This window comes from Rosa rugosa, chromosome 3, assembly GCF_958449725.1.
Source record: "Rosa rugosa chromosome 3, drRosRugo1.1, whole genome shotgun sequence".
Taxonomy (NCBI): Eukaryota; Viridiplantae; Streptophyta; class Magnoliopsida; order Rosales; family Rosaceae; genus Rosa; species Rosa rugosa.
In genome coordinates, this window is record NC_084822.1 from 31,979,266 (window position 1) to 32,043,504 (window position 64,239).

The following is a 64,239-nucleotide window of genomic DNA, read 5'->3' on the forward strand; positions in this document are numbered from 1 at the left end:
GTGGGTTCTTGTCCCACATCTAAGAAAATGTAAAGGAAGAGCATTCCTTCACCTATAAAAGGAATGCCTCCTCTCACTTAAACACCATCCCATTACATACTTTGTAATCCCTTTGGGCCGTAAGGCCCAAACACACTAGTTAAACATTCAAGCGGACGTAGTTTCCCGCTAAGGAGGGAGATGAACCACTATACATCTCGTGTCACTCTCTCTCTCACTCTCTCTCTCTCTCTAAAGCTAACTAGAGATCCCACGGATCACTAACGTTAACATTGGCGCCGTCTGTGGGAAGCCAACACAAAGGCTTCGTCACCTACCACGAACTTTGACCCGAAAGTGTCGAGTCAACGCTCGTTCAACATCAAATTGGGGCCAGTCAATGCTTGGTCAACGCTCGGCGGGGTCGGTCAACGCCAGGCAAGGTCGGTCAACGCCCATCACGGTCCGGTCAACGCTGAACCTTCAAAAAAAAAAAAAAATGGGCGGCAAATATTTCTCTGGGCACCCAGACATCTTTTCTGGACACCATTCTTCTTCTTTTTTGCTGCGTTTTCTCCTGCCTCCGCTGCAACTTCTCCAGTCAAACTCCATCACCGCCGAACTCTCTCTCCGCCAGTCACCCCTAAGCTTTGGTCCGTTGCGGCCCACACCTCCGCTAAGCAAACGCTCCACCGACCACCGCTGAGCTTCACCGCCGGAAGGGTCTCCGCTGAACTCTTCCGCTAGCCAGGCCTCCGTCGAGCAAAACCTCCGCTAGGAAAGAGCTCCGCTCCGCTGAGTTCCTAATCTCCGCCGACCTCTGAGTGTCCGCCGAACATCGATCTTCCGCTGAGCTCAAGTGCCCAATCACCGCTGTCTCCGCCGAGCTTCAAGTGAGCACAAGGCTCCGCTCCACTGGCCAACGTCCGCCGGCCATCACTGCTGACCTGAGCTTCCTCCGCTAAGCACTACCAGCCTGACAGCACCGGCATCAGCGTCGGCATCTTCCACCCAACATTATCAGCGGCAAAACCTCCGCCGAACTTAGCCAGCGGCTCCGCTCCGCCCAACTCCGTCGAGTGCTCCGCTAGCACCATCTCCGCTGGACTCCACCGCCAGGCTTGGGCTCCACAAATGTCCGACGGCCTTGCACCGCCAACCTTCATCATCAGCGGTAAGGCCGAATGCCAGCGGCAAGCAAAAAACTGGCGGACACCCAGTCCAAATCTGTTTTGGACACCCACCACCGTCTTCTTTGATCAGCACCGGCCTCACCCAAGGAAGGTTCAACGATCGTCCGAAAGATGTGTATAGTGAGGCGGACTCTGCCTTCAATTCTGCTGTTGAACTGTGGGTTTCTATGGTGGCCAGAGCAACTAACAAAGCTAAGTCTATCGAATTATAGCTTATACTTATCTGATACTCTTATCCATACTCACAAGCAGACCACGTGCTTATTGGTGATAAAGCATGACTATCTTACTGCCACATATCAGCAGCATGATGCACTAGGTTTTCCTTACCATGTGTTTATAGCGATGTAGGTGTAGCTTGGAACACCACATATATGCTTCTGTTCCACAAAAACAAATTATTATTTATGAGTGCAGCATGATACATAGCACTACACTTGCCATGCAATTAAACATTCATTTAATTATGAGGGCTAAATACTAGTTAGTACCCTGTGGTTTATGTCCAAAATCAATTCAGTCCCTGAACTTCTAATTTCATCAAAAACACCCCTGCACTTTCAATTTTGATCTAATAGGTCCAATTTATTAATTTTCTGACAATTAAGTTATTTAACTTGTTAATGTGGATCATATATGGCCTATGTTTTATGATGTGGTGTCGAGGTGGTCTGCATTGTCAATTTAGGAGTGAGTCCTACTATTAAAAATAAATAGTTTTTCAACAAATAATCCAACTATTTGAAAGAATATTAACGAATTTGACCTATTAGATCAAAATTGAAAGTGCAGGGGTGTTTTTGATGAAATTAGAAGTCCAGGGACTGAATTGATTTTGGACCTAAACCACAGGGTACTAACTAGTATTTAGCCCTAATTATGACTTGCTCTAATTTGTCTCAAGTGCATGACCAATGGTATATATGCTTCCACGGCCAAAGTCCCACTAGGGCTCATATAAATCATCAAGTACAAAACCTTCTGTGTATATGCATGTTCTCCGACCAATGCACTTACCAAGAATTTAATAATTTTACAAATTTATATGCTAATCGTTTCTCTTGTTAAGGATGCATATCGGACATCGTTTCAAATCATTCAATGCTTCTCCAAGTTTCATTGCTAATTCAAAATTTAATTTTGAGGCACAAGAAACATGAACAATCATTCAACCGGACAACCTTTCACGAGAGCAAGGCCAAAGCAGGCTATTTGTGGTCATCGATCGATTACATGGACCGTCATACTCGACATAAGAAAAGTAACTATATCTTACCTCTTGCGCTCTTGCAATTAGAGCCTTTGCCATGACTATACATGTCTCCATGACACTTAAGCATGCCTACAACATGTTATTAGCAACTTTACTACAAGTACATGCTATACACATATGCCATGCTACTACTTAATTGCAACTCAATTAAATAAATATGTGATACTCATCTAGAAGCTTGTGACACTTACGACTTACTAAAACATGCTCGGATAAACGACTTGCTCGGGTTACGACTCGCTTGGGTATCGAGTATGGCCACGACTTGCGCTTGGGCCACCCCTCGCATGCTCGCACAGCGCCTACACACTCAACTACACCCAACTTGCTCGAACAACCCAACTTGCTTGATCATGTCCAACATGTTTTACTTAAGCCCCAAGTTCACAAACGCTTCATTCTATGTCACCGGGACTACTCCCAAAAAATTACTATGGACACCCATTACACTTGCCACTATCTATTGTGCGTGTTATATGGCCATAAGATCCACATATACAACTACCAACATTTTACATGTTCATACACATTAATGGAATATTGAATTCTTCTACCATTTGTTGCTCACTACAAATCGAATTCTTTTCGCATTCCATTAATACGAACAATAACCAATACAACAAGCATTCTACATATGCGCGTTTTTTGTGTCATTGTGCAGGATTAAACGAGTCCCTTATTGCTTACGGAGTTTGGGGACTTGTAGGGGCTCCGTACCGCCCGGTTACTTATGCTTGGTGACATCATGTGTATAACTCCCCAACCAAGAAACTCCTCTTACTTGGGGACTTTGGGGACTTGTAGATACCTCTACTAGCAAGGCTAGTTTGCTATCTCACCAAGCATACACCCTCTTTGGGACACCCACAAGCCATGGTGAGGCCCAACCACTACTTGCATCTTGTAGCCTTATGTTCAAGCTACGCTACGGTATCCTGAAGTCGCAAATCCGCCGCCAGGAAGCCACATTTCCGGCCTTGCCAAGTTGCCTCCATAATAGGCATTTCTAGACTAGAATAGTGGGTTCTTGTCCCACATCTAAGAAAATGTAAAGGAAGAGCATTCCTTCACCTATAAAAGGAATGCCTCCTCTCACTTAAACACCATCCCATTACATACTTTGTAATCCCTTTGGGCCGCAAGGCCCAAACACACTAGTTAAACATTCAAGTGGACGTAGTTTCCCGCTAAGGCGGGAGATGAACCACTATACATCTCGTGTCACTCTCTCTCTTACTCTCTCTCTCTCTCTAAAGCTAACTAGAGATCCCATGGATCACTAACGTTAACACCCTTAGAACTCAACATTCAATCCTTGCGCGTCCAGGATCAGCATCACTTGATCGGCGAAGATTATGTCCAAGCGATGTGGCAAGAGCACGAAGACTTGAGCGAGCAGCGCTTAGCGGCTTTGGATCATTTAGTGATGGAAAAACAGCGTATCGCCCGCGCCTATGATAAGAGGACGCGTGGCCGTAGTTATAAGGAAGGTGACCTTGTTTGGAAAACGGTTCTGCCCTTTGGCGAGAAATTGACCGGTCGCGGTAAATGGACTCCACGATGGGAAGGACTCTTTGTTGTTCACCGCATTCTGGAGCGCGGGGCTTTTCACCTCAAAGATTTGGACGGCGACCTCCATCGCAATCCCATCAACGGGCGTTTCCTGAAGAAATATTACCCTAGTGTTTGGGAATATGAAGACCCTCCAGATCCGCCTTCTTCCCAGACTGGGGGGCAACCATAGTCTTCCTCGGCTCCCATCATCCCTTCATAGTCAGGCCTTTCCTGTGGCCTTTGTTTCATGGATTTGATTCGCCTACGAATACTAGGGGGGCAACACTCTATACGTTTATTTCAAATTCCTTGACAACATGTGTTAAGAATTATATGTAATGGCCTATGCATGAGGCCTTATTTTATAACAGTTTTTTTTTTTTTTTGAATTGAAACAATACTCAGAAACTCTTTCATTCATAAAGTGGTTTTGCGGCCAGAAGCAGTACAAATCGAAATAATTACATTTGCGGCTTACAAGGCCAAAAGTGGCTTAATAATCATAACAGTTGCAGATCTGCTGAGAATTTCTGGATCTTGTGGTGACAAAGGGGGAGGCTGAGCTATGGTCATGGGTACTCTCCCTCTCTTCACCCACATCCCTCCTCTGATGTGAGTCGCAGCTGCTCTCATTTGTACCGGAGGCAGAAGGAAGGAAATAATCCATCCCAAACCTTCTAGTGGCTTACCGTCCAGGATGGAGAGGGTCTTCCGAGAGAATGCGACTCACAACCACATCTACCTCCAGGGGAATGACAGAAGTGTGACAGTTTGTCCCCGGAGGTAGGCTGCGGAAGGAGAACAGCCGGCCTCGAGTGGCTTTCCGCCCTTCTTCTGCCTGCTCCACGCGAGAAATCTGAGGAGAGGGATCCCTCAGAATCAGGTTCTGTCGCGTTAGGAGCGCCGCGTGTTCTTCAGCCTAATGGAAACCGGGGAATCCCATCCGGATTTCCAGAAACCAAAGACATGCGGATGGACCTGAGATTAGGCCATAAGACCTACCCAGGCATTGAGATTAAGCCATAAAACCTAAGGATTTGGGGTTGAGGCTGAGATCGTGAGGAGAAGATTTCAGAAACAAAAGGAAGAGAAGTAGGGTTTGTGAGACTATTACTGGGGAAGCCATATTTGCTTGAGTGTTTATTCTCCAAAGTACAGATATTTATAGGACCAGCTTCAGTGGCCTTAACTGCGCGATGGGCAGTTGGAGTATGTTCAACGCCATCAATAAGAGTATCGTTGGAATTGAATGCAAAGATCTCGGAAATGAAGATAATTGAAAACGCGTGGGAAGCGGGGCAATTTTCAAGGAGGTAACCGCTTTGTTTCAAGATTATCTTTTCAAACAGTTTCAAAAGCAATAAAGGCAAGTTAAATGCTAAATTGACTGAAAAATAAATTGAGCATATATTTGGGCCAAGCAATATGGGCTAAATATTTAAATTATTAATAATTATATTGTTCGTACAAATATGGGCCTGATACTGGAATACTAGAGGCCCAAAAGTCTTTGGCCTGCATGGGTCAAGCGAAGAAAAAGCTCGTCCAGGCGAAAACTAGCATCCGCGGTGGCTTGTGCGGCTTGTTGGGCAGCTACACGAGCTTGGGCCAGTTCTTGGGACAACATCTCGAAGGCAGCAAGGGGTTGTTCTAATTGAGGCTCCGCATGGGCAAGCCTAGCAGTGACATCAGTCAAGCGGGCCTGAATCTGGGACCTCAAATGGTTCCTCTCGAGCGTGAGATCCCTGATGAGGTCAGCTTGGTCACCCAAGAAATCACGCGCAGTGTCCGTTTGATGAGTAACGGTCTGGTAGTGTGTTTCGGCCTGCCTGGCTTGAGCGTTCGCGACCGCCCTCTCATTGAGCCTTTGCGGGAGCTGCTGCAGCAGCTGGTCAACCTCTTGGAATTGGTCTTCAGAGACAGCGCCCTCGCGGAGAAGCACTCTCAGATATTCCAAAACTCTCATGGGCGCACCAGGGATTAAAATATCAGGGCCCAAGAGGCGACGAAGGCCTTCTCTGGCATCGTCTACGACCCCAGGTGGGGTCACTTCGAGCACACGAGCTAACCGTTCTAAGGTGGACGGAGTAGGTTGCTCAGCGATAGGGGCCTCAAGAGGCTCCGCGACAGGTATTGCTTCTGGCACTGGTTCAGGAAGTTCTCCTATGTCTTCGACTTCAATGACTTGGGGGGCATGAGGAGCAGGTTCTTCACCAACCACATTGGGAACAGGTTCAGCAGGAACCTCATCCGCTATTTCTCCGACTACCGCTTCTACATTTGGACCCTAGAAAGGAACATCTTCAGAGTGACCAAGTCAAGGGTAAAGATAAAACTTTTTGTTAAGAGAGGTACCTCTTCAACTGGTAGCTCGTGGGAATCTTCTGTTGGTGTTGGGGCAGTCTCACTAGAGGTTGGACCCGAGTCGGGCACTGCTGATTCCAGAAGGAGAATTGGTTGCCTGCGGGGAATATGGAGGGGCGGCATCCCTTCTTCAAACTCAGGCGAGCTGTCATCTATGACTTGTGCCGGGACCACAACCAACTGCATGTTGTTTACAGCATTGGTTTCTGCATTGATCGCAGAGGGAGAGTCACCATTGGTTTCTTGGGCTTGTGTGCCAGACACACCCTCGCCGGCAGCGGAGGAGCCTTCCCCAACTTGCCTCGAAAACCTACGACGAACCTGAAGCAGAGAAACGTTATAAAATCGTACATGACAAAACAAAGTATCAATGCTCACTTCAAGAGGAATATTACCAGTCGATCAGCAACTGGTTCATCTGCTGCCCATGGATCGGTCCGGAATTCAGCACGGCTGCGTTTGCGTGCTAGAGCAGCAGCAATCTGTCGGGATTTAAACAAAGTCAAATTAGAATCTGAGAAGGCTGTTAAAAGATACGTGCTAAGAAGAGAATCCTTACAGTTTGAGGGTCATCATCATCAGAGGAAGAGTCCTCTACTTCAGGCTTGCTCAGTTTTGCTTTCTGTTTAGCGGCCGGGCCAGTGGCCGGAGGAACACCCACGGCGCGATTGCTTGAAGGCGTTGTGCGGCCCTACTATAAACTTTGAGTTAAGGGGAAGAGTTTGGAGGTAAAAATGATCAAGGAAACAACGAACATGCTAAGGCAATTACCTCTGGAGGATGCTCGCGAATTACAATTCCAGCCAGAACCAAGCGTGGGGCTCGCGCAGGTCGCGAAGCCGGTTCAGGTGGTGGAGGTCTTTCTTCATCTTCATGAAAGCGATCAAGTTCTTCAGTATCAGCATCATAAGGATATCTAAGTTCTTCGAAGATGGCCGCGAAGAGCTCTACATCTCTTTGCCTCCAGCAGTTAACAGAGACTTTATTCCACCATTGATCATAATCTTCAGCGGTCCCATCCACGGGGACGATATTATCCGCCCAGTCAGGGAGATCGACCAGTGCAAGCATGCTTTGTGCGGGCGGAGGTCCATTTAAGGGGCCATTTCAGCGCCAAGAAGTGTTGTAATTCCAGGCATCATATAGGGGAAATGGCACCAATTGGATAAGACCAAACTGGCGAGCAAAATGGTTAGGAGCATAAAGCTCATAACTGAGTTCGTCAACAGCGAGCCTAATGTCTGAACAAGAGATCGCGCGGCGAAAGGCCAAGCGCGCGCGATCGCTATAATCAGGTGCCCCAGGAAGGAGCCAATTTTCAAGAGGAGCGGGGAATCTCCTATTAAGTATTAGATCGCAGTAGGGCATTTCGTGCAGGAGGTACAAGTATGAGAAACACTCAGAATATGGTGGAGATATGTACCTTTCCTCGCGACAAAACCATTGACCAAGAAGGACATCGGTTGGTGGTAACAGAGGAATGTCGTCACGGCGGAAGAATGGAAAGTAAGTTTGAATCCAGAAGTCAAGAATCCAAAAGGGGCCAGAAATGCTAGTCTCAAAAGGATGTATTGTGGCCTGGTATAGAGTGTGGTAGAGGGCACCCAACACTGGTTGTCCTAACCCCACGCGGCGACCGTTGTAGAGGGCCGTTGCCAGAAGAGTCCAGGCACCAGTGGGCTTACAGGTAGAGGTACAAAATATGAACTTGCAAAGCCAATACTCCAGAAAAGCAATACCACCAGTCGCATTGCGCTCTTTGCGATAATAAGCCAGCCACCGCGGATAGGAGCCGCTATGAGCACTGCGACCAGTTTGGTTCATGGTTGATGTGAAGGTATCAGAATCGAATTGGCCATGCAGGTAGGGCTCGCCATCGATGGGCAATCCAGTAATGATGAGGATATCCAACAATGTTATACTCATTTGGCCAAATCGAAAATCATAAGTGTTGGTAGCAGTATGCCAAAAGCAAAGGAAGGCAGCGAGTGGTGAGCGATTCCCACCGCGAGGAAGGCGAAAGCATAAATCGATAGTGTGGGTAATACCTGCCATGTTCCAGTGAGCCAAATCTCGTGCTCTTACTTCACGACCAGGAAAGCTCATCTGCGCTAATTGTGGACGGCCAATGCCCTATTTTTGCCCGATGATTCTGCACACCCCAACTATTGAAATCTGCAGGGGTCCTTCGGAGGACTTGAATGGGTCGACGAATGGGCAGGCTATAGAGGACAAGAGCGTCATCGGGAATGGAATCTCGCGGTGTCAGACCCAGTCCGGCGTGATGATTTGGAAGCCTGAGAAGCAGAGGTCTCTGGATGGAGGTATGGGCGCGACAGCGGGCACCGATGTTGGTTCCCCAGGTACGAGCGATGTTATCAGTAAGTTCTTCTTCCTGATCGATGATCACCTTCTTTGGGGGAGCCATTTCTGGGTTTCTGCAAAGTGGGTAGGGAGCGAGAGATTTTTTGGGTTTAAGAGACTGGAAGGGTTTCTGATGTGACAGGCCTAGAGTGGCTGCGGTATTTAAATAAAAGATTTTGTGAGGGAAACGATGCGACGAAAAGACGTTTTGCCAAGCGAATAGACGCAACCTTCATTAATTACATCGTTTCGATCATCAGACGTGTCGTTTTAGTCCCCTTCAATCAGTTACATTTTTTGGGGCCTGGGGGGGCAATGTTTGAGCCCAAAAGTAATTTTGGCAAGATCCTTTAGTGGATTTAGCACAGCGGGCCGATACCTGCGGCCCAAAGATAAGCCTACTCGGGTTTGGGTTAGAGCTTCACCCATTCCGTGATCCATGAGGAAAACGAAACCTTATTGGAGTCGGGGAGCGGGGATTGAATAGGAAACTTCAATCAATATCCCTTCTATGACAAGGAACAGTCGAAATCCTAGGTTTCAAGGACGAATAAGAGACCTCTCTCAAATCAATTAATCCTAGCGATTACAAAGCCTCCCCGGAGCAAACCTTCAACCTCGTTGAAACCCAGTGACCACCCGCCAGTCCTAGTGTCTCCAAAAGCCGACTGTCAGCATCACCAGATCAACTCGGCGACCGTACTTCCAGTCCCAGTCTCCCCAGGAGCCGACTGCGACGCAACCGCAACCGCCACCGCCACCGTTACTACCAGCGAAGCAAGGGTAACGTCCTCGCAACCTAGCGAAGCTAAAGTCACGCTTTAGCGCAACCCGTGCTTTCTCTGCTTAGTCTACAATACTAAGTATCGATTCGGTGACGCGAAGAGATCACACCCAAAGTCCTTATCTGTAAGGCAGAAAGTCCTTTCCCGGAAGGCTAGAGAAGAACCTTGTGGCGAGGTTGGTGCTCTCCTCGTCCACAGACGCTTGAAGAAGAAGTCAGGTCAAGGGACTACCCCGACGACTGCACCCCACGGTGCTGGCACGCCTGCGCACACGCTCAAAAGAGACAGTTTGCAAGCCAACTGGTTTTTGTGTCAAACAGTACATTTTTAGACTCCTTTGGGATTTGTTGTTCAACAACAAATTCAGATTCATGACACAAATGCAAAGTGTTGAATAAGGAACTGGTGTCAACCCGTCACCGAGTGTTGGGGAATTGTTTCTTCCTTGTACAAAAGTATAATTACAAAACAAGAAGAAGAAAACCAAATTGGATTTTTTTTATGTTTATTATTATTATGTTTTTTATAATTCGGCAACCTTAGTTCCCTAGCCTTGAAATGAATTGAAGTTTTCTTTGATGTCTTACGTTGTGGGCACTAATTGGGTCCTGGTATAGTTCCTTATCGAGTTATTTATCTACTGGATCTTGTAGTTTTGAATCATTTGATGTCTTTGTTGGTCCTTTGCTACTGAAAGAAGGTTTGAGTACTTCAATAGGTTGGCAAAGATGGCTTCTTGTTGTTCTTTTAGGTCTCGTGGCAGAAAAAGATGGCATCAGCGGGGTGAAGCAAAAGTAAAGGTTCAGAAATGGAGGTATCTTCCGATATGCTGCTAACAGTTAAATTCGTTTCTTTTTTTTTAATAGAGGGTAAAATAGGAAATAAACTTTTACAAAAAATTAAAGGAGGTCTAGATAGTAGATTTAGATGTCTGACTAGAATCACTGAAAAAAAAAAATCACAAAAACATAAAAGATGAATGTGGAGGACCAATGCTTCGAGCATTTCTCAGACCAAGACGAAGAAGACGACGATTTTACCTTTCGCAAATTTCTTCTCTTCGTCGACCACAATTTCACTCTTCATTCACTACAACAATGATAGTCATTTCCAATAGTGCAATTTGGTCGGAAAAGCCACTTTCCCCGTCAGAAAAAGCTATTTCCGACAGCTAGGTGCCGTCGGTGGTCCTCGGAAACAACTTCATCGGAAATAGTCTTTTTCCGACCAACCCTCGAAAAAAAGATATATTTCCGACAGCCAGATGTGGTTGTAAATAATTTTTCGGTGGTCAGAAATTCTCACTCCTCAACGACTACAAATAGTATATCCGACAAAAGATGTTTGTTGGAAATAATTCGTTGCTCGTCGGAAAAAATCGGTTGGTAGCCAATCCATTTTTTCCAATGATTTATTTCCAACAAATAGTAATGGTCAGAAAAAACTATTTCCGATAACAATATCTAATTCCGACGACTATTTGGCATCGAAAATGAATAAATTTCGAGGGTCATGTTTTACTCGAAAATTGATATTTTCTGTCAGAAAAATATAATCTAATATTTCCGAGAATGATATTGTCGTGAGAAATGTTTTTCCACAAGGTTTATTCCTTGAAATTTGTCAGCAAATTTCTTTTCCTCCCATTCAATTTAATTGTCAACCTGATTGTAAGAGTTAGATGAATGAAGATGATTTTTTTATTAAACATACAAGGAGACAATTAAATGTTCATAAAAAAAATTGCATTAGAAGAAACATAGTTAAGCATTCATACATGTTCAGATAAAGATAAATATTCAAAATCTGCTCTTCATAACGTAATCACTCTTAAGCAAGGAAGCTAACAATATGTACTAATAAAAGTCCTCATTAAAGTTTGCATCATCTTCTTCAGCAACATCTTCATCAGTACCACCTTCTTCATAGTGCATGTGCACTTTAAATTGTTGCAATATTGTCCTCTTGTCAATCTGTTGCAATATTGTCCTATTGTAAATCAAAAACAAAGAAGTTAGAATGTAAAATAAGTAAGAGCTAAAACATGCAGTAAATAGCATGAACAATAGCAACATATAAAAATATTTGAAAAATAAAAATAGTACCACAAAATGTGAGTTTCTTGCTTTAGAATTGTCTGAACTATTAGGTAGCAAACTTTGAACAATTTGAGTCAACTTGTTCTATTTGATTCATTAAGTTGTCTACTTAAATTGCTTAGAAGGAACTATTTCAAGTTTATTAATGGATTTGTACAGTTTTAAGAAAACGGGTACCTAGGTTAAAAAATAAGAAAATTGACTAACAAATTAAGTTCAGAAATTCATAACTGAATGTAGAAATATTATTTTTGTGTGACTCCAGTTCAGTATGATTTATTAAGTTGTCAACAACCATAGAAGACACACCCATATCAATGTACCAGGAAAAAATAGTAAACTAGAGACAAAACAAAACGAGAAACAAAACGGAGAGAGTTGTACATGTACCTAATTTTGAACATCAGAACTAATAGAAATCTATCAAACTGTAATGAAAAATCTATCACGTCGAAATTGTCTCCTTACCTGGGTTTGTTACTCTTACAGTCTAGAACTTTACTTCATTTTGATTTTTGATATACACTCTGCAAGAATCAATGCTTACAACCACAGCTTGTACACATAGTACAAAAAATTAGGAAGAATTCAATCTAGTTTCCTGCAAAAACAGAGATTTTTTGGCAGATTGAACACTTACAGCCATCCAAGCATAAAAAATCACAAGCAACATGACCTCAATTAATAATTGCTCATGTAAAAAAAATGAAAACACAAAAGTTGGAAATTTTAAAGCCACAGCTAAGCAAATAAAGATGTATTTTATTCTATTTTCCAAGTCATGTTACTCGAGCTAAAATGAATTCTTGAAATACTACAGCAACCATAAGCCAAGGTAATGATCAACAAGGAAAACAATGAATATAAAATGCACAAAATTGAACTATTATAATTAATTGGAACCACAATGTTATCAAAGAACTTTTATACCATATCGTGAAACTGTGCAGATCATCTCAACAGAAAATGAATGAATTGACATCTAAAACTAGACAAAGATATTACCTGATTTCCGTAAACTCTAGATATCTGCTCTAAGCTACTTTTTCCACTTTTCACCTGAAAGAACAGTTGAGAACTATCAGAGAGCCATCCCACAGATTTGCTACTAATTCACTAATATCCACTCTCACAATATACCCATCATTCAATCTTTGATATGCATGTTCAATTGATTGATGATATGGTATTGTATCTGTGATCGTGTAACAATGTATAAATAATAAAAATCTCCAAGAAATTGTTTACACTAACATGGTGCATAAAGCATCCTTCATTGATGTGGTTTTGTGGTTTTCTGTTGGCATAAGTGAACATGGTGCATAAAGCATCCTTCATTGATGTTGGCAGAAAGCATATGGTATAACAAAACTGATGTCACGCCCCTGATTTTTAACACAAATAAAAATCGATATACAATCCCATAATTATACATGCGTGATCGTTCAGTCATCAATATGTGGGTAGTTTAAAGGGAAAAAGTTTCTAGGTATTTGATATTGATGACTGAACGATCACGCATGTATAATTATGGGATTGTATATCGGTTTTTATTTGTGTTAAAAATCAGGGGCGTGACAGATTGGTATCAGAGCGTAAGGTGCAAATTTGGTGACAATCGATACTCCTTGAGTGATGGCCCGTCTGCAGCGGATCCCCATCCGATGCTCTTCGGTATTGATATAGTCATTGGGTATGCTGTAAGACCCCGGAAATTCGTTATCAATTTCTAATAGTTTCCGGGAATTAATAAAGTGTTTGTTTGTACGAGTTCGTGGCTCAAGAATGGAGCGGAAGTGTTTCAGATGAATATTTATTCGACGAATTTGGTTTTAGGGGGGGGGGGGGGGCAAAGGTTGACTTTTTATATGTTGGGTTTCTCCAAAAACTTCCTTCACAAAAGTTGTAGACCGCGTCGATACGAGTTTGTGGACATGTGGAACGTGAAAATCGGAGTTCGTATGAAGAAGTTATGAGTGATTGAAATTTGGGGAAATTTCTATAAATATAAGAAAATTCCGGATTTTTTCATAAATCCCAAAAGTTCCGAAAATCTCATTTTCCTCTCCAAATTTGCTCTGTTCTCTCTCCTCCCTACCCGCGCGACCTGACCCAAACCGAGTGTACCGACCCGGTTCGATCTCTTCCTTCCAACGTCCGCCGACGACGAGACCACCACAGACGGCTTCGCCTCCTCCTCCTCCTCGTCCCCTTGGTGCTCGATCACGGCATCAGCCACCCGAACCTGGAGATCGGAGCAGCCACAGACCCTAAAACAGATCCGACCGGATTTCACCGATTCCGGTATCCCCTTGGCCGATCCATTCCATTTTTGGGATCGTCTCTTCCTCCTGATCATCCCCATATAAGCCTTGCATCACGATTTGGAGTGTAGAGCAATAGATCAAGGTTTGAAGCTTTTGACGTCCTATGTTGAATCTGGAAACCTGATCAGAGGGCCGATATTAATTCAACTTCCAAGCTTGATCTAGGACGATCTAGACCGAATCTCTTCATTATGAACAAGTTTTTAGTTGGTCACTTTGCCATCGGAGATGGTTTGCCAGCGTTGACCGCCGTTGACCGCCCACTGCCGACAGCGCGTCTAGATTCCTTTTTGTGTTCTGTTTTCAGTTTATTCATCTACACATCGATACGGTCGTTTTGATTTATTATAAGGTTATTTTGGAGAAAGTTGATGCATGCTAGGGTTTCGGTTTTACGCATTATGTTCGGTTTGCAATCCGCGAAGATCCGACCGTTGGATCTTCGTATAATTTTGATAGGATGATCCCAAGGGCGATCCATGAGAATCTGACCGTTGGATCATCGTTTAAGTTTGTTATAAAGCAATTGCTAAGTTAGGAACATATTTTGATTAGGTGATTGACGGTTTTGGTTGGGCGGACGGTTGTGATTGTGATTTTGGGCTGTATTGAAGACGCAGCTGGATTTGAGGTGAGTAAATCTCACGGTGTTTCGGTCGATAAATTAGTTTTGTTTAATTTAGTAGATTTAATTGTTAGTATGCAAAATCATATTCATCAAAATAAATTATTTGTTTTAAAATATATGAACTTGATCGACAACGATTCATGGGTAAGTTAAAACAAGGTTTTGATATAAAGTGATTTTCGAGTAGTTAATTTATAAAACTATAGTTTGTATTAGTTACATCCCTGAGTGGTGTGAGCCCCCGAAAATTTTGTTTAATTTTTAGAAGGTAATTTTTCGCCAATATGATTTTTCCGCAAGGTGATTTAAGTGGAGGAAATGACTTTGTAGATTATTTTGGTCTCGAGATCACGATTTGGACCTTATAATCTGAGTTTGGGCCAAAGTCTTCCTTTTGGGCCTAAAAGATCGCCAAGTGTTAACGAGATAAAAGATTGTCGGAGTTATTTTACAAAGAGATGAATTCATCTTTAAGCAAATTGAGTTTTGGACTTAAGGTGAAGTCGAGGATTTAAAAATGGTGTTGTCGACGAAAAATGAATAAAAGAAAAGTTACAAGTCCAAAACTCGGAAGTAATCAGCCAGGAGAATCGCATAGCTCGTCAGAAGGGCAAATTCGACATTTTACAACACACAAGTATAAATAGGAACTTAAGAACCCAAAACCCTAAATTCTCTCCTTCCTCTCCCTCTCGGCCGCGTCCTCTCTCTCTTTCCCCGAACACTCTCTTCCTCTCACACTCCCTCTGCCATCACCGGAAAGCACCATTTCCGGCCACCATCTCACCACACCGCCTCCACCAATCGATGCAGCGCCCAAAACTGACCCTAACCCGAGGCTCGCCGTCGACATGCACCGCCTCCGGCCTCCACCCGCGACCACCCAATCCGCGACATTGCTGCCTCACCTAATCCTCTGATTTCCAGCCATCAATCCTGACTATCGCTACCAAAAAATGAAGCACCAAGCCCTAAGGAGACCATGCCTTAAGTCTTGAAGCAAGAAAACCACCGTACGAGCTCGCCGGAACTCGTAGCTAGCTCTGCATGCCTTCGTTCTCCAACCTCCAGTCCAAATCGAGCTAAACTACCTCCATAGGTGTAATCAGCGCCTCACTACCCACCTGTTCCCGAGACGCCGACCTCCGATTCCGACTAGGGCCACCGTACGCGCTACACGCGCCGCCGCTGGCGCGTAGACCGCCATAGCTCCGCCGTGTATACCGCTGACTTAATCCCTTGTTCTGGTAAGACGTCCTCTAGCCCGTTCGTTGGCTATTTGAATTTCAATTCAGAAAGAAGTCGGTTTTCTAACCTTGGGTTTTCTGGGCTTGAGGTAATAATGGAATTCAGATCGGAAAGTGAAGCTTCTGGTCTTGGTTTTGATTTGAGTTCTTGTTGGGATGATGAAGAATCCAGAAGGACTGCAAGGAGCCGTATGTTATGGAGTGGTTGTGGTTTCGGCAGAACTGATATAGGGTAAGAAACCAAGCTTTTGAATAGTGAGTTTAATTGTTGTTTGGACTTTGAGATTAATTAAATAAGTTGTTGTTCTGTTGTGGAGATGGAGACTTGAGGTTTGAGGGATCTGCATTTTTGAAGGTTTTGGAGAAGAGAAGTGTTGGGTCTGTCTCCATTGAAAATGGATTAAGGTAAGGGTCCTGAACTCCATGTTTGGATATGAATTTGGTTAGGAGCTGGATTGCTGATTTTTGTTATGCTCGTTAGGTGTTCCAAAACGGTTGTCGATTGGGGGAATGCAGCTACTACGAATTGATTTCTATTTTGGAAAAGAAGGAGTGGTAAGTATTGGTCTCTGACAAGCTACGGGATTTGGTGTAGTAATTGTATTTTGAAATGAAACCCGGTTATGCTGCTTGAATGGTTAATGCTTAATTAAATAAGAAACCGATTTTTGTTGGAAACTTGGCTTGAATGAACGAATGTGAGTTAGCTTATTGCAAATTGAGGATTGGCTTTGTTTAATTAAAGAAGTGAGTTTGTTATAAATTTTGGAGAGGTAGTAATGCAAGGTGGACAAAGAATGGTTAATTTGGTGAGCTCTTTAAGAAGCTAGTAATAAGGAAACTAAGAGAATTGAGAGTGGAAATTGGTAGTGGAAACCGTAACCTTTATATGATTAAGTGGAATTGGGATATTGGACTCCGATAAATGAAGTAAATTACAAGTGAAGTACTTTAAACTACCATATCCCAAAATTGTAATCCATCGGGAGTGGTAATTATCGTTTGTTTCCTTGAAGTAAAAATGTTAAACAAATGAAGGTGAATGGGTCAAGTATGGTCACCATATTCCAAATGATTTAAATGCTATATCATTTGGATTATTTGGGAATGGTGGTTGTTATTTAATCGCTTAAGGTTTAAAAGCTAAATAAAATAAGGTCAAACCGGTTGACCAAAATTTTAACATGGAAAGAAGTGTGATCACCATCTCCCGAATGAGCTTACTACGTTAAGTGAATTGTTCGGGAATGGTTACCATTAAATATCGATTCAAGTTAAATTGATAACTCATAAAGAAATTAAGCAAATGAGTTATGAATTGAATACTTATCGAATTCAGTTTTTGTTAAAGGACTCGAGTGTGTGCACTTGGATTTGGACACATGATCGAAAGTCGGGAACGAACCCGAATGTGGACGAGCACTCCAATTCCAGGTAGGGTGAGCTGTCCCTTCCTTGTTAGAGGCTTTTCAGTATATGTGGAATGCTATACTATGATAGTATGTTGCCTGCAAGAACGTTTTTGGTTGTTCATCAGTCGATGCCTCGTGATACATGTGTTTTCAGAGCTGATAATTGTTGATTGCGAAAACCGAGGCTAGACTTGCATGTTGAGATACTGTACCCTTTGTATGTTTGTGACCTGAAAGTGAATGGGACCTAGACGCGTTGATTCCTAGGGATCCCACGGTGTCGATAACCGTGAACCTCCGGAGGGGGCTGTGCTCCTATGTTTGTCGGGGAAAGGTAAGTACAGACAGTGAACCAGTCATAGGAGACTCAGAGCCAGGAAATGGACACTTTCGCTACTTGTAGTCACAAGGACTACAAAGTAGTTGGCTGGTTCTCTTACTCAGGACGAACCAGATCGGTCACTGATTTATTTTACTTTAGCCGGCAGGTAAGTATCTCGGAGCTCCAAATTGTGTGAAGCATACTGCATATGCTTTTTGAAAGAAAACAAATGTTTGTGGTTGCCTCTTTACTTAAAGTATTTTTCGATAAACGTGCACAATATTATGTAGTAAATATTTTCAAGTATATTATTTTTCAAACCTAGCATGGTTGGGTCGGCCCCTATTGGGCATGCGAGGACGAAAGCTCACCCCTACTATAGTGTGCAGGTTTCGAGCATGTGGTCGGGAAGCGTACAGGGGAGGCACATGGCACGGCTTGGCGCGTTTCTCTTTAGTTTTATCAAAAGAAGGTTTTGGTCCTTAACCGGATTTTGTAGTAGCTTGTTTATTTACTTTTTATTTATTTCCTACTCGTTTACAAAAATTCCGGGAGACCCGTAACCCTGGGGCGCGTCTCCCATACTTTTAGTTACTTAGTGATCTGTTTTATTTTCCAAATTGAGCTCCGATCGCAAGCCCAAATCCTTTAGCCCACTTTGAATTCCGCCTCTAAAAATATGTTGTTAGGTTGCTAGAATGAGTTGTCCAAGAAAGTATTTTGTAAACCAACAACCTAAACTCAAAAGGCCTTGCGGTTTCGGGTTGATGAGCTATCGAGATGCCATTCGTGACATGTCGATTCCTCATTGGCTCGGAGTCGCGGCGCTGTGGGACCCCCTCCCGGTCACTACAAGTGGATGACTACGTATATATATATTTACGTGATATATATATCTGGATGGTGTGGCATTGTGATATGTAGACTTTTGATGATCTATATTGATAAAAGAGTGATTTGGAGTTGTGGTGTGACATTTGTGAGTCGTGTGGGATTTCTTTAAATGTTTTATTCTGAGGGCCGAAAGGTCTGAAGTCTGAAAGTTACAGTGGTAAACCTGAGTTTTATTCTGAGGGCCGAAAGGTCTGAAGTCTTAAGGTTACAGTGGTAAACCTGGGTGTAAAGATATCGTAAGGCTGAACCTCGGCCGAGGTGACAGGTTACGATTCAGTTAGAGCTCTAGTCTGTCTGCAGTTGTACTTCTTGGGGGATAACTTTGTGTTATGGCACTCAAGGGTACATGTTTTTAAAAGAGAGTTTCGAGTGTATGCTTTCTTTTGTTGTCTGAGGAGGGACTTGATTTTATATTAGGGTGTGAGTTGAGATAATATTGGGAGTTGATGGGTGATCATTGATTTTAGTGTGAGTTGTTTGACTTCCTTATTGATTTTCCTTTTCATTTTATTGTTTGATTTAATTGTAATCTCCTGAACTAAGTTATATGCAGGGATTACCGCTTTTTGAATTGTTTGTTTTAATGTAAATTCCTGAACTAAACTCTATGCAGGGATTTATATGATTTCTATTGTTTGCTTTTAATGTGATCTCCTGAACTAAGTTTCTATGCAGGGATTACTATGAATTCTTTTGTTTGTTTTCATGTGGTCTCCTGAACTAAGTTTCTATGCAGGGATTACTAATTTTGCTTAATTCTTATTGTGGGTACAGTTGTGGGTTGTGATCTGTAGTGATTGGAAAATGAGTTGGGATGACATGATTTTGGCAACCACGTTATGTTGAGGGAAATGAGTATGATTTCGTGGTTGTGCCGTTGAGGCAAAGGAATGTTGATCTGATAGATTGTGAGGACGTAAAATGTTTAAAATATTAGGAGTTATTTGTATAGTTGGAGATTGTGGGAAGTGAGATAAAATGAATTGAGAGACAGAGCATGTGGGTTTTAGTTGGGTTGAAATTATTGAGCATGATATTGATTAATTTGAACTTGACGTTTTTGTTGTGATAATTGCATATTGTTTTTGTTAGGCTAAGAAGGTGAAAGCATGTATTTTGTGGAATTAAATATTGTTGCTTTAATTATCTCACGAGTTGAGAAATTATAAGCATGCGTGACGTGAGAGTTTACTCATACGGGCTTAAAAAGCTTACCGGGTTTGTTTTGTTCAATCCCAGTGCACTATTCTATGGTGTAGGAGTTTTTGTGCAGGTTAGAATATCGATTAATCGTCGTCGAAGCTGAGGTGTATGTTGGGTAGCGCGGACGTCAAATGGTACTCTTAGTTTTAAGTCTTCCGCTGTGTAGTGAGTTGTGGTGGGTGTGTTTACTTATTGAATTGTCATTCAGTTTGATTTGTAAACTATTTGTAATGTAATATGTGACTCTAAAGAACGAGTCGGTATTGACATTGTTAGCTCAGTTTGTTTAGTTGCTTGATTTAAATGAAAATTTTTCTATGTATTTTTTAAAGTGTTTGTTCTCGCGTTTCGGATTTGAATTTCTTTATTCAAAATTTGGGGCATGACATATGCAGTGAATGTTGGAATGTGAGTCTTCAGGGTAGTGTTGGCTCAGTGAACAAAGTGTAGGAGCTTAAGGTAGCTTCTAGGAGTTATAATCTTTTGAGGAGTGAGGGCCTTTAGATTTAACTCTTGTTTACGTAGGGGATAGAATTGTATCTTCTGACGTAGTGATGTGGTTGATTTAGTCATAACGTTGACTCATACTTGTAGTTGGAAGTTGTACAAGTATTAATCCCAGGTTGTTATGCTCCTTAGGTGATGGATTCACAAGGAGGCCGAGCTAGGGGCGAGGTAGACCCAGAGGCAGGGGTAGAGCTCGAGGTAGGGGTAGGATCCCTCCTGTTGAGCAGATGTTTGAGAATGATATCGAGGCATCGAATGTTGAGCTGCCTGTTCCACCTGTTGTGGAGGTTGTGGATGTTGTAGATCCCACTTGTTTGTTGAAGTTGGCAAAGGAGATTTCGAGGTTGGGAGGAGTTCCATTTCAGGGAGGTACGGATCACATGTTGGCAAATCAATGGATCGAGAACATGAGGACCTACTTCGAGATGGTCGTCTGCGACGACATTGAGAAGAGAAAGATTGCGGCGTTTATGCTCCAAGGCGATGCACGGGTATGGTGGAGCGGCACATAGAGAGTTATGGATGTGTCCACCATGACCTGGGATGAGTTTGTGGAACTGTTAAGGAAGAAGTATTTTCCGCCTTCGGTGAGGGAGCAGTTGGAAAGGGAATTCATCTCGTTAGTCCAAGGGAGTAAGAGTGTGAGAGATTATGAGGCTGAGTTCTCAAGGTTGTATCGCTTTGTGAGGCAGATGGATGCTGAGAGCTTAGCTATGAAGTTTCAATGGGGACTGAATGCTTCGATCCGGCGCGATGTCGCTGTTCTGGAACTAAGGACTGTGGAGCTCATTTTTTCTAAGGCTATGGCCATTGAGCAGGAGAACCTGACTTTCCAAGAGCAGGAGTCGGCTGAGAGGGACTCCCGAAGGAAGGGAAAGGCAATTATTGGGAGCAATGAAGGGACAGATAATTAGGGTGGTTTCTGGAAGAGGCAGAGGACTCATCAGCAGGATCCAGGTAGATTGGCAGCTGCACCTGCTGGGGTTGCACCTGACGGGCAGGTGGCACCCTTAACATGTTATAACTGCAAGGAAATGGGCCATATGGCGAGGCAGTGTTTGAAGCCAAAACCTAGGTCATGTTATAATTGAGGACAAGTAGGGCATTTGGCCAATGAGTGTACCCGACCTCGGGGTATGAGACAGAGGAATCAGCAGAGGCAACATCCTCAGGGACATGCGAGGGTGGTTGCTATTGGCCAGCAGAATGCAGGGGTGCAAGGTACCTTGTCTGCTTGAATTTAATCTTGTGTAGATGAAGTGCTTGTCTACTTGAAATTAATTCTGTGTAGATGAAGTGTGATAGTAGAGTACCGCATCTCCTTGTCCTAGTGTAGTGATGGGTTTGCCTGACGTCTATAGTTAGACCCTTGTGTGTGGTATCTTTTTGGGAGGGAGTGATCGTTGGGCATTGTCTATTGCGTGTTGCATATTCCACTTTTGTGGTAGTTGAAATTCTTTGCAACCCTGTGTGTGTGTGTACAATACCATGTGATGAATTATGCGTGGATTGATTTAGGCTAAACCCTATCCAAAATGTGTTTTGAAGCGGTAGGACACTGTGTGTGATGAATGCATGCACCATTACTTTTATGGTAGAACTTGTTGTAGGAGTTGGTTTCGTGAAATAAATTGTGTATTGATCATTGAGTTGAAGTGATGCTGTCATTTCAATTCTAGGAATGCTAGTGTAGCGTTATCGATGTGTTGATGCAGATATTGTTGATGACATGATTCTGAATTCTTGTGTAGTATGTGTGAATGCTATAGTTAGCAAATTTTGGTGTGGTGCATAGGAAAGAGATTCATGAAATAATTGGATTACCACCAAGTGGAATGGTAGAATGTACCAGGGTGACGATACTAGGTGGGGTACCCATATCCATGATTTTGCAAGGTAGGTGGTGAGTTGAGATGTGGAGGCTGTTCCTAAATGCACATGGATCACTCAAGGAGCGAGTGCGACCATTATTGGTGGTTGAATTTCATTCTGTATGGTTGACTATCTCAATGTCGTGTGGAGGCTTCGTACTGAGGGCAATTTTTGTTGGGGATTGAGAATTGGATTTAAGCATGATTTATCCGTACTGGCGTGGTACGTGTAAATTTAGGGACGAAATTTCTTTAAGGAGGGTAGAATGTAGTACCCGGGAAATTCGTCATTATTTTCCGAGGATTTTCCGGAATCTAAATTGTGGTTATAGGACGGTTTCGTGGCTCGTGGACCGAGCGGAAGTGTTTCAGACGAATTAATTATTTGAAAAGTACGGTTTTAAGGGGGTGCAAAGGTTGACTTTTTATACATTGGGATTCTCCGAAAACTTCCTTCACGAAAGGTAGAGCGCGTCGATGTGAGTTCGTGGACATGTGGAATGCTAAAATCGGAGTTCGTATGAACAAGTTATGGCCATTGGAAGAAGTTTCCATTTTGGTATAAATAAGGAATTTCCGAAAATAATTTCATAAGTCCCATTTGCCATTTCCGGAAACCCTTTTCTCTCTGTTCTCTCTCCTCCGTGCAACCCAGACCCGACGGAAACCCGCCGACCCGACCCGACTGGTTCTCTCACCTCCGGCCACCTCCGGCGACGAGACAAGCCGAAACTAACTCAGACCAGCCTCGTGCTTTGTTCTGTGGTGTTGGTTTGCATGGTGGTTCACCGAACAGTGGATATCGCAGACGTGAATAGTGGCGCACAGACTGACCCGACCGGAAAACGTAGCTCCGGCGATGGCACGGCTTCAAGTTTCCTTCCTTGGCTTCGTGGGGGCCTTCTGAATCGATCTATGGTGTTTGTTTGGATCGATTTACGTGGAAATCGTTCAACTCGGATTGAGCAAAAATCCAAAGCTTGTGAGGTAGTTTTCGACCCTTTATGCTTGTTTTCTGACTTCAAGCTAGTTATGAAAATTCACAAGCATGCTTAGATGAAACTTTTTGATGTTGGGAGTTTTGGCCGACGGCGGTGCGCCACCGCCTGTGGCGGCGTTCTGGTGGCTTTCCGGCCATGTAAGGAACTGTTTTTGGTATTATATATGTTCTACTCGTTGATACGAGCGTTTCGATATATAATAGATAAATTTTGGAGTTCGAATGGATTTGTTATGATTTTTACTGTTTCATACCGGTGGATTTATTCGATCCGTGAGGATTCGAGCTTCCGATCGACTTGTGGTTTGGACATATCGATCGTGGAAGTATCCCGGAGACTTTGGGAGGTCTCGGATGTGGTTTCTCCTCGATTGGTGCCACTTTGGGGATTTTAGTTCAAAGCAGGGGTTTCAGACTTAAATCGTTTGTGAATTGTTACTAAGTTGAAACCGTATGTGATTAGGTACTGGACGAAGTATTTTTGGACGGTTATGTTGTGGATTGGCTGCGTTGTTATATATTGAAGACGCAACGGGAGTTTCAAGGTGAGTAAATCTCACGATATTCGTTATGAGACTAGTTACCATATTGTCTTGGAGTTATGGGATTAACTGTAACTATAGTGGTATTAGTGGCATTCCTGAGTGGATGACCACATATATATATATTTGCGTGATATATATGTATTGGTGGAATCTGTGTGATGAGTTGGATGATTACTACCTGTGTTCATTGTGTATTGAGTTGTGATTGTACAATATCATGTGTTGAGATACCATGGGTCTAATATGACCGTCTTAAGTGAGATTTAAGATATGGTAAAGCTTGTGTAGGAATATTTGTGTAATGAATCGTTGAAATCAGTGTGATGAATCTTTGTGATGATTGCCATGTAAAGCTTGTGTAATGAATCGTTGAAATCAGTGTGATGAATCTTTGTGATGATTGCCATATGAAGCTTGTGTAGTAATATTTGTGTAATGAATCATTGAAATCAGTGTGATGAATCTTTGTGATGATTGATATCTGTGTGATGACAGGCGAAATCTGTGTGATGATCAGCTGGACTATTGATATCTGTGTGATGATCAGCTAGACTATAGATATCTATGTGATGATCAGCTGGACTATTGATATCTGTGTGATGATCAGCTGGACAATTGCTATCTGTGTGATGACCCTCAGAATCTGTGTGATGATCAGTAGGATGATGAATATCTGCGTGATGACCGGTGGAATCTGTGCGATGATCAGTGTGATGACTGCTCAGTAGCGGAGCTGAATTGTTATTAAGTTAACAATAATCGAGAAGACTGCTGTGATAGTCGGGATTACCTACGATGACTACTTTGACTTGAATTGCTTGACTTAGTGTGACCTCCTGAACTAAATTATATGCAGGGGTTACTATGAATTGTTTTGCTTGCTACTTGAATTGTGATTGCCTTGTTTCTTTCTTGATTTCATTGATTGATGGTTTGATTTATCTTAAGGGCCATAGTGGTGACGAATAGTACTCTGTGGTGAGGATAGGAAGGTGATTCATTGCTTTTCACCTTTGATGTCATGTTAATGACAAAGGATTCCAGTGGGGAGGGAATGAGTGTGATTCTGGAATTCGCCATAGGGCGTTAGGATGGCGTCAAACATTGCTTGAGGAAGTCTTGTTTGACTGAAATTTGTGTAATTGGATGCTAGGATTAAGGATCTGAGCATGAGGCTTTAGTCACCAGTTGACTTATGTAAACACGATATGGAATTGATGGTTGTAGGTGTGAGATGTGCGCTTATCGTTGTTTAGGTTGTGGTGACTTAAGAAATGTGTTTTGCTTTGTGGTTTTGAGTTTACTCATACGAGCTTTCATAAGTTTACCGGGTTTGTTGTGTGGCAACCCGGTGCACTATTCAATGGAATGGTGTAGGGGTTAATCCTGCAGGTCAGGGTAATCGTGGCTGAAGCTGAGGTGCCGTGCTGGCAGCATTTCGGTAGGAAGCAAATTTTGTGACTTTACCGTTGTTAAGACTTCCGCTTGTAGTAGGCTCTGAGGAGCATTAACTACACCAATTTTTCAATCAGACGACAGTTTTTCACTGTCGTCTGATTATATACTTTGCTGTTGTCTATCTCAATGCCGTCTGATACATGGATCAGACAATACCAAAAAACTGTCGTCTGATAAAGTTTACTACAACAGCGACTACTATGCTGTATGTTGTCTGAACACCAATAAAAACAACAGCGGCTTATATACTTACTGTTGTCAGAATGTTGTGCCAGACAACAGGGGCTTATATGCTTGCTGTTGTCTGAAGGCTGTGCCAGACAACAGGGGCTTATATGCTTGCTGTTGTCTGAAGGCTTAGTCAGACAATATGTACTTGCAAATCCCATTGTCCATCCATTACTGATACTATAGATTTCTCCAAAAAACTGTTGTTTGTTGTTTTGCTGGACAATGACTTTCTCGTTCTTTTAGTCCTTATAGTATTATAGTTATATGGCTCATACAACAGTTTTTGTTAGGCATTTTGTGATGATCAATTATTGCACAATAGTTTTTAGCTGGATTGAATGGTCTGATATACATTCAAAATGACATCACATCCAAAACACATTCATTCATGTAAAAATCCGATACATTCATCTATATATCCAACAAAGTCATTACATCAACAGAACTAGTTGTCTAACAACATTTAGTGAAATATTGAAACCAACCAAGTCTTGAAGAACACTTTGTGGTGATAATGAGGATGCCAGCAGAAGAGCAGAATCTATGTAAACAATTTCATACCGCAATAGTAAGGTTTGTATAATTATACATTCACAAAAAAATCAAAGTGGCAGAGTATAGGAGGAGATAGGAGCCAACTTGATTATGCCTTGGTCCTCTTTATTAGACACAGGCTTGAACAGATTAGCAATCATTTCTACTTTTGGTGATTGAGTACGAACTGCAGCTCGGTAACGAGAAATCAAAGGCCATTTCCTGGAACTGACCACCTACAAAATTCCCATTTTTAATATGTAAATTGTTAACATATATAATACAGCAACAGACTATCTAAGAGAATGTGAAATATGCAATAGTAGTAAAATTTATGGGAAAAACTAATGTAATGTGCAGTGGAGAAAAAACTATAGCATGTAATGTGCAGTCAAGAAGAAAAAAATGTTACCGCTGCAATAGAAGGCACATCGGAACGCCCAGGTGAGCCATGTGACACATCCATCCCTAAAATCAGAGTGGGGGACTTGGATACCAAGGGCAGAGAAGGAGAATGCTCCACCATTAGCAAGGAGTTGATTCCGCCAAGCTGCATATGGGCAGATAAAACAAAGAAAATCAAGATTGCTACATAAATGATTAAACTCAAACAATTGATGTCATTGTAACTTACCTTTGCATTAATTTTTAGGAGCACATTTGTGATGTATTGATCATTCACTTTAGTAGGTGCAATACACTGTGTTACAATCCCAACGTCTGAAAGGTTTTTCCTTTTCCATGGACCTTAAGTTGAGGGAATCGTTAATACACACATCCCAAGTTCCTATGTGTTGAGATCAATAATAGAAGAAAAGAATTATGATCTAACCATATGTCAGAATTCTTCCTCTCTGGAAGAATGCATAACAAAAACTGCGGTGGTCCTGGAAGTTTGGACTTTATGTATTCAAACATCTTTTCTACTCTACTCAGAGCTGACTCACGTCTATTCTGAATATTTTCTTCAAACACATCAAACGGAGGGCTGATGGACTACAACAAAAAAAATATATTAGAATAACAAATAACCAGCAGAAAAACCTTAGGGTACAATTCAGATAAATGGATCTCACATACAATTCCTTTCATGTCTCCACACTTTATCATAGTGTTGACCAGGAAGCGAATGTCACAGCGAGTAGAGAAATTTACAACAGCCCAGCCCTCTAGTTTTACAGGTTCTACTAATTTCTACACATGGGTAACTGAGTTAAATTTATCCGAAATGTTTCAACATTTGATACTGGTGAAGCAGAAGAATCATGAAAGATATAGCACCTTATTGTTGAAATTCCATCTCCCATTCCGAGGAGAAAAATCCTCTCCATTTCCCACTTTCAACTGTGCCAACTGTCAATAAATATAGGAAATGAGCATCCAAAACACACTCAGCCAGATCAATTATAAAGGAAACAAAAATGACTGTAGAATGCTTTACCCTTGGGGCTGACAAAACACGGCCTTCAACCTGCATAAATTCTGTACCAATCGATATTCCAGAAGACTGAAGCATCATGTCAGCCTCATATTTACTACTCTTCAGTGCCTGAGAGAGAACATATATAAAGTTCATATCTCAGCAAGTTTAAGCATAAAGATTACTCTATATATCATGTGGAGGGCAGAACTCACATCACGCAAAGTTGACATTCGCTCCTGGGGTTTCTGCCGAGACTTCTCCACTAGTGAAGCCCTTTGGAGATTGGATAAAGCCTTGGTATAGCGTTGCAAGGAAACCAAATTACAAAGTTACAGAGGAATGGATGAATTATTAGTTAACTAGGGTATTCATTTTAACATTATATATTTGAAGATAATATATCACCTCTAGGGGAAAGTAAGAAGGTTTCTTTGGTTTTCCAACATTGATGCAGGGAAAATCTGCTGAATCGCGTAACTGCATGTGCTTATGCTGGGCAAAGTATTCATAAACAGTGATCTCTTCTCCATCTCCATCCTGTCCTCCTTTTGATTTCAAAAAGAACCTAGAAACAAATAAAGAAGGGTAAAATATATATTACAGAATTTGCAGGGAATACAAGTAAATACTATATCAAAAACCAAATGTGAGATGCTACTACTATTTTAAAATGGCATGCCACAGATGAAGGTAGAAAGAGCTTACATCTGCTGTTTGCAGGGTTTATCGCTCAATCCAGTGATTTTGTACTCCATCTTGGAAGCATAGGTCTCAACCTTTAGATTTTTTAGCATCCTCTTAGCCTATTATGAAAGAAAGCAGCTTAAATCATGAAAAATGTCACATGAATGAAATCTCAACAATTAAGGAGACCACCGTTACCTTAATCCAATCAATCTGGTAAGGAGTTTTGACATTCTGGTTCTCTATGAGGAAATTCAAAACAGGACCAGGTTTTACAATCATTGTAGTGGACACATCTATATTCCAACAAGGATAGTGATTAGCTAAGTAGAACAACAAAGAAAGCCAAGCCTTCAGTCTTTTAGAAACTAACCCATATTCAGGGATAGGCTGCCTTGCGTGGCCCGGAAGCTTGAATGAAAACCCCTGCAGCCTAACACCCCTCCTCCCAATTCTATGAAGTTCCTCGGGTTGTTATGGAAAAAAGATTGCCGAACAAGGAGACAACCCCTGGAGAGAAACCAAATTATGATACACCAAAAATAAGAGCAGAATGACTGAGGATTTATATACCACTTGGGTACTTACTGCTTTGCGGCATTCTGCCTTATAATGATGTCAAGAACTCTAACTGCTTCCTGAAAATGGTCAGAGTCCTGACCTCGCAAGGCATTCTCGATTGCTTGCATTGGGATTTTAGCAGCAAAGTTGACCTGTACCTTTATTGTTTTGGATTGAAATGACTGCTTGACTCTCTTCCTATCGCCCTGACTCTCTTCTAGGGAGTAACTGCCCCCAGATCCCCCATTGGTCCTAGACCTGTATGCAAAATAACCACTGAGCTAATATCCAGAAGCAAATAGAAAGCAGCAGAGATACACCATGATCCACATATATGTACCTGCTTGATGATATGTCATCCAGTACTACTGTGAAATCAAGTTTTTTATGAGGGAGCTGCCCAACAGTAAACAAGCTCTTCTCTCCATCATAAGCAAAATCCTTGTTTTCCAGCCCACACTATATGTGTCTTTTACTTTTTCAAGAACCTTACATCCAATGCCTTTCCCGTCAACTTCGGTTCCATCATCATATTCATGGCAATCTGTAACACCATTTTACAAAACACAAGATAAATTATAAAAATATCATCTATACTGCAAAATATTGGGCAAGAGAGACAGAGTCCAGGGGATTACACAATAATGGTAAAACTCAGCATTAGATTTGTTGGGTATGCTAGGAACACCTAAATTTAGTTTCTAAATAATAAATCTTTGAGTGTACCTGTGCTGAAGGAAGTGGGAGGATCCTTGTGCAAATCCTTAAGCTCCTTCAAGATGCTCTTGGAGGCCATGACGACGAAACTTAGGGAAACTAGAAACCAGAAAAAGAACAGATTAACTACTACTTTGACCAGAAACCAAACCGAAATAGACCCACAAATCATAGATATGAAACCCATAAAAAAAAATAAAAATAAAAATAAAACCAACTTTAAGCTCAAAGACCCGAGTTGGAATCATGGGTCCAATCCAAATCTCACAAAAATTACAATCTTGATGAATTTCAACACTCACCTTGATGATATCGATGGGTTGAATGACTCAGGTAGCGAGCATACCGGAGGCTCTACCATTGATGAAGGTCGTTCGCGTGGTCGCTGGGCTGGTGGTGCTGCAAGGCACACGCAACATCGGTGCGATGGCGACGCTGGAGCTCCTTAATGGCATTGTGAAGGGGGTCGGAGGCGTCTAGGGACAGAGGCTAGGTTGGGGGGTTTGGGGAGAGATGACGGCGACGACGTTGCTGAGAGAATGAGAGGGTCTCGGTGGGAAGAGATGCACAGTGAGAGAGAGAGAGAGAGGTCAACTAAAAAATAGAGGCAGGCCGAGCAAAATTGCAGTGCTAATATGTGTGGGAAGAAAAAGTGGGAAGTTTAACTTTCGACCAAAAAATTAGGCGGGCTAAACAAACTATTGAACCCTAAAACTCAGACAACAGCAATTTCAGTATATTGTCTAAAAGAGAGTTGCACAATAGACAACTGAAAAACTGTTGTGTGAATCAAAACAATCAGACGACATCTTTTTCAACCATTGTATTAATGGTAATTGCACAACAGAGAAGTAATAACTGTTGTCTGATTAAAAACAATCAGACAACATCTTTTATCAACCATTGTATAAATGAACCTTGGACAACATCATGTAATAACTGTTGTCTAAATCGAGTCAGTCAGACAACATCAAAAAAATCAACCATTGTCTGAAATGCTTTTGCACAAGAGCCAAGAAAAAACTGATGTTGGATTCGAAAACTTAGACGACAGAATATTTCTTGCTGTCGTCTGATTATTTCAGACGACAGTTAAAATGTTTGCTGTCGTCTGATATGTGTTGTCTGATTGAAAAATTGGTGTAGTGATATTTACTTATTATTTTGTTGTTGACAATTTAATTCGTAAGCTTATGTAATCTATGACTCTGTGGAGCGGGTCAATATTGGCATAGTGGGTTCAGGGCATCAATATGTGGATAGTTTAAAGGGGGAAAATTTCAAGAAGAGTACATGAAGTATTGGTCATTCTAACCTTTCGTGAATCAACTTTTGTTAAAATCAAAACGGTACATCAAGTTCAAATTTCTACCCAAGTTTGGTACATGCCGTCATATTTTCCGTTAGCCTTATGTAATTATTCATTTGTTAAAGGGTAATATAGTATTTTGATAGTTTCTCTCTCTCTCTCTCTCTCTCTCTCTATCTATCTCTCTCTCACTCCCCCCCCCCCACAGACCCAACCCCTTTCTCTTCCTCCATGGCCGCGACCACCACATCTCTCTCTCTGTCCCCCCCCCCCACCCCAGACCCAACCCCTTTCTCTTCCTCCATGACCGCGACCACCACATCTCCTCCACCTTCCTCTGATCCTCTCTCCTTCCCATTCCCATTCTCCCCCCCCCCCCACTCTCCCCTTCTTCTTCTTCTTCTTATTCTTCTTCTTCTCTCTTTCTCTCTTTCATCACCAACCTGCCTCCTGCTTCTGCATCTTCTCATCATCTTTATCTTCATCTTCAGCCATGAAGCCCATGAAAATCAACAGCCTCAGCCCCAAACGCCTCTTCCGCTCTAAGAAGACCGCTCCGCCTTTTCCCGCTCCGACCCACCGTCCTTTGGCTCCGGAACGACGTCGTCTTCCTCCTCGGATCCCCTGCCATCCAACCACAAGCCCGGGCGTCGTCTTCCTCCTCGGAGCTGCGGGAGGACTTTGCTCTTATGATGGAGCTGCAGAGATGATCTTAGATCTATCCATATCACGTTTGAATGTTTGATGTATCCGGAACAAGTCTCGGATTTTTTTTTTTTTTTTGGAATAGGATAATGGATGTTTGGCTTTTCACCGTATAAAATGGAGGAAATGATCAGAGAATCTGATGGCAGTTAATTGTTCAAAAAAAGAAAAAGTATGTATGTATGTGATGATGGTGGGAAAACAAGTAATATAAGCAGCTGGGTTCAATGATGTGGGTTTTTGTTGGTTTGAAGATGAAGATGATGAGAAGAAGCAGAAGCAGGAGGTAGGTTGGTGATGAGAGAGAGAGAGAGAGAAGAAGAAGGGAGGGGGGGATGAATCGGAATGGGAAGGGGAGAGGGTATGTTAGAGTTGGGTTAGAGGCTGGCTAGGGAGGAGACACAAATGCCACGTGTCAATATTTGATAGGGAGACAGGGAAGGGGATAGGGAAATGGCATGGGGACAGAAGATTTGAAGCCTGGGGGATGGGGGATGGGGGATGGGGGATGGGGGTGGTGGGTCGTGGAGAGGAGAGGAAGAGATAGATGGGTGTTGGGGGTTTGGGAAAGGAAGTGGTGAAAGGGAGAAATAATATGTTTGTTTTAGTTAAAAAAAAATTAATAAAAAGGGCTTTCTATCGTTTTGACTTATTTGCCCCTAAAAATTTGACAGAAAGTACACTCACTAACGGAACCCGTAACGGCATGTACTCAAATTGGGTAGAAATTTGAACTTGATGTACCGTTTTGATTTTAACAAAAGTTGATTCACGAAAGGTTAGAATGGCCAATACTTCATGTACTCTTCTTGAAATTTTCCCTTTAAAGGGAAAAAGTTTCCAGGTATTTGATATTGATGACTGAACGATCACGCATGTATAATTATGGGATTGTATATCGATTTTTATTTGTGTTAAAAATCAGGGGCGTGACAACTGAAATTGTGTCTTGTGTTCTAAAACTGTGCTTTTATCTTCCAAAGAAATGGTCAAGTGTGGTTTTAGAATACAAGATAGCAGTATGCATGTTTAATGGAAGGGAAAATTTCGCAAACAGTACACGAAGTAAAGACCACTAATAATTCTTATACATAAAGTTCCAAACCAAACATTTCAGTACACGAAATCTGAAACTCGACCCACTATCAGTACACGACGTCAATTTTTGACACCAAAATGTCCATTATGCCCTCAATTCTTTTTTTTTTAATAAATTTTTTTTTCTGTTATTTTTTTTTTCTTCGTTTTTTCTGTTTTTTTTTTCCTTCGTTTTTATCTCTTTCTTCTTCCTTCTTCCGGGCTCACTCCCTTGCTTCCAACGCCGCCTTCCTCACCTCCACGCTCACTCCCTCGCTTCCAACGCCGCCCTTGCCCTCCAATTGGTGAGATTTATGGTCCTACAGCTTATATTTGTAACTCAGCCAATATGTAGTCATGTGAAAAGAAAGAAAGAGATAAAAACGAAGGAAAAAAAAAACGAAGGAAGAAAAAAAAAATAACAGAGAAAAAAAATAATAGAAAAAATGAAGGAAAAAAAATAACAGAAAAAAAAAATTATAACAAAAAAAAAAGAACTGAGGGCATAATGGACATTTTGGTGTCAAAAATTGACGTCGTGTACATCAGTGGGTCGAGTTTTAGATTTCGTGTACCGAAATGTTTGGTTTGGAACTTTATGTATAAGAATTATTAGTGACCTTTACTTGGTGTACTGTTTGCAAAATTTTCCCTTAATGGAAATATATTTGGATACTTAGAAAATTTTCTTCTGTTTAAAGATGTGGATAAATTTCTTTGAATAACTTATTTTCATTAAACATGGCATATTGATAAAGAACTCCAGGATATTATGCTTCTGCTCAAAAGTGTTGCTTAACATTGTTTTTGGTTATGGACTGGCATGTAAGTATGGATTGTTTAGGTTTTCTGTATGTTTTTTGTTTTGGTTGCTTAAAGTTAAATAAAACACAGAAAACTTAAAGTTATTTTCTTTACAAATTGAGAACTCACATGAATTTTGTTTTACTCCTTAGGTAACTCTTACATGAACTTGAACAGTGTCTTGATGCTAACTGGAACCAACTATAGAGCTTGGCTAGATTCTGTAGAGAACTATATGGGAATGCGTGAGAATATAGACTATTGCTTTACTGAGGATAAGCCTGCAGAGTTGAATGAAAAGAGCACCAAGAAAGAAACTGATCTTTACAAGAAGTGGCATAGATCCAAGACTGTCAGGCGAAGTATAGAAGAGCCTGAGCTAGCATCAGATTTTTTGGAACTCATAGGTGCTAAGTTTAAAGAAAGTGAAAAAGTAGAAGCAGCTAGGCTAACCAAGGAGTTTCATGATTTGAAGTACATGGGTTCAAGGGGAGTTAGAGAGCATATTATGAAGATGATCAATATAAATGGCAGACTCAGGGAGCTCTTGATGGGAGTTAGGGATGAGCAGGTAGTGCATTATGCACTGTATTCCCTACCTAATAGTTTTAGTCATCTTAGAACCAGTTACAATTCTTAAAAGGGAAATTGGACTCTAGATGAACTTATATCCATCTGTGTGGATGAGGAAGCTAGGATCAAGGAAGAAAAGGAACCTGCTACATCCATAAACCTCATAGAGAAGCCTAAAAGGAAAAAGGCCCATAACAAGTTGAAGCCTATCAAAGCCATAACTAAGAGTTCAACAACTGCAGTGGCCAAGGAAAACAGGCCATTTAGGTTCAAGTGCTACTTTTGCAAAAGAGTAGGACACATGAAAAAGGACTGCACTGGCTATAAGAACTGGTTAGCCAAAAAGGGTAAGATTTTTTCTAATACAGTTTTTTCTTTAGAAATTAATCTTATAAATGTTGAACCACAGTCTTGGTGGATAGATTCAGGCTCACCTATTCATATTACTAATTCTTTGCAGGGATTCATAAGAAGGAGAATCCCAAAAAGTGATGAAGTGAACCTGTGTGTGGGCAATGGCATGAGAGTGGCAGTCAAGGCTATTGGAATCTTAAAGCTCGATTTAGGATTAGGAAAATTGTTAGTTCTGGACAATGTTTTTTATGTACCTTCCATGAGAAGGAATTTTGTTTCAGTTTCTCTTTTAGTAAAATCTGGTTGTAGACTTGTTATGGATAGTAATGGAATTCTTATTTCTAAAAATTCTGTTCAAATTGGTTCTGGTGTTATTATGAATGATTATTTACAGATAAATTGTTCAATGGCTCAACAAGAAATTTTACTTGTTGAAAATAACACTAACAGTACTAGCACTTTAACAGGTGTTAAAAGAACCAAACTAAATGAAAAGTCTGCATTTTTATGGCATAGAAGACTCAGCCATGTTTCAAAAGAGAGACTGAAAATTTTGGTGAAAAACAACATCCTAAATGAACTTGATTTTTCTGATCTAACAGACTGTGTGGAATGCTTTAAGGGAAAAATAACTAATACCAGAAAGAAGACTGCATATAGAAGCCAAAATTTATTAGAACTCATACACACTGATATATGTGGACCATTTAGGCATCAAACTATCTGTGGGAATGTGTATTTTATCACATTCATTGATGATTTTTCTAGATACAGTTATGTTTATCTACTTTCAGAAAAGGCACAAGCATTGAAAGCCTTTCAAATCTTTAAGTCTGAGGTAGAAAATCAACTAGAAAAGAAAATCAAAACAGTGAGATCAGATAGAGGTGGTGAGTTCTATGGCAAGTACACTGAATCCGGCCAACAAAAGGGTCCAGTTGCCTTGTTTTTGCAAAACAATGGAATTAAAGCTCAATATACAACACCTTATAACCCACAACAGAATGGTGTTGCAGAGAGAAAGAATAGGACTCTTTTGAACATGGTTAGATGCATGATGTGTGCAACTGGTTTGCCTAAATTTCTGTGGGATGAGGCTTTAAAAACTGCAAATTATATTTGCAACAGGACACCTAGTAAAGCCATAGAAAAGACTGCTTTTGAGCTTTGGTGTGGCAGGAAACCTAGTCTTCATCACTGCCATGTTTGGGGATGCCATGCAGAAGCTAGGATTTATAATCCTAGCTTGAATAAACTTGATCAAGTACCTGTAACTGGTCAAGTAACTGACCAAGTAATTGATCAAGTACCTGATCAAGTACTTGTAACTGGTCAAGTAACTGATCAAGTACCTGTAGCTCAACCTAATCCTGACAATCCTCAACCTAGAAGATCACAGAGAGCAAGAAAACCAACTTATGGGGGGGAAGAGAGTGACTACATTATTTATCTGCAAGAAGCAGAAATTGAAATGGACTGTGCAGAGGACAATGATCCAACTACGTTTAATCAGGCCATTGAAAGTAGTGAATCTCATCAATGGCAGCTAGCAATGGAAGCAGAAATTGATTCCATGAGCCAAAATGCAGTTTGGGAATTAGTGAAACCTGACCCCAAACAGAAACCTATAGGTTGTAAATGGGTTTTCAAAACCAAAAGAGATGCAAATGGCAATGTAGAGAGGTATCGAGATTAAAAGAGATAGAGCACAGAGACTGCTTGGATTGTCTCAACAGAATTATGTTACCAAAATTTTAAAGAGGTTTGGTATGGAGAAGTGTGCAGCTGGAGAAGTTCCCATGTCCAAAGGAGATAAATTGACCAAGAAGCAAAATCCCAAAAATGATATTGAGAAGGAGAATATGGAGTCAGAGCCTTATGCCAGACTTGTAGGAAGTCTCATGTATGCACAAGTCTGCACTAGGCCAAACTTGTCTTTTGCAGTAGGGATTTTGTCAAGATTCCAGTCTAATCCAGGCCATGAACATTGGGTAGCTGGGAAGAAAGTGTTGAGGTACCTGCAGAGAACCAAGAATTACATGCTAGTGTATAGGCAAGTGGAGGATCTGAAACTCATTGGATTTTCATACTTTGATTTTGCAGGAAATTATCCAGACTCCAAGAAGTCGACTTGTGGATATGTGTTCATGCTTGCAGGAGGTGCTATTGCTTGGAAAACCATGAAGCAAACTCTTGTTTCAACTTCTACTATGCAAGCTGAATTTATTGCAGTATATGAAACTGTGTGTGAAGGACTTTGGATTAGGAATTTTCTCATGCAGACCAAAGTATTGAGTCACATTGTGGCTGACACACTTGTGATTTATTGTGAGAATGAGGCTGCAATTTTCTTTAGCAAGAACAATAAAAGATCAAATAATTCCAAGCATATTGATTTAAAGTATTACAGTGTTAGAGAAAGGGTAAAACATGGTGAAATAGCTGTTTTGAGCATTGACACGAATTCACAGCTAGCATACCCGTTCACCAAGGCCTTGTTAGAAGCAGCATTCCAGAAGCATACAGCAAGCATTGGAGTTTTAGCTAATCTAGATGCTTAGGTTCAGTAGAGAGTTAGTCCAGTTGGAGCAATTTAAATTTCTAAGGTTTCTGAGTTCTTATATTTCCTTGAGTTGTAGACTTCCAGTTTATCTATCACAACTTGGTTGTAGAGACAGTTTATTATTATCAATAAAATTTCTTGAGGTATTTTCAGATTTTGGTTATTGCTGCAGTTTTTATTGAATGTTCTGAAAATTGTCGATTTTGTACTTAAAGTTATACTTGCTATCAGATGGCTTAAATCATGTATAGCATGATGTTATGGTTCAAGCAACAATCTTAAGCCATCAGTGTTCAGTAAATTTGCTTGAGTTTCTGGTTTTAGAAACATAAAGCAGGACCTAATATATGTTTACTTGTTGATACACATTAACATATATTGTATCACTTCTGGTTGGACATATGTGGATTGCAGAAGCTTGTGTTAGTGGTTTTGAAACTGTGCATTTTTGTTAAAATGTATATTGTTTCTTGCTCTGCATAAGTAACTGTGATCTGACCATGTTGGAATGGAATTTTGATTCAAGTTTGTTATCTGGCGCGCACTTTGGTAAGTTAAATTAGTTTTGATATTATCTGGTGCAAATCATCAAGTATAATATGTGTCAGTCCAAGGGGGAGATTGTAAGAATCAAATGTGGACTTGTCACAAATTATCATAATGTATATGATGATTAGCTTAATATCAATCCTAGTTTAACATGGATACAAACTGTAAATCAATACTAGTAACTTAATATTGAAGCAGTGTATCAATTCATTAAGGATAGTAATCCATTGCTTAGTCTACAAGAAAGGCTACAAGATTGTGATACATTAGGATTCTAATTAGGAGACTTGTCCCTTAAGAATTACCTTAATGGAAGGAATCTAAGGGTTAACTATCCTATATAAATAGATGAACTTGGTCCCTGTTACCACCACGTTTTGCATATTGTTCTGTTCATTGAGAAGCAAGTTGGTAAGTAACAGAAGGCCATCTTGAAGTGATCATTGTTGTGCAGCTGCAGAAGATGGAATCCATGCCTATGATTGCTGAAGGTAAATTTTAGTTCTTTTGTGATTGTTGTCAAGTTGATGCGCATATGTTGTGAGCATGTATATATGGTTTTACAATTTTTGACTGAAGAAGCTTTCTGTACACCCAACTAGAAGCTTAAAACACACTCAAGAAGTTGGTAGTTCCTGGGCTATTAATGCTTTGATCAGAAATGCCTTACCGATCTTCAAAAGATATTTACTTTTGCCAACTTACCAAGTGATTTATCCAAGCAATCATGATATCAACCTTAAAAATCTTTTTACTGCGGACTGCCATATCCATCTTCACGAAAAGGCAGCATTTGTAATCCTAGCAGGATTGAATGCCGGCTTGAGATGCATGTGTTGCAACATTAGACTCAAAGTAACAACTGATTTCTCATAATTAATCTTCTGTCTTGAAGTTCAAGACTTAGAGCCTCCTGAATCTTTGTTTTCTAAATTAGACTGTCATCTGCAAACAATTAACCAATGAAATTTTTTTCCTAAACCCTCTGCCCTGTGTATTAATTGATCAGCACAAGTGATTCCTAATATGAGATTCTCAGTCCCCCCCCCCCCCCCCCCCCCCCCCCCCATTTTTTGGTCTGTGTTTCACTCATTTATTCCAGTTGGTCTTTCGTTATGTTCTGAATACAATCTGGACTTACAATTATCTCAGTTACGCAATGCAGTCATTTTTATCAATATTTAGTATTAAGTGGTAAACATATATACTTGTTTAGTTCTTGCAAGTACAAATTTTTTCATTTCAATTTACTTGCATTTACCCGATTTAACTCAAAATAGAAAAAAAAGTGACAATGTGCTGTGAAAGATAAATACTGGAACAATATTTTTTTTTTTTTGGTTATATTGGAGGACACCGAGCTCTTAATGTAGTCTAATCTTAATGAATATAATTGTCCCACCCTCCTTGAGCCAATCTTATTGGCAATACAGAAACAAAATTTAAACACAGATAAAAACCAGATTGAGTAATTGATTAAAGATGATACAAAGACAAAACACGTGTTTATCCCATATATTTCATTCCATTCTTAAGGTTTACAAAAACTAGTTATACAAACAGCTTCGGATGCCCCTACATGCATCTTTATTCCATTGCTACTAAGTTGTTATTCTCAACTCGTGCTACTGCACGATCCAAATAGTACATTGAACAGCTTGCACTCAATTGTAGAGGCAGTACTGGTTATGCTGCATAACTTATGCAGGAAACTTCACTCCACAGCTCTTAGTACATACTTGATCCTTCATCAAGCTTGAGATCGGATTTTCCTCTGGCTTTGAAATCCCCTATATTACCCATTAGAAGAAAAAAAAAATTAAAATAATTATTTTCTCAACATTAATAGAAATCTATTCCACATAAATTTTGTCATTGAAATCATGAGATCTTTTCAAAGGTAATTTTTTTTTTTAATATTTGTAGATCTTAATTGAATGCTAAATTCAGTGGTTTTAATTTAGAGAAATTGGTCCATATAACTAATCCAAATATTAATTGTCATCCCAAAATAAATATGAAATCCCACATTCCCTTGTTAATCTTGGGTGGGTGGGGGGCGTACGTGGAAGTACTTACGGTGGTTTCATTGTCCCTTTGCTCAAATGCGTGCAAAGCAGCAGCTGCCTGTAGAAACAAAAGAAATTAATGGAATTAGAATATATATATATTGCAAGAACAAGATCAGTAGGGTTTGGCATACGTACTCTGGCCAAGTCGTACTGCTCCTTCGTGAGCGTTTTAGGCTCAGAGTCCAAAGAAGTCGTCCTGTTCAGCTTAGCAGAACCATGGTTTTCCATTGTTATAAGAACACAGCCTAGACCACACCAAGCTCAACAGAGAAGCAGAGGGGGAGAGAGAGAGAGAGAGAGATAAATGACACTACAAAAAATATGTCCTTTTCCGACTGACTTTTTCCAACCAAATTCTTTTTTGGTCGGAAGTGACAGTATTTCCGACCAAAAATTTTTGCCCGTCGGAAATACAAATTTTGGATGACCATTATTTCCGACGGCAAACAACCTCTCGGAAAAAGTTTAGAGTGGGGTCGGAAATAATTATAATTTGGCGGCAAAAGTTCCCGCTAATTGTTTTTCCGACCAAGTGTGATGTCGTCGGAAAATAAATGGTCATTTTCCGATAAGATTTTGTTTCGTCGGAAAGTCGTCGGAAATTATAGGGTTTATTTCCGACCACATATTCACCGTCGGAAATACCAAAAAAAAAAAAAAAGAGGGTTAAAAGTGGCCAATATATAGATTCCTGCATTTTTTGTCTTCATATTCTTGCAAATTTGGTCATAACATATATAATGAAAAACCAGAAATAGGTTCATCATCATACAATTCAAATTTATGTGAACACCAACATATACATTACAATGCACATTAATAGGCCTAAATTTTGCCAGATGATTTCAGATGTCTAGACTTCAACCTTGCCAAATGGACAGTACTGCAATCACAAAACAATTCGTTATTTTGTTGACTTATATGTGAAAAAAGAGAATACACACATACAAATCATCAGTAGGGACTTGAAGCACAATACCTCATTCTTCATTATCTTCTTCCTCGTTACGGTTTGCATATGTGTGACTCGTCTGAGATTCTTCTTCTTGATACGGTTCCTCTTCATTAGTAGGCATTTCAAAAACGTTTCTGGGTTTGGTTTCCACCACGACACTCCAAGCACTGTTTTTTATTCCTTCAACATAATAAACCTGGGTTGCTTGGGATGCCAGCACAAATGGCTCTTGGGTATTCAACTTACCCTTATTGTTGACACTTAGTATGCCATAACGATCTTCCTTATAACCTTTGCCTTTCGTAGCTGTGTCAAACCAATTACAGTGAAACAAGACAACTTTATTGTGACCTGTATACCAGAGCTCAACGATGTCTGTTAGGGTTCCATACCAAGGCACACAATTAATTTGGTTCTCTCCTTTGACCATAACTCCGCTATTTTGTGTTTTCTTCGTCACGTCATGTTGTACAGTATGGAACCGAAATCCATGGATATTGTAACCTTTGTAGTAGACAAGATATATGCTTTTGGACGAGATAGTTCCACGATATTTCTTCCTCAACAGGATATCGATCTGTTCCTTAACACGTATTTGTTCCTAGACAAGAAAAGTACCCTCTTAGACAAGATATATGCTTTTGGACGAGATAGTTCCCCCTAGACACAATATTTCTTCCTCAACAGGATATCTGTTCCTTAACAAGATATTTCATCCCCATCATGATAAAGTCTCTATATAAGAAGAATGTTTCATTTTCTTCTTAATGAGCTTAGATGGATGCAACTGGATTGGTCCAAAGACTCAACCAGGAAAATGATACCAAAGAATGAATTGAATGATTGTTTAGTTCAAATGTAAATGAATTGAATGTTTCATTTTCTTCTTAAGATATGAATTTTTGCATGGTCAACAAGGATATATATGTGTATCAAATTGTTGCTGCATATATATGAATTTCTGCTAGCCATCCTAGCTCGGAAAATATTAGTGTACATCCAATTGTTCCCACTTGACTTCCTTATATGCTTAGAGCTTATCTTTCTCATAACTTAGAGAAAAGGCCCATTTGGTTTTAGGGGATAGTGATTGAGGGTTTTTGTTATATATCTGTTGTGTTCAATTTTGTTGTTAGTTTAGAAGCAGTTATTCTCCCACGTTTAATCTTCCCACGTTTTCCAAGATCAAAATACTGAACTCCCTATTCTAGAGTCTAGACCGTGCAGAAACCAGTTATTGGTAAGCAGAAGACGATCTCCTCAAGGAGAAGTTCGCCAACAGAAAAAGGTATGGTTTACTTCTATCAAATTGTTGACTTTGATGAGGGTTTCAACTTTTCTTTTCCTTCTTCGTGTAGTTCTCGAAGATAGGGGGTCTTGGTAAATAAAAAACATATTGCAGAGGGAGAAGAGATGGAAGACTAAATCGGTTAGGTACCTAATCATGTTATCTCTACGTTTGGTAAGATTCCTGTCGAAATTTTCTTTTGGTTCAATTGGTTGTCATACACAATTTTTTGGATTGTTGTTTTCCTAGCCTGTTTGTTTAAATTTACAAAATTTATGCAGATGTTAAAGGGAAGCAGATGGGCATGCTTAGTATGAAGGAGAAGAATTCGTTTTTAACACATAAGGTAATCACCTATCATAAAATATCTATATGGATTTTGTTTTGGAATGTGGTTTCTTGATTTTCTTCTTAGTCATTTGTTTCTCTCAGTTTGATTATGAATAATGAGCTTGCATCTTACTTTCAGTATGATTCTAAAAGCAAAATCGTTGAATCACTTTTTGTTTGTTATTTTTTTTTTTTTCGGGTTTTCTTTTGGTGCAGGACAACTGAGATCATATTCTTCACTTACGAATAATCAGTGGAAGCTTTCAGTTTTGGGGTTTTGGATATATTTTGGTTCTAGGTCTGGAGATAGTAATATAATGTTTTCGTTTCATATTTTTCCTTCCGTTGATTTACAATTTGTAATGGTGCATGAGATTTTGGTTATAGCAAGCGGCTTGCGATTTCATCCCTCCTTATGAACTCTCCTTTTTTTGTTTTTTTCCTTTTTTTTTCCGGTCGCCAAGTGGGAACAAGACATATTATGATTTCAGGAAACCAGGTGATTCAATTTACTAATCCAATCGTTTTCATACTTTTTGCTTTTGTCTTTATTTTTTGTTGCCGTTTAGGCCTCTGTATATTTGTTAAGGTCTTTTTGGTGAGATTCTGCTTTACCACTTTAAGAATTTTGGTTATTGGTTTTGCTGCTTTGGTCATCTTAATTATTGAATGATTTTGAATCCGAGTCTAACGATTGAATCATTGTCATCCATATACAATACTAATAATGGACTTGCTGACTAAGCGGGTATTCGATGTGTTCTTGGTCATTTACTTATGGGTAATTCATGCTAGAGGGATTGATTTATAATTTTTGTAGGTGTTAATAATCTCTTTGTTCTAAATGTATGGACATAAACTTTTGAGCCAAAGATGATTGAACATGAATACTGACAGGGATCAAAGTTTTTGCCAAACTTTGAAAAATCTAAGGTGTTTTCATTGCTTGGAATTATTGTCATATTTTGATTCGATGCAACCCAAAAGTCTGGAGAACTGTAGCTTTGTGGTTTGATGCTTTGTTTTGTTAATTTTAATTGATGGTTGAGCTGCGTAAAAAATATTGATAGAGAACAATTAATGGAAGATTACTTATCTCTTTGTGCTTGATACTCATAACTTTCTTTGGCGATTTCTTTTTCTCTCAAATAAAAAAAGAAGGGTGTTTTTGTTGGGGAATGTTTTGGAGTTTAATTAGAAAAGCGATCTGTTTTATGTTTTATACCATTATCATTCTTGGGTCTAAGCTGTTGTCCAAACATGTTACTAAGAGTTATATTCTTGCAGACTTTCAGTACACCAATTTCTCAACTAGAAAGGCTTACCATGATCTAGCAATTTCCACCATGTACGTCATTACTTGAACTTTAAATTTTCATGCGGACATTCTATATGGTTTTTCATCTGATGATCATTAGTATGGTTGTTGATTGTACTACCTCACATTTGAGGTTTTCCACCTATTGTTCAGGTAACAATAGGTAAACCCGTTGAGTTGTCAGGTTAGTCAATATTTCTCTTTTTGTTATTCAAATCTCTACATTTGGATACTACTGTCCTATTTGCTTACTTTCTTGGTTCAGATTTCATTGTGTTTCCAATGATAATTATTGGCAAGATTCTATTAGTTTTCATGTCATGTTTCACTGAGTTGGATGTGCGAGTAGTTTAGAATTAATGGTTTTTATTACTTGCGGTATTAATAATGTGCAACAAAGTATCTTAGAGCATTATATATGGTTAATGACTTTAGCTTATGATATGATAGCACTGACCCATTTTATATGTACTGTTAAACATGCTGTATTTGTTTTCTTTTTCATACCTCCTGTGAGATATTATAGTAATTTGCAACATGTTGGATTGGCTATAAGACGAGACATTGAGGAATGCAGTTGCAAAGTTTAAGGGGAAGAAATGAAGACAATAGGTTTTTGTTTATTCAATCATGCTTAAGTGGAGATTGTAGTTACTAACTTCAGTAGGTATTGAGCTTTTAGGTGGCAATTAGACATGTTTGACAAATGTACTCTTTTATTTTTTGTTTTTAGGTTAGTATTTTCTCTCGTACTATTCTAATGTCATGGATGATGTTTTTTTATCTATGTATTAAGACTATGTAGTTTGCATTCAATCAATTATTCAAATCTTCACTATATTTATTTAGTTCTTCAAGTTCCAAAAAATAAATATTCAATTTGTGAAAAAATTCTAATAATTAAAATCGAATGTAATTTCATTTACTATATTTATTCCCACAAGAGGTGAGCCGTTTGTGACAACAATTATTCATCTGTAAAAGTCATTTGTATAGACGGTAATGATTATTAATTCCCACAAAGCAAATATGTCATTGAAAATACTCAAATTATGATTCCCGCCAAAATTAGTTAGTCGGAAATATTTATTCCGACGAAGGTATTGGTCGTAAATATGTCGTAGGAAAAAGTTTTCCGACAACTCTTGGGGTCGGAAAAAATGCGTCGGAAAATATTATTGCGACCAAAGGAGTAGTCGAAACTAAGTCGTCGGAAATAGTTATTCCGACGAAAAATATGGTCGGAAATAATTAGTCGGAAATGCAATTATTTCCGACGAAAAATCTTAATTCCGTCGACATTTTTCGGACGAAACAAACATTAATTCCGATCAAAACGAGACTCAAATCCGACGGTGATATTCGTCGGAAATGGTCAAGCATTTCCGACGGTTGGTCGGAAGAAATGTATTTCCGACCATGGAATTTCCGACGAATTTCCGACGACGAAAAATGGTCGGAAAGAGGCATTTCCGACGAAAATGCCCTATTTCCGACCATTTTTCGTCGTCGGAAATTACCATCTGTGTTGTAGTGTGATACGCAAGAGGTTCTCTATGGCCCCTTATATAAAACAGGAGAGAGAGAGAGAGAGAGAGATCTAGAGAGGTAGAGATCGATGAGAGAGTTGGTGTGTGCCAGCAAAACATTAAAGAACGTGAGGAAGACATGTGCGTTTTGAGAAAGATTTGTACATTTGGCAACCACACTTTGTCTCAATATATGAGTATGAAATGCTTTCCATGCTTCTCTATGACTCTATGTGTAGAAGAGTGCCTTTCTTCATGCGTTTTGAGCTGCAGTTGGATTTGTTTTAATTACAGTACTACGCACCTAACCACACAAGGTCTTAACCCAAACCCAGTACACACTGCAAAACTTCGACTGCAGGTTACGTTGGAAAGCGAGATTGATTGACCGAATTAATGACACCTTTTCAACAAACGTTACGTACTTTTCGATCCCATATGGCCAAGATCGAGGAAGCAGCTACTATAGGCTGTATGTAAATCCACACAATGGCTCTCTATGCCCATGGGTTCTTTCTACATATATCGGTTGTGATATAGGACATTTTTACTAGCCTACGGACATGGTGCCCTTACACAAGTGAGAAAGGTTTAAAGGAAAAGGTTTAAGAAAAATATGAGTACAATTTTTCATTATTTTGTAATGAAAAAAAACATTTTATTTCAACATTAAGCAATATTTTCTGCAGAATTAGAAGTATTCTTGAAAACACCGAGCATAAATGGGGGCATTAATATTGTTTCTAGTTCCTTAAAAAGACCGAACATAAATGAGAGCATTAATATTGTTTATTTTTTGGACCGTACGGAAACTTTTAAAATGATTGGAGCGGAAAGCAATCATGGCCCCGAAAAGATCCGCAACTGACGTCGGTGGAAAAGCGTTTTCATGTCGTATCCTACGTACTACAAATAAATTTTACTAGTGTCTCGATCAAGGCACCCACATCTAGGCTAAACATAAGAGCAAGTTCACCCGTTGGGTCACTGGGTCAATTACTATTCACTACTTTTTATGTTTATTTCCACCCTCTGAGTCACCGACACAGTTTTCAAACTGACCTGGATCACTCTGGGTCACTTTCTGAGTCAGTCTCGTGACCTACAAACTTACCCGGTGACCCAAGTCAGTTGTAGGTCACGAAATTGACTAAGATTGTGGAAATAAACATCAAAAAAGCAGTGAAAATTATCAAAATGTAGCGTGTCTGGACTTCACCAGTTCTTTGAGGCTACAACGCGGCGACGATGGTCTTTCACTAGTATTAGACCGTGTAGTTCATATAATAATTTACGGTAGTGATATGCAGTGTTATAGCATGCTTTTTTATGTTAAATAAGTTTCATGATTTGTATTTTTTGTTTTTATGTAATGCTATCATCAGTTGAGTAGCCACAATTGCTTAGGTAGTACCTCTTTTGATGTGCTCTTATTATGACACCTTTTTTTTTTTTAATTTCTAGGTTACCCATATTGATAAAGACTTACAATTGGAATATTCAATTAAATTGAAGTGTTAAATAACTTTGGTGTTGTGGAGTACCAGTCAATGTTTCAAAAAACTGAGGTGCAACTTGAGGCATTTTCGAGAGAGCCTTGTTAAGGCGTTAAGCCTCAATAAGCTTTACATAATAAAAATAATAATAATACATATATATATAACTATATTAGAACAATACTGTTTTATAGGAAAGTATTTTGATTTTAATAAGGATTTCTAATATATTTAAACTTCTCATTTGTTATACCTAGCCACTCTTTGCTCTGCTAGGGTTTACGAAGACCTTTCTTCGCAACATCTTCTTCCTTCAAACATGACAGATCCCATCTCCAGCCTAGTGGCTGCTTTTGCTCTCAACAACAATGCTCATGTCGATCTCGGTTTGGCCGAGGAAGCGGCGCTGCAGGACAACCACCATTACATGGTGGGACAACTACTCACACGGAGGCCAAATCTGACTGGCTTCATTGGCACGATGCCCACTATATGGCGAATGAAGGGTGGTTTGTCCATTAGAGCGGTTGGAAATCGCTTTGTTTTATAGTTTGATCTTGAGGAAGATCGCAACCGTTATCTTCACGGAGGTCCGTGGTTCTACCGCAATACCATGCTTCTCTTGGCTCTGTATGATCGGATTGCTAATGTGGATTCAATCCCGCTTCATTCTTTGGAGCTTTGGATCACTGTTTGGGGGCTCCCTCCTACGTTGCGCAATCACCTTTCTCTCTCTATGATTGGATCTGCCATTGGTAGGGTTTTGAGGCTTGATACGGTGCCTTTGAAGCAGAAGGATGAGGAATAGAGAATCAGGTTATGTTAATATCTAAAGTTCAGTGGTAGCTAAACCTTGGTTAACGCTGATCCGATGGGCGGACCGCTACTTGCGATATGATCGATACACCCGCTACCTGTCAAGTAAAATACAAAGAGGCGTCAAAGGGAGACCGCGCTGAGCGGTCTTCTCTTCTCCGATGCCTAAGTTAGTCAATGTATTTATGTTGACAACGTAACAGTAGGTAAGTAGTAAATGCGTAATTAATGAAGAGAGATGAGAGAACCTTTTATAGGTGAGGAAGAGGCTGACCTCTTCCTTGTTTTCGATGTGGGACTGATATGCTTCAGTTCCCAGCTTCTTATGCTATCTTGGCGCGGCACGTGGTGGCGCGTCAGCGGTGATCTGGGGGTGAGCCGGGGCTCAGGCGGTAGCCTGCTTGGCTGTGTTCCCGTAGGTTACTCCTTTGGCGGGAGTTGCTACCGCTGGCGGTAGCATGAGCGTGGCTCATTCTAGCTAATTATGCTTTAGCAAATGCTCATGTAAGTACAAGTCTCCAGTCAAGGAGGGCAATCTTGGTTGGGGAGTTGCCTAGCGGTTTTGAAGCGTTACTTCGGCTAGACTTGTAAGAGCATAATTAGCGTCAGTGCGTTGTCAACCATGGACTTACTCAGCAAACGCTTTATACCCTTTCAGGTGGGCCCCTGCTAGGCCCCCCAGGGAGTCCCCCACTCCCCGGCTAAGATAGACTTCCGTTTGGTCGGTGTATTGTTTGTTGAGGGGACCAGAGGGTGTTGGGTTGCGAGCCCAATCTTTGATACCCGAGTGGCGGGGGTCAACATGCCTAATCAGGGCCGTCGTAGACTGTTGACAAGTCCCCCTGTCTCGTAGGGACGTAGCCTCTACAACGCCGCGTGGCGGTCGTCGTAGACTTGACTGTAACGCCGCGTGGTGGTCATTGTCAAAATGAGGCGTTACCTCGGGAATCACCGTTGGCGGAAGTCCTTCCGCTGATAGGGAGAAGTTCCGCTAGCGGTGTTGCGTTTAGCGGAGACTCTCGCTTGCAAGATGAAAAGGGAGAAGTTCCGCTAGCGGTGTTGCGTTTAGCGGAGACTCTCGCTTGCAAGATGAAAAGGGAGAAGTTCCGCTAGCGGTGTTGCGCTTAGCGGAGACTCTCGCTTGCAAGATGAAAAGGAAGAAGTTCCGCTGGCGGTGTTGCGCTTAGCGGAGACTCTAGCTTGACGGTTGGTATGCTTGCTTTGTGGACTGTTACTTCGGATAGACGCTTCGTCTGACGGCGCCCGACACGTTGTCGTCCTGTATTGGGTTAGCGTGTGGGATAACGTCTCCTCAGCACGCCCGCATCCTCACCATTAATGCGAGTAATTATGGATTTTGTAACCGAGGTGACGCCTCAGTTAATCCGGAGAGTAAGTGTGATCGTGGGGCACGTGTACGGCTGACTTGCGATGTCGTTTTGCAGCGGACGGCCTAGATTGGTTTGATGTTGACATGAAAGAGAGGGAAACTGAGTGGTTCAACACTTTGCACCTTGAACCAGTATCGTCGTCTTCAAGCTTCGCTCTGAGACCGAGAAGAAAGTTCTGCAATTTGTGTGAAGTTACCGATCTTTGGAGGACGAAGACCTCTTGAAGCGAAGACGAGCACCCTCGAGCACACCAGAGTTTCCATCTTTGAGGTTTGTAGCCTGAATCTCGGCCCTGTTTTATTGGATTTTTTTTTTCTGTCAGTTTATGGCTTTGTGGTTTCGAAGTGATTTCTGCCATTCCCTGGTGTATCTAAGGGTCTAGAATTGTGTTTGGGGGTGGGTTTTAGGTGTTTGACAGAGGGTTGAGGTTTCTTGCCTTGCTAGATGGTCGAATCTGGGTTTGAGTGTGGATGCGTTTTGTTCTTGTTTTGGCATTTTCTGGGTTTTCTGGGAATGGGTGTTCTTGATGTTCTTGGCTACAATCTGACATATGCACAGTTTAGATCGTTGTTGAACTAACTTACCTGGGTTTTAGGGTTTGTGATGGCTAGCGTCGTAGAGATCTCGAGCAGTGAGGATTCTGGGTCTGACGTGTCGCTCAGAGTGGCGGATAGGATATTTATTGATTCGTTGCGTCCGTCTACCCATGCAGGAACCTCACTGTCCGAACCGCTAGATATCGAGCCGCTACAGACAATACCTTGGGAGGTAGCAATGGGTCGTGCCGGGCATCTAGAGAGCTCTAGGGCAAGGAAGGATGTTTCGCGTGTAGTAGGCGCGTGGAGAGGCTAGCGAGCAATAGCGCCGCTAGCAGTTCTGCTGGCGGTGAAGAGATAGAGTCTGCCTGGGTTCTATGTGATGGTACCGCAGTTCATGAGGCGGGAGGGCCGATGACTGTGGCCGCTGTCAACCGTCTGAAGCAGGTGTTCCGCCTGCCTGGAGTGGTGAAGTTGCGCCCGCCAACCGCTGATGAGAAGGCTTCCATTTTTCCAGCAGGGTATGCTGCCGTGCATGAGGCGATCTTCCGCCAAGGAGTGACGTTTCCCCTTCTGCCAAATCTGCAAATTTTGGTTTGCGAGTTTGATCTCGCCTTTGGGCAGATATGCCCTAATATGTGGCGGTTGCTAATGGCGCTCAACTCGCTATGGCGCTTGTCCGGTTGCGAGGGTCCAATCGTGACGGAGGTGCTACATTTCTACGAGTTGGTATACGTGAAGCGCCAAGGTTACAGCGGGCAGGTGAATTTAAGCCGCCACTAGGGGGCGCCCAAGCTAATCAAGAATTTGAAGGATTCCATGTCTCCTTGGAGGGGGACCTTCTGCGTTGCTACCGCTGGATGGGAATATCAAGCGGGGTCGAATGTGGGGGCGCCGACATTCAGGATTAAGTCAGAGTTCCAACCTATCCGAGGTTGTCGCTAGCTTCCGCTAATCCGAGTTGCCAGCCTTGCTTATATGAGATGCCTCTGTACCTTGTTCTCACCCTTATTTCGTTTTGTTTTTGTAGCGGGCTTGCGTTTCAACTTGACGTGCGAGGAAGAGTGCCACGTGGCAAGGATTAGAGGCTGCTGGCAGAATCGCAACCTGCTAGATCTCCGCCTACTTACCGGGTGGGAGCTGCTGGTCGATCAACAGTTGACACGCGCCCTTGGTAAGTAACTTTCGCTGATTTGTGCCCTAGCTCAGTTTGTATCAGGCTAACCCTTTGCCTTTGTATAGATTCTCCGCCGGGTAACAAAGCGAGCCGCGACGCTTTTGCTAAAGCCATGGACCGCGCAGAGATGAACAATTTTTTGGAGGGTATGTACACCGCTGGGCTGGCCACTCAGCAAACCGTCGTTGACCCTCAGACACTGGCGGTGAGCTAGTCAGAGACTCTTGTGGTGCTGCCGATGCCGCACCACTCTCATCTCAGCGCCGAAGGTTCGCCCGTGGTTCAAGCGGGAACTAGCACAGATCGCGGGGCTGCCGGCGGGAGCAGGGTACACACCGCCGCTGAGAAGGTGAGGGAGAGAGTGCCCCCCAACCGTCTTGGGCCCCAGCGGGACAGAATGGTGGCGGCGAGGGAATCTGTTACCGTTGCTGTATTGGAGCCGCAGGTAATGTCGAGACTTGTCGCCGCCGGTGCCACAAGGGTGGTTCTGCAGAAGAAGCGGTGACAGAATGACGCTGATGAAGAAGAGGAGGGAGACGATATGGAGACCATCGGGGCCCGCCAGCAGAAGAAGGAAAAACAGGCCCCGCTGAAGGTGACTGTGGCCGCCGACAGGGTGGTGCAGACGAGCGATCTAGATTCGTTTGCCGCGTATGCCGAATTCTTGACCGACCCCGAGCAGGAGTTTCTCTTCCACCTTTGCGAGCGGCTGGGGTTCGGCAGACTGGAGGGGATTGTGCGCTCAACCGCTATTGACCAATCGCCATTAAGTTTGGCCTTCGGGCATTTGTCTGTTGGGCTACATGAGATGTTCCTGGCGGCGTCGAGCCAGCCCCGGGCTGAGCGGCAGCTGAGGGAGGAGATTAACGGTCTCCAGAGGGAGCTGGGGGAGGCCAAAGACAAGCTGGCGGACGTTGAGCAGCGCCTGACCAAGGCAGAGTGCGACGCTGCGGATGCCGGCGGCAAGCTGCATGTCGTCATCGAGTGGGACCTCGAGCGGAACGACCGTGTGTCCCAACTGGAGCAAGACATAGCTCTGCTGAAGGATCAACTGGCGGCAAAGGTCAAGAAAATTGAGATCCTTCAGTGGGATTCTGCCGCCAAATCTGCGGAGGTGAAGCGGTTGGAGGGCGAGGTTGCCCAGCGGAAAGTTGAGAGGAGCCGCACGGAGGCCGCCGCCGTGGAGGCGTTCAAGCAGTCTGCGGAGTACAAGCAGGCACTGATGGGGGCGGCGAAGGCTGGCGCCACCGCTAACCTGGAACTGCTGAACCAGAAGGGTGCCATTGACTGGGTCAAGCCGTCTCAGTCTGCTGGGCCGTCAGGGCAGAGGGAACCTCCTACGAGCAGTGTGGTTCCCACCCAAGTTGAGGGTGTCCGCTCAGGTAGTGGAGAGAGCGATGACCGTCCGGCGGAAGACTGTCAGCGGACTCCGCCCCCAACTCAATCAGAAGTCTCCAGTGCAAACTTTATGGCGGCCCACACCCGCACGGATGGCACCATGATGACGCCAAGCCCTACCGCTCATGGGTCTGATCAAACAAGCCACCTGGTCGATCGACAGCCGCCGATGGATGGTGAAGAAGTTGCTGCCACGCCTAACAATCCTTGAAGATCATTCGAACCCTTGTGGCCCTGCGCTTGTTGACTTCTCTCTTTTTTTTTGTAATGCCGCTAAGGCTTCTCTGTACTTTGACAATATTTTTGGGCGGGGAGTCCCGATCCTAGATATATGAAACGTTGTTTCTCTGAAATTTTCGAAGTGTTGGATTTTTTCTAATGGATGCGCTGTTTGCATGTTGACATACCGTTAGAGTTTTGACATAGGCTTTTGTCAATCAACGAAACATTAAAGGAATTAAAATTGTTCCAAGTGCACGATGTAGCGGACGTGATCCGCCGAATATTGTTGGCGTTGCCAGTTAATTCTTATGCTTGGACTTGGTGACAATGGTTTGAATAATTCCTCGTTTCATTGATAGCTGATAGATCAGCGTTTACAAAAGTGGGGTTGTACCCGTTGGGTAGCTTCCCTTAGCTAAATATAGCACAAAAATTTAGCGAAGTCAAGATGCTCTTGGGTAGCGGTATGACTATTTGTAATAATACCGAAGGTGTTCAGTATTCCAAGGGTGGGTCGTTGTGACGCCATCCTTGTCCATTAAGTAGAAGGTGCCGGGGCTAACGGCTTCCACAATTTTGTATGGTCCTTCCCAAGTTGGGCGGAGTGCCGTTGGCGGTGGAATGACTTCCTTCATTACCCAGTCCCCCAGTTGGAGGTTCCGGGCTTTGACTCTGGCATTGTAGAAACGCGATACCCGCTGCTTGTTTTGCAAGTTGTGCAAATGGGCCTTGTGTCGTTTCTCCTCGAGGAGGTCCTTGTCGAGGTTGATGCCTTCGTCGTTGGTCTCGGGGCAGTAGCCATCAACCCTATCGGTAGGTTAGGTGACCTTAATGGGTAGGACGGCCTCAGTACCTACATCATACAGAATGGTGTTTCACCAGTGGCGGAAGTTGGGGTAGTCCTGATGGCCCACAGAACTTCCGGGAGTTTCTCCACCCACAAACCCTTGGGGTCGTCGAGCTTCTTTTTTAGCAGCTTCTTGATTATCTTGTTTGCTGCTTCGACCTGGTCTTTGGTTTGGGGGTGAGCGACAGATGCAAAGCTCATCTTGGTGCCCAGGTTAGCGGTGAAAGATATGAGTTCATTGTTATTGAACTACGTGCCATTGTCTGTGATGATGGTATGGGGGACGCCGTAGTGGCAGTAGATATTCTTCCAGAGGAAGTGAGTTACCTTGGCGATAGTTATTGCCGTCAACAGTTCTGCTTTGATCCACTTGCTGTTGTAGTCTATGGCGACAATGATGTACTTGAACTGACCCTTGGCGGTTGGAAATTTGCCGAGCAAGTCTAGGCCCCACATGGAGTGAATCCATGGGCCAATGATGATTGACAAGGGTTTCGTCGGTGCATGGGGGAGGTCAGCGTACTGTTGGCACTTGTGGCAAGACCTGGAAACCTTCCTGGCGTCGTCGCCAAGCATGGGCCAGAAGTAGCCCTGTCGCATTGTGCGGTTGGCCAGGGATCTGGCGCTGGAGTGGTTTCCGCATTCTCCTGCATGTATCATTGCCAGAACTTCCCTTCCTTCCTCTGGGGTGAGGCACCGAAGGTTGGGATGGGTGAATCCCTCGCGGTACAGCTTGCCATTCTGGATGTTGTAGCGGGTTGCTCTCCGCTTAAGTTGCCTTGCTTCGACCCTGTCGGTTGGCAGTGTTCCATTGCTCTTGTACTCGATGATTTCATCCATCCAGCTTGGATTGACTTCAATGTTGAAAATCTCTGCCAGGGTTTTTGTGATGCTGGGCTTGTCAATTTGGTGAGGTTGGGCGGTTGCTAGTCTTACCAGTGAATCAGCCTTGGCGTTCTTTTCCCTGGGGATCTGTGTAATGGTGTGAAATTTGAATTTTTTGAGGAGCGTCTTGACGTATCCCAAGTACGCCGCTAACTGCTGGTCTTTGGCCTGGAAGCTGTCGTTGACCTGGTTAACGACTAGCTGGGAGTCGATGAAAATGTTGACGTTGTCAGCCCCTGAGTCGATGGTGAGGGCCGAGGAGTAAGCCTGCAATGAGCGCTTCGTACTCCGCCATGTTGTTTGAGGCTGTGAAATTGAACTTTAACGCGTATTCCACGTTTAGTCCCCTCGGTCCAGTCAAGATGACTCCGGCGCCGCAGGCCTTGGGCAAGCGGAGCTGTCCACATGGAGGTTCCAGTCTGACTGTTGTGGGGCTGGTTCCTCAGCGGCTACCATTTCTATGCTGGTCTCTGCCCTTAGGTTGGGTTCATCCTGACGATCAGTGAGCTCAGCGATGAAATCTGCCACCGCCTGGCCTTTCATGGCGGTCCTTGGCTTCTAGTCAATATCGAACTCGCTGAGCTCTATGGCCCACTTGCTAAGGCGCCCGGAGTGCTCAGGATTCTGCATTACCTGCCTCAGCGGTTGATTTGTTAGGACATGAATTGTGTGGGCCTGAAAGTACTGGCGGAGTCGTCTGGCAGCAACGATGAGTGCGAGAGCGAGCTGCTCCAGGGGGGGATATCTTGTTTCCGCCCTGTTCATGCCTCTGGCAGTGTAGAATACTGGGAGCTCTTCCTGGTCTTCCCTTCGTACAATGGCGCAGCTTACCGCTGATGTGGATACCGCTAGGTATATGTACAGAACCTCACCCTGTACAGGAATTGAAAGAAGTGGGACTGCTGCCAAGTATTCTTTCAAGCTCTGGAATGCCGCCTCACAGTCTGGGTTCCATTCGATCACCTTCTTGTGGGTCGTCTTCAGAATTTTGAAAAATGGAAGGCATCTGTCAGTGAGCCTAGAGATGAACCAAGAAAGGGCGGTTAGTTTGCCTTGGAGGCTCTGGACGTGCACCTTCCACTCTGGGGCCTTCAAGTTGAGGATGGCTTGCACCTTGTCAGGGTTAGCCTCTATGCCCCGCTCACTGACGATGTAGCCCAAAAATTTTCTAGTCGTGACGCCAAAGAAGCATTTTTCTGGGTTGAGGTGCATGCCATAGGCCAAGAGGATGGCGAATATGATGCGGAGGTTTGCCACGTGTCCACTGGCCTTGATGCTCTTGACCAACATGTCGTCCACGTAGACCTCAATAATTTTGCCAAGGTGCTCCGCGAACATGGCGTTCATCAACCGCTAGTATGTTGCCCCAACGTTCTTCAAACTGAAAGGCATGACATTGTAGCAGTATAGGCCCTTGTCGGTTGTGAAGGTGGTGCACTCTTGGCCGCCAGGCTTGATCTGATTATAGCCGGAGAAGGCGTGCATCATGCTGAGCAGCTCGTGTCCAACGGTTGCATCGACCAGTTGATCAATGCGGGATAGCGGGAAGCTATCCTTGGGACATGCCTTGTTAAGGCCCTTGAAGTCGACACGCATCCGCCACTTGCCGCTAGGCTTCTTGACCATGACCAAGTTGGAAATCCACTAAGGATAATTGACTTGGCGGATGAACCCAATGCCTTGGAGCTTGGCGACTTCCTCCCTAATTGCACGATATCTCTCTTCGTCAAAGGCCCTTCGCCGCTGCTTGACCGGATAGAAGGATGGCTTTATGCTCAGCTTGTGCGTGATGATTTTAGGGGAGATGCCTGGCATATCAGCGTAGGACCATGCAAAGACAGCGGCGTTGTCACGTAGAAAATGAGTGAGCTCTGCCGCTATCTCTGGGGCTAGCTGAGCGCCTATGCGGACTGTCCACTCAGGGTGCTCGTCAGAGATGCTGATAACCCTCAATGATGTTTCGGGGTTGACAGACTCCTTTTTCACATACTTAGCCTCGTCATCCCTAAGGTCCTCAAAGATATTTGGTGCTGGTCTCATGGCGGCATGTCGACCGCAACACAGTCGTTGAATAACACTCTCGTGCCAGTTGTTGACTTCCTTTCACATAGCCTGTCCCGTTGGGAGTAGGGAACTTCATGAGAAGCATGTACCAGGCTATGATACACTTTAGTTTGTTGAGCGTTGGTCGACCAATGATGGCATTGTATGAGCTGAAGCAATCGACAACGATGAACTCTGTATGTATTTCCGCTGTGCATAGGCTTGCGCCGATGACCAGGCGCATGTAGTCAGAACCAAGCGGTTGCGTGACGTCACCGGAGAAGCTGAGCAGTGGCTCATGATCCTGGAGTAACTTTCTGTTCCGCTGGAGTTGGTTGTAGCAGCCATTGAAGATGACATTGACAGCGGAGCCGCTGTCAACAAGGACCCTTCCCATGGACCATTTATCGAGCATGGCGTCGGTCAAGAATGGATCGTCGTGGGGTAGATGCACTCCACGCTCTTCTTCTTCCAAGAAGGTGATTGGTTCCCAATCAGACTTTGGGAGTTTAGCGGATCTCTCATAGCAGATGTTGCAAACTTCCTTGGGGTGGTTAGCGCGGAGATAGCGCATTCTTGCCCTATGAGACATGTTGGTGATTGGAGCGCCGCCGTCGATGGTGTTGATGCGGCGCATGGGCTCGATGTTGGCGACTACAGGTGGCGGTTGATGCACCTTGAACTGTTCCAACTTACCGTCATGATACAAAGTCTCAATTGCCGTTTTGAGAGCATTGCAGTTGTTGGTGTTGTGACCGCTGTCATCGTGGTACTTGCACCACTTGCCAGTGTTTCTTGGTTTTCCCACTCTTGGGTACTTTCTTGGGGGTGGCGGTGGGATCTGGTCTTTGCACTGGTCGTATATCTCTTCATACGAGGCTATGAGGACTGTGAACATTGCGTACCGCTGGGAGGACTCCGTCTTTTTGTTACGGTTATCCCCCTGGGATGAGCGTTTGTCTTTGTGGTAATGTTGGTCCTTCTGCCGCTTGCTCTGGTAGTTGCCCTGTTGTCACTCTCTCTTCTTATCAGTTGGCGGCGTAGCAGGGGTTTTGTTAGCGGTCTCCTGATGGCTAGAGGAAGGCTGAGTGGGCTTTACTGGTGTTGGCGGAGGCGGTGGGGTTTCTCCATATGTAATGAATTTTGCCTGTGCATGGATGACGGCCTCGCCCATGACGTGGTCATATGCAGCATTTGGATGGTTATAATTGAGATGATAGAGGAATGGTCCATTTAGGAGTCCTTGCTTGAAGGCTGCCAGCGCCATTGTTTTATCAAGATCTCGGCACTGAGATGCCGCCGCTCGCCACCTGGTGACGAATGACTTCAATGTTTCCTCTGCGCCCTGTTTGACGTTGAACAACTGACTTGTGTTGTGGTGTCCGGTGGCCAACAGGATGAACCGAGAGAGGAAAGCGTTTGATAGTGCATGGAATGAGTCAATGGATCGTGGCGGGCACTCAAAGAACTAACTCATTGCCTCGTTATCCAACGTTTCGCTGAATAAGTGGCAGAGGGTAGCGTCATCGAACCCCTTGTTGTTAGTGACTTTCTTGAAGGTGTCCATATGGACAAAGGGATCAGTCATGCCGCTGTAATGTGACATCTTTGGTGTCTTCGCATGTGCCGGGCAGATGGCATGCAGGATCCGGGCGGTGAACGGTCCTGGCCTGGACGCAAAGAGTGGATTTGGAATTGGCGCTGGGGCGCCTGCCTCCGCCCGGATTAACCTTTGCTCTAATTGTTGCATCCTTTCCAGGATTAGGGCGGTTGCGTCGCCAGCAGGCCCTGCCTAGAGGTTCCGCTGTGCCAGCTCCCGCCTGAGGGCAGGTGGATTACCTTCAGTTCTAGCCCTGATTGCCGAGCGGTTGGTGCATGGCTGTGACTCTGCTTCCTGCTCCAACATTAGTCGGGGCAGGGGTGGTGGGCCCATTTCCAATAGTTCTGGTGGGTTCAGCGGTACCTGCATCTGTATGATTGGTGCGGGTACCAATCCGCCGGTATTGGGTCGACTGCGTCTGGTGCTCCGCAATTGCTCACTCTGCGCTGGGTTAGCGTTTGCTTCCAGCGCCTTCTTCAGCTCGTCAAATCTTGACATCAGCGTGGCCACCTGGTTTTGGGCCTCGGCCTTTTCTCTGCACTCCTGCTCGCGCTCCCTGTTTTCCCTGTGGAGGTCCGCCAGTGCCAGCTCATACATAGCGGCGAGGTTCTGCATCGATGGGAGACTGCTACTCGGCCGGGCCTCCGCCGTAGTTTGAGTTGGCGGGACCTGGGGAGTAATCTGGGGTTCCACGCTAGGGTTGACCGATGTGTTGAACAGTGGTTGGTGGGATGGGGGTTGGCGGATTGATTGGCCTGCTCTTCAGCGTTTGCCCGCTACCGTTAGTCATGGTGATTGTTGTGGTGGGATGGCTTTTTGTTCAAGGATTTCCCACAGACGGCGCCAATGTTAATGTCTAAAGTTCAGCGGTAGCTAAACCTTGGTTGACGCTGATCCGATGGGCGGACCGCTACTTGCGATATGATTGATACACCAGCTACCTGTCAAGTAAAATACAAAGAGGTGTCAAAGGAGACCGCGCTGAGCGGTCTTCTCTTCTCCGATGCCTAAATTAGTCAATGTATTTATGTTAACAACGTAACAGTAGGTAAATAGTAAATGCGTAATTAATGAGGAGAGAGGAGAGAACCTTTTATAGGTGAGGAAGAGGCTGACCTCTTCCTTGTTTTCGATGTGGGACTGATATGCTTCAGTTCCCAACTTATGGAGCTTCTGATGCTATCTTGGCGCGGCGCGTCAGCGGTGATCTGGGGGTGAGCCGGGGCTCAGGCGGTAGCCTGCTTGGCTGTGTTCCCATAGGTTACTCCTTTAGCGGGAGTTGGTACCGCTGGCGGTAGCATGAGCGTGGCTCATTCTAGCTAATTATGCTTTGGCAAATGCTCATATAAGTATAGATCAGTCATTGAAACTAGGAGAAGATTTAGGGTTTTTAGAAGCTTCTCTTTTTCTGCCTCTATCGAAGTTGATGTCACAATTCAATATGAGAAAGTCTGTTGGCTTTGTTGAGATTGTGGATTGTTTGAACACCCAACTGATGGGTGTGATCGTTTGTTTCTCAGGAGGAGGAAGCCCTCAAATCTGCTACAGCTGTGAATGCGATGGCGGGCTTGACTATCTTCACCGATGCAGGGCCCTCTAGGGTTCAATCTGGCATCAACCAAGTGACTGCAGGACGTGGTACTGAGGTTATGGTTGTTGTCCAAGGTCATCAACCAAGAGCTTCCTTTCTCTAGAGGTTGCTGAGCGTGCGGTGCAGCACCGTGGTCAAGCGGTTTTCTTTTTGGAGCATCTCAATTCCGGACTTAAGGCTGCTGGTCTGCTGCAAAAATTGGTGAAACCGGGACCATTTGTGGAACCAAAACGTAGCTTGGTTAGTAGTATGCTTCATGGATCACCTGGGGATCGGTTCATGAAAAGAATGAGGCTTTAAGAGGCTGGCATTCAAGGCTATCAAGATACAGTAGGCTGATGGTATTATCTGTGGATAAAAGTGAAGTGCTGACCTTTCTCTAGTGCGACCTGGTAAGAAGCTACTAGCCCTACCTGCTCCTGCTATGGCTGGGGTTGGAGATCTGTCACTAGCATTACCTCAAAAGGATGATCGTTTGATTATCTAGCCACAAAAGAAAAAGGTAGGTCGTCCAAATGGATAAAAAAAAATAAGACTAAAGTTCCTGTGGAGAAGGATGCTCGAGTCAAAGTTAAAGGACGGAAGAGATTTCTAAAGCTGCTCGAAGAGGAGGAGGTGAGTGATTCCTCTCCGGTGAAAGAAAAAACTACTCTAGCTAACGAAGTGATGTCTTTAGCTGTAGAGAATGTTCCAATTGAAGAGGTGATGACTTCAATTAGTGCAATGAAGGAGCCTGAGGCCGGGTGAGCAGGTTACAATGGTGGTTACGGAAGTGAGCTCCGCTATTGAAGAAGGCCAGCTTCCAGTTGGGGATGTGATTACCTCAACTGTGGTAAGTGGGGCGACTTTATCTTCTGCATGAGTGGAAAGAATCAACAAGCAACAAGTGACTTCGTAGGTAGTTTTATTTAAATTCGGAGTTTGTTTGTTGTTTGTTTTTGTGCTTCATGTTTTAAAAGGTGGGTGTGCTAGGGGTGTGCTTAGAGGTACACTTCTTTTGGGTGTGCTTGTTTAGTGTACTCTGTGTAATGGCTTTTTCTGATGGCCCTATAGGCAAACCATTATTGTACTGTTTGCTTAAATGCTTAATGTGATTGACCTCTTCAACTAAAACAAAAAACTTCTCATTTGTTAGGATTTGATATAGTCCTATTCAACTAATAACACTAGCTATATATGAAGATCTTTTCTTTCCAATTCTCTAAACACTCATGGGTGATGATGTGCACCTTGTGAACTCAAGTGCGAAGAAACGTTCCTCACTAAAGCAACAGTTTTTTTTTTTAAGAAATGGAAGGTAAAGGAAAAATCTTAACTCAATCTTATAGCATTAATGCCTCAATTCGTTCACTCACATCAATATCTTCTTGCTGCAGAATTAAACTTTTGAGAATGAGAGACTGGTTATATATACTATGAAGGAGATCAAAGTGGCTATGAATAACTTTGATGATACCAGAAAAATTGGGGAGGGTGGATCCGTTTGTGTTTACTAAGCCATATTAGGAGAAGTATAAGTTGTAATTAAGAATTCTTTGCTGAGCTCATGCAGTATCAACATGCACAATGGAATCCTAAACATGGCAGGAAGATGAAGCGTGTAAGTCTTGGCCCTTTTTTTTTTTGTCTCTCTTCTCTTCTCTAGATGTGCGCTTTAGGCACCTTAGTTTGCGCATTTCTCGCTTCTACCCCTTAGCATCAAAACTGACTCATTTTTATAAGAGTTTTGCGCCTATAACACCTCAATGTGCGTTTTTTTGAAACAGTGGTACCAGTAAAGACTTTCTAACAATAAGTCAATAATTACTCAAGCAATAGGCTTAGAGACTGTAAGTGTGTGTTACCAGATTTTATATCTTGATTCTCCTTGTATAGAGGATGGCATGTATGTAAAACTAGATTACAAACAAGCTCACACAATTACATGTTCATTATTAACTTTAAACATACCATTGACATCATAAGTTGAGGCCATTGCTGCAGCTGCAAAAACAAGGAAGAAGACGAGGTTGAAGTCTTCTGCTATTCACCAACTTATGCTTCTGAATGGGCAGAACACAATGCTTGTAAAACGGGTGGTGATAACAGGGACCCTAACCTCTTATTTATACAAGTACTAGTCCTAAGAATCCTCCCATAAAGGTTTTCCTTAAGGATCAAGTATTGTATCTAAGAATCCTAATGCATCACAGTTTAGGACTTTCTTGTAGTCCAAATAATGGATTCCTAATCCAATGATAAATACACTATCACATTAGATATCTAGGTTGATTCTTTTCCAAATCCATGTTGTATACGATTTAATGTATTTGATGGTTTCCTAGTTACTCTAGGATAACTTGTGATGAGTCCACTTTTGATCTTACAATCTCCCACTTGGACTATCACTGGTTATCAAGGACAACCAAAACTGAATAACACCAACTCGTTTACAACCAACTGAAGTGTGCACCAGAATAAGGAAAAGTCTCAAAATCCATTCAACATGGTCAAAACAGAGTAGCTTATGCAGAGCAAAGAAAATCATACATTTTAACAAAAATACAGCACTTCCAGACCACTAACACAAGCTCCTGCATTCCACATATGCTATTTCAAACAAAATGATGCAGTATATGAACATCGTGTATTACCAGAAGATCATATACCTAAATGGTCCAACTGAATGTTTCAAAATGAAACTCAAGCATAACTGAAAACACTGATGGTCTTAATGCTTGTACTTTAAACTGAAGGAACATGTTCACTGAAGTTACAAGACCATCTGACATTTAGGTAAATCAAGAACATAAAATAAAAGTTGCAGCGAATTTTAATAAAATTGTAGTAACACAACTCGAATGAAATACCTCGAGAAAATTTTATTGATAATTAAAATTCAATAATACATAAAGTTGTGATAATAACTGAATTAAAAAATCACAACTATCAAAAATTACAAGAACTCAGAAAATTACAAAACTCATAAAAAATTTGCTCTTACTAAATAGGCTCCCACTGAACTCAAGAACCTAAACTAGGTAAAACACCAATGTTCTCAATATGTTTCTTGAAGGCTGCAACTGACAATGCCTTAGTGAATGGATCTGCAAGCTGAAAGTCTGTGCTTATACTCAATACTGAAATTTCACCATGCTTGACTCTCTCCCTCACACTGTAATACTTGAGGTCAATATGCTTTGAGTTATTTGACCTTTTACTGTTTTTACTGAAGAACACAGCTGCCTCATTGTCACAATAAATTACAAGAGCATCAGAAACTATATGACTTAAAATTCTAGTCTGCATCAAGAAATTTCTAATCCATAGCCCTTCACACATTCCTTCATATACTGCAATAAATTCTGCCTGCATTGTAGATGTTGTCACTAAGGTTTGTTTCATAGTTTTCCAAGCAACTGCCCCTCCTGCTAGCATAAAAACATATCCACAAGTCGATTTCTTGGAATCAGGATAATTTCCTGCAAAGTCTGAGTCTGTATATCCTACAAGCTTCAATTTTTCAACTTGTCTATACACAAGCATGTGGTTTTTGGTCCTCTGCAAGTACCTAAGTACTTTCTTTCCAGCTACCCAGTGTTCATGACCTGGATTAGACTGAAATCTGGAAAGAATACCAACTGCAAAAGACAAATCAGGTCTAGTGCAGACCTGAGCATACATTAGACTGCCAACAAGCCTTGCATAAGGCTTGGACTCCATATCCACCTTTTCTATTTCATTATTTGGACTTTGTTTCTTGGTGAGCTTATCTCCCTTAGACATTGGAACCTCCCCTGATGCACAAGTCTCCATGCCAAATCTTTTCAAAATTTTAGCAATATAGTTTTGCTGGGATAATCCTAGCAAACCTATCTCTTATAATTTCTATTCCTAGTACATATGATGCCTCACCTAAATCCTTCATATCAAAATTCTTTGAGAGAAAGGCTTTGGTTTCTTTAAGTAGCTTTAAATTGCTACTGGCCAACAAAATGTCATCAACATAAAGTACTAGAAATATAAATTGGTTTCCAGATGTTTTGAGATAAACACACTCATCCACTAAATTCTCAATGAATCCAAAAGAAGAAATCACAGAGTCAAACTTTTTATACCACTGTCTAGAGGCCTGTTTTAAACCATAAATGGATTTCCTTAACTTGCAGACTAAGTCTTCTGTTCCTGGTTCTATAAACCCTTCAGGCTGCTTCATGTAAATAACCTCATCGAGTTCTCCATTCAAGAAGGCTGTCTTGACGTCCATCTGGTGTAGCTCCATGTCAAACTGAGCTACAAGTGCCATAATGATCCTAAAAGAGTCTTTGGTTGAAACTGGGGAAAAGGTTTCAGTAAAATCAATACCCTCCTTCTGTGTGAAACCCTTGGCAACTAACCTAGCTTTATGTCTCTCAATATTTCCATTTGCATCTCTCTTGGTTTTAAATACCCACTTGCAGCCTATAGCCTTTTGTCTGGGGTCAGGTTTTACTAAATCCCAAACTGCATTGTGGTTCATGGACTCAATCTCAGCTTCCATAGCTTGTTTCCACTCACTTGACTGACTGCTTTCAATAGCTTGATTGAAAGTGACTGGATCATTGTCATCTGCAAGATCAATTTCAACTTCATGTTCTTGCAAATAAACAATATAGTCAGAATCTTCCCCCCCCCATAAGTTGGTTTCCTTGCTCTATTAGACCTTCTTAATTGGGGATTTTGATTTTGTTGTGGTTCTGCAGGCTGATCTTGAGGTTCTACAGGCTGTGGTTGATCAGGTAAGGGTGCAGGGTTAGCTTGATCATCTGCAAAATGCATTTCTTGATCAACAGGTTGATCTTGTGCATTTTGAGTTTCTGGAATACTAATGGCTGCTTGTGTATCATGAACTATAGGCAATATATTTTCAGTATGCTCATTATCCACAATTTCTGAAAATTCTGAAGATAAATCTTCAAAACTCGTATTGTGAATTTTCTCATCCAAGAATTTTACTTGATGTGTTTCAAAAATTCTTGGTGAGTGTTGAGCTGCATAAAGCTTGTAACCCTTAGATTTTTCAGGGTAGCCTATAAAATAGCAGCTTACAGTTTTAGGATCAAGCTTGTTAATGTTTGGATTGTAAATCCTAGCTTCTGCAGGGCATCCCCACACATGACAATGGTGGAGGCTAGGTTTTCTGCCACACCACAACTCAAAAGCAGTTTTCTCTATAGCTTTACTAGGTGTTCTATTGCAAACATAGTTTGCAGTCCTTAAGGCCTCACCCCATAAAAACCTAGGTAGGCATGTGGTGCACATCATGCTCCTGATCATATTCAAAAGTGTCCTATTCTTTCTCTCAGCCACACCATTTTGCTGAGGATTATATGGTGTGGTATATTGAGTCTTAATGCCTTGTTCTTGCAGAAACAAGGCAAAAGGACCTTTTTGTTGTCCACTCTCTGTGTATTTTCCATAAAATTCACCACCTCTATCTGATCTAACAGTTTTGATTTTCTTCTCTAGTTGTTTTTCTACTTCAGCCTTAAATATTTGAAAGGCTTTAAGTGCTTGAGATTTTTCTGAAAGTAGATAAACAAAACAATATCTAGAAAAGTCATCGATGAAGGTTATGAAATACACATTTCCACAGATTGTTTGAGTTCTAAATGGAC

At 42.3% G+C, this 64,239-nt stretch overlaps 2 long non-coding RNA genes and 1 pseudogene across 4 annotated transcripts; 2 read left to right on the top strand and 1 right to left on the bottom strand.

Annotated features, from left to right (window-relative positions):
- The first annotated feature begins 15,261 nt into the window (after window positions 1–15,261).
- On the top strand, window positions 15,262–16,368 carry LOC133741365 (uncharacterized). The gene is made up of 4 exons (XR_009861848.1): window positions 15,262–15,813; window positions 15,903–16,045; window positions 16,131–16,218; window positions 16,295–16,368. It is a non-coding gene; the product is annotated as an uncharacterized LOC133741365 (long non-coding RNA).
- Window positions 16,369–25,788: 9,420 nt separating this feature from the next.
- LOC133739484 (protein argonaute 4A-like) lies at window positions 25,789–29,504 on the bottom strand (annotated as a pseudogene).
- An 11,462-nt stretch (window positions 29,505–40,966) lies between these two features.
- LOC133741406 (uncharacterized) lies at window positions 40,967–43,900 on the top strand. 3 transcript variants are annotated; one of them, XR_009861890.1, is made up of 5 exons: window positions 40,967–41,598; window positions 41,706–41,770; window positions 41,971–42,052; window positions 42,219–42,253; window positions 43,042–43,900. It is a non-coding gene; the product is annotated as an uncharacterized LOC133741406 (long non-coding RNA). The 3 variants fall into 3 exon arrangements; XR_009861889.1 differs by having other exon boundaries at window positions 40,967–41,424; window positions 41,495–41,598; window positions 41,971–42,253; XR_009861888.1 differs by having other exon boundaries at window positions 41,971–42,253.
- Window positions 43,901–64,239: the final 20,339 nt, after the last annotated feature.